This window comes from Pollicipes pollicipes, unplaced genomic scaffold (assembly GCF_011947565.3).
Source record: "Pollicipes pollicipes isolate AB1234 unplaced genomic scaffold, Ppol_2.1 Scaffold_4881;HRSCAF=5763_pilon_pilon_pilon, whole genome shotgun sequence".
In the NCBI taxonomy this organism is placed as follows: domain Eukaryota; kingdom Metazoa; phylum Arthropoda; class Thecostraca; order Pollicipedomorpha; family Pollicipedidae; genus Pollicipes; species Pollicipes pollicipes.
In genome coordinates, this window is record NW_023596576.1 from 28,071,258 (window position 1) to 28,143,346 (window position 72,089).

A 72,089-nucleotide genomic window follows, 5' to 3' on the forward strand; every position below is an offset into this window, starting at 1 on the left:
ACGCATCAGTCGCGACCGTGGACAAATTGTTATCGGCGATCATACGGCCCGTTTGCAGCAAGGGGTTCACACCTTGTCGGGAAATTATGAAGTTCGAAGTGAAAATCTAACTCACATGGTGACCTGCATACCGGCCTTAAAGCCGCTATTACCATAGGTGAAACAAAAACATCCAAGAAATCGACACACACACATGCATATATATATATATTATATATATATATATATATATATATATATATATATAACACAGATGGGCTTGGCTTTGTTTACATAAACAGGATTGGTAAACGTTGACAGGGCGTTTAGAAAATGGTCATCCTTTGTCAGTTATCCTATTAAAAATGTTAAACTTAAGATGTTAAATTCAATTGCTATTAAAAATGTTTAAAAAAAGAAATTATAAGCAAAATCACTGTGTTGCGCCATGTTTGACATCATCCAAGTGCAACGTTAAGTGGCAGTTGACGAAGAGATGGTATTAGAAACACCAGTGGCGTGGGCACAACCCCAAAACTCAGCCCATAACATGTCCCGAAGATGAATTCGGTCGTGGCAGTACCTGGAGGTCAGAGCGAATGTAAGCCATGGTGGAGCGGCTCCGCTTCGCCGGATGACGGTCGTCGCTGACCCCGATCCGGACATCGCGTGGGCCTGCTTTACCCAGGGGCGTCCTGACCTGTCCTTCCAGCGCAAGGAAGCGGTTCCCGATGGATGTCGACTTAGGGAATCGGCGTGTTCCTGGGATTGTCTGAGGAAGGCCCCGATCCGATGATATTGATCATGAAGGGCTTCACCCCATTGAACAAATCGCCTGCCGGCGCCGGTGAGCTTGTCCCAGGGCGTTGATCACGTTAATTTGTCGGCATTTAGACAGGGATGTTTATGCGGGAGACATTTGTGAGCAACAAGCGGGTTAGTCTGGTGAATGTACTTACGTTTTACCGGTGCAAATCGCACGTTTGCATTTAAATATAAATATATATATATATATATATATATATATATATATACATATATATATATATGTATGTATATATTGGTCATTATTCAGGACTTAAAGAACATGGACAGGGCTGCTCTCTTCGGAAATTGTGAGGCCAGGCATGAAAAAACATCGCTAAGTTTGAGAGCACTTCAACCATATTAGAAGAGGCCTCAGAACAAATGTAGTCAGTCATGTGTCGTATCTTGACCGGTGCTCTTTGACCTGCTGCAATATTCTTAATCAACTAGCCATCGGGAAATACGATCCTATTACCTCGAATTGCATTTTGGCGTCTCCCATTGTTGCCACAGGTAACGGAATGTTTGCCTCCTCTCTAAAATTATCAGTGACTGACGACAACGTCAACATATGAAAAATTGCTTAACTGCCTAAAAAAACGTAGCACGCATTATCTGGGTATTTCATGCAACGACGCACGCAATTATTCGTGCGTATAGATAGATAGATAGATAGATAGATAGATAGATAGATAGATAGATAGATAGATAGATAGATAGATAGATAGATAGATAGATAGATAGATAGATAGATAGATAGATAGATAGATAGATAGATAGATAGATAGATAGATAGATAGATAGATAGATAGATAGATAGATAGATAGATATGCTTAACTCCGGCGGAAGAACTCAACTCAAGTCGGAGAACTCAACAGAAAACTGATCGTGGTGTATCTGTTTTGGTCAAAAAGATGACATGCAGAAAGCTTCCCTGGACTTGGCCGGCCTGTAGGCGGCACACCAGCGCCACGGTCCGAAGTTGTACAGTTAGCTGTTTCCTAGAACACCATCTTTTGAGCTTGGTGGAGGCACAGCAAGCGACCGAAAGCTGGTTTGATTGGCAGAAGTTTTCTGCTGGACATCTCTTGGAGCATTGCAAATGCATCAAGATGCGTCTTCTGTCAAGTAGCTTGGTTCAGACTGAAGCCGTTTCGACGAGCCTTGACCATTTAGGGCTGTGGAATGACGGAGAATGGGAGTGGCCGGGCCCGACCTTACGTCTCTAGAGGTCCTCCTCTGTCCTGACCAAGCCCATACAGGGGCCCCTCGTTGGGATTCGTGCGGGAGGGAGGGTGAATCTGCCGCCCGGGGACAATTAAGTCCGCCCGAGGCTGCAGGGGCAAAACAGCGTCACTCGCCCACAAACGTGGGAGACTCATAACTATGCCAGCCCATCATGAGAGGAGAATAAAACGCTCTCATCGTTCAAAGTTTTTTAAACATTTTCTTTCAGCCAATGTCAGTTGCGATGAAATTGGGCGCATTACAACCTTGAAAGAGGAAAATATGTTTTAGTGGCCTAAACTTTTTTCAGCACTGTCGTGTCGGAAGACAGTTGTGGGGTTTTGTGGGCACACTCTGCTGTTTCCTTATTTTTTAAGGGTCATTTTAGTTCAGTTTCTAATGTGATCCTCGTTCTTACCGCGCTGTCTCTTCAGCGTTAAAAAACTGACCGTTCACTAAAGACACAAACTCATCATATGAGCTTGATATGACGTCATGTAACCGTCAAGCTGAGGTGTGCATCCTTTTTTCATCAGATGAATCAAATAAGTATTTCAAGTCATCAGTGCAACTTTAAATACCTTTCTCATTGACAAAAGACAGTGTGGTGCAGCAATGGTGATCTAGACAATAATGACGTCCTGATTATATTTGTGCATGACTTCGTTTTTGTCAAAGTGGCACGGTTGCATTAAAACGCGGTATTACAGCATTGAGCTTTGTCAATCATCTGGGTAAGTTTCCCGGTTCGTGTTTTGCCAGAGGGATTATGAGGAACTGGTAAGCGTAGGTAAATTTGGATGCATCGTTCGGCGGGAAAATAATGTAAGTTGTCATTAGAAGATAGCTACCTACATATCCTGACGGAGATACGCAGATATAGCCTACCCAATTTTCCACAGGTGCCTGTCTAACAAAATTTGTAGTATGCGTGACCGTGAATGGGGCATGTTACTAAGCACCTAAATTATGAGCATTTGTTCTTTTATTAGTGAACATGTTCAGTTTTCTGTAACTCACACCTCATAGGGGAATATCAACATCAGACCTGAGTGTGGGGACAGCATCATTGCAAACTTCATTGAATATAAAAAGGACGATGGAAACTGGCCCGGTTTGATCCTACCGTGACGGGACAGCATTTGAGCAAAATACGATGGCAGTAATGGCTTAAGCAAATTTGGGGATAAACTCAGCATATTATGTGCAGTATGTTATAAGTTTAGTGAAATTACCATTGTTAAGATTACACTTGCTGATAGATAATACCATAAATGAAGCAAGAGAGTGTTACTATTGGGGGCGAGCTTCAGGCCGGCCGATAAATCCCATTCCCACAATTCCATCTTTGCTGTGCTTTGCCAGTAAGTAAAAGCTGATACCAGAAGCCCATAGCGCTGTTTCAAATCACAGTGCCTTCTATTATATATCCAACATATTCAGGTATGTATATTTGAATATTATATATATATATATATATATATATATATATATATATATATATATGTGTGTGTGTGTGTGGTGTGTGTGTGTGTGTGTGTGTGTGTGTGTGCACGTATGTATGCATACAAATATATATATTTGCTCTGGAAAATTGCCCAGAAAAGTGAACCTTGGATACAAATTTCAGCAGCATTTCGTATTCAAGCTATGGGAAATTGTGTGAATGTGCTCCAAGTGATCTCACCTTTGTGATATGTCATATGTTGGAGCATGTTTGGTAAAGCAGAAACCCTGATTTAGCAATAGGACCAGCCCCGTTTGGTCGAAGATTCAGGATGCTTTCAGGTTGACACCTTTGCCATAGCTTGCAGGCTTGTTAATTGTTTGAAAGCAATGCTTGCGAGGTAACTTGAGTTGGTGTCCTATGAAAAAGTAAGCCATATTATGTGTGATTACATGGTCTCTTGATTCATGCAAATAATGCGCCGCATGACCTACAGCAGTCGATGCCCCCTAAAAACCCCTCATGCAAATAATGCATTCTTTGGTAACATTCTTTGTTGCGCTACCTGGATAGCAAGAACATATAATACCAGCATGCTGTGGGAGCATTGTGTATATGAGGCAAGGGAAACCATCTGTCACACTCCCTTTTTCATTGGCATAAATGATAGAAAATCCTTGAAACCATTCCAATTTTGGTATTATCATATGCTTATTGACTGACAGGAAGGAAGTGCAGCTTAATTCCTGAAATACATTATAGCAGGATGCACTGAATATAAAAAATCAGTAAACTGCGCATTTTAGATCTTGCTTTCTTTTTCTGGCTGCAAATCATCTTAAACCTCATCCTGAAAGAGTGATGACCACTCCGCCCCAACGTCATTTGAGGATACCTCTCTGGCATGTTTTGCAATTGCGTCCAAATTTTGAGTATTCTCAAGGGCATCTATTGGGCGTATATGCCCAGTAGTATATATGTATGTATGTATATCAAGTATATGCCTAGCTTTGGGGCATATACTTGCGGAGCAGAGGTGGTTTTTAAAGAGCACTGCACGGCGAGTTGCGGCCGGCGCGGGCGGCGGGCGGCAACTATCGATGCCGCGGAACGTGCGCGGCCGGTCCGCATTGTTACATCAACGGAGCCATATGTCATAAATGTATCCTTAGAACCCATAAAAGTATACACCAATGCATAAGAATGCACCAATGTCAAACAAGAAAGAGCCCTCTTTCAGTTTTGTGTTCCACCATCACATGGTCTGGTAGGTATCAAGTTAAGATGAAAGGTGTGCCATAATGGGGTCAATTAATGAGCTAACAACATGAAATATGACAGCGATCGCGAGATCTCTCTTAGACCTCGCTTAGACCAACCCGATGGCGTTTTCTGCTAAGCTGTATCTTCATTACTTGGGAACGGCCAGGTAGTGGAATTCGTATCATCCCTCCCTCCCCTGCCCCTCTATCAGTTTACGTTATGAAAAACGGTGAATCAGGACGAGGGTCAAGGAGGCAGAGGGTTACGGAGACAGACCATTAGTATGCTGTGGGAGACAGCCGTAAGCTTTTTACCTGTGCGTGGTGGTGCCAGCAGCTTGCCCACGACGGCTCAGGATGCAGTGTGTATGAGGAAAGAAGGGCGGACTTAGGCTTCAAGAAGTCATCAGCGAAGAGAGTAGGAAGTTACGTCACGAAACGATAGCAGACCCGGGCAAAATTGCCCTTAAAGAGGGTTACATTTTACAGAAGGCACCATTATATCAAAGTATTAATGATACATAAATGCTCTTCTAGAAATATTTTGCTGCATCGAAATTTCACATCAATTTGCAAGAAAATACATCGCTGCCGTGGGTAATCTCGAAGGGTCCATCATGGTGTAAAGAGCAAGCGGATGCTGGTTTAAATAACCACATAGGACGAATCTCGAGTGGGTTGAGGGTGAGCTAGATATGGTTCAAGATATTTCACATTTGACACGAAATTTTTGCGAGAAAGGGAAGCGTTGCTTTTTGTCACAACACACGGAATTCTCCAACCACTCCGACAACAACCGGAACTCCGTCAACTTCGACAACGAGTGGGCCCGACGCAGAGTTCACAGTGGCGTAAGTTGACGCCACCGAGATGCCCAGATGGGACGCCCAGTTCGGGTCGGGACCAGGACTGTGTACGTACAGGCCAATAGGCCCTTGGTACGCGTGTCATCCGTGACTTGTATGTATGGATTTCAACAGCAATGACGCATAAGGGGCAGTCTGGAGCAATGAATAAAGCGGAATAGATGGGAACTTTACACGAAGACGCTAAATGATTTGTTCACCATTGACCCCGTAGCGAAAATCTCAAGGAACTTGCAGGCAGACGGCTGGATTGTCCACCGCTGGCGACACGTGTTCTCGAACGCTACGACAAACATTAGAATTATTTTTGCAAGACGCTTTCTGGATTGTCATTCAGGAGTGCCTAATAGGTATAATCGAATGGAATCTTGAAAAAACGAACCAAAAGTCGAGACCAGATTTAGCCTCTGAGGCCAGTAGCCTAAGTTCTCCGCGGAAGTGACGTGAGTGGAATGTATTACTGTCAAGCTAGCATGGCTTTTTCGTGCCTAGCATAAGTGTTTTCTTCAGTTTAAGATTTGGACGAAAATCAAGTCAATAACTACCGTGTGGTACAGTGAACTAGAACCGCTTTTAAACTAGAATGTGGGTGAAAAATTTCATAACAAAAATGTCGTGCGGGAGTGACAAATTCAACTCACAAAAGTTGGAACTTATGAGTCAGTAGGATATGCTCCAGCAAACAAAGACATACACCTCAAGCTTCAATGGACATAATATCATAAACACGACAGACCTGTTTCTGTTTTGTAACATCTTAGGTTATTACAGTGAAACAGAATGCATTAAAGAACTGTTTCTTCATCACAGTGTGATGAGCATCAAAAACTATGTAACACCAATGTTTTGATGCTGCAGTTTGCACTTCCCTTCCACATATTTTTTTTTTTAACAAAACAAAGCAAAGGAATTCAACAACACACACAACAAACAATTCAACAAGCATAAAGCATTCGAACAAAAAAGCCTTGGACTCCTGTACATCAACACATTATCAAATCAAACACAACAGGACACCCCTGGCTTCTGTTGAGATGGAGTCAGGAAATATAAATATCATGCCACTGCTTCTTGCAAAATACCAATGTATATGTCCGTGAAAGTAACCTTACTAAGCCTAACCTAAAGAAGCCTTACCTCATTTTATCCTGTCTAACCCATTGGTACCACAGCAGCATTTGTGAACCACTAATCCTTATAAAAATGCTACTGCCACTTGTCACGCAATTAACCAACTTAGCCTAATTTACGGTAGCCCATATGTTGGATATTCTCTCATCTCAACTCACCTTACCTATTTCTTGACTGCAGCAGTTGTGATAAAAACATGAAGCTTACTTTTGGCTGGTTTCAACTTGTGTTTTGGTTCAGTTCATTCGTGTCACCTTGTTGACACCAGAGACAAAGCTGACAACACACAAGTTATAGCCCCCAAAATCACTTTGGACCACTTATTCTGGTTTTCATGGTTGGCCTGCATCAAGGGTAAAAGTGGGTATGCTCCACAAAAAACATATCTTCAAACGTAACAAAACATGGATGATGGCCACAAAACCAGTTTTGTTGCTTGCCTTTTCAGCTGCAGTGAAGACATCTATATATATTTTGTTATTCATATTTTATGACTTAAAGTTGAAGATGCTTGCTTCACGTTTTAAATGAGATGGTCTGACTATTTGCTAAAAGCTAATATCCATATCATGTTGTAATTGCTATACAGCTTAGAGTATTCCTGTGTTAAAAATGAAGTGAATAGCTACAGTACAGTTATTTGCCAGTCAGCAAACCATGGTGACTATGGACAACATCTCGTTAAAATGAATATTCCATATTTGAAGATATTGAGATAAGCATCAGACATGATGGAGAAAAGCTTGCTTGTAACTCCTGGTAAGCTTTCAAGGTTCAAAAACGACACTGAGCAGCAAAATATCAAACTTTGAAAAAATGCGCCCCACTACGCTATCTTTTGATGGCGTCATGAAATCGTTTTGTGACGACGGTAACACCTGGCAGCATTTTGGCAATCAGACCTAAAAAATACCTCAAAGCGCAAGAGTCGGCCATTCTCGTCGCGGGCGCTGTGTCGGGTGGCAGATTAGTGGGTGGCTTGTTCGCCGATTTTTTGTCTGAGTGCTGGTCGTAAGAAAAGCTTTGGTGGACTGTTTGCCATCCACGGTGTAGTGATTGCTAGCTGTTACGGCAGTTTATTAATATTAAAGCGCGATATGCTGTGCAAACCGTTCTGTAGTGTCATCAGTCTCATGCCGAAACCTACCAAGGATTGTTGGGGATGCCAATACTGTGTTCTTTTAGTCCTGAAATTGATATCATGCGATGTGCACGGAAGTTACTTCCTTTATTTTTTGTAATTGAATATGCAGTTGCGTGAAAAATTATTAAATCTGCAACATTGCTATGAACTGATTGCCAAACCATTGCTATTGTCATGGTAAAGATGGTAAAGTTGAGGTCCAAGAATGTTTTTCTTGCTTAGGATTATTTATGCAATTATTAGCTAACCCTGATATGGCCATTGTCGTGCAACGACGTTCTTGCCGGTGATAATGTTTTGGCTTTGTTAAATCAGTTGTTACCAGTCACTCATAATTTATAAGCTTGATATCATAGGGTTGACATAGAGTAGTCAATCAATGTGACATATTGTGTAATGGTAGGGGCCAGCAGCGTCATTGTAGCACTAACTCAGTGCTGTACTGTGGCCTGGCATAATGAACAAACGATATGGTTTTGTACTGCAATGCCTGCTGCTTTCATAATAAAGTCCATCACGAAAAGATTGGTCAAGCGTTCATTCTTGTAGTAAGTCCGCATCTGACATATGAGTGGCCAAAACTTATGACACCATATACAGATCACTTTCAGCAGAGCATACAACCAATAAGTGGCATCACTTGCTCAGCCTGTTTTGGAAATCCACAAAACATGATGACGAAGATGCAAACATTGCTTCCGGTTCCACAGCCATGCAAGATGCTGCAGCCATCAGGCTGCTTCACTCAAAAATAACAAGAAAATATCACATGTAGTGAAATGTCAGCGCAAGGCTGGTAACCTTGAACAACGCTGGAGACATGACAAGTGCATGTAGTTATGGTTAGATAGGCGAAATGCGAGGAAGTGATGAAGCTGCCAGTACACGCAAGGCTTATGATGAAAATATTATTAAGTGCTATCCAAGAAACCAACAGCAACACTTTTCCCCCTTTCTTAGCACCCAGCATCTCGCACAACCTGCAGTGATTATGACAATGATGTCTCACAAGCAATCCTCGCCTGCATACGCAATTTGTTAAGACAGTAGTATGTGCATCCATAAAAAATACCACACTATATTTTCAGAATTGTCAAAGGAAAGACAATTTTGCAAAGCCGTATCATGTGAGCTTATACCAAGCAAGTGCATTAATGAGCCGCGTTGACCAGCCCCTACTGCCAAAATGAACTGCTAACATAATGACATGCAATGGATTGATTACATGCTGTAATACCTCCATAGGTTCAGAATGCTGGCAAGATCATGATGAAGTGGCAAATTGCCTTTGTACACCCCTGCAACATACGTGCTAGTGTTTTTTTTTTTCAGTTTGCCGGCATTACTGCGTTGTCATGTTCAAACACAAACATAAAAATAGGGGCAGGTCTCGATATACCACACTTTACTGGGAGTCAGTAGACTTTAAGAATACCAAAACAATGTTCTCTCTCAGAAGTATAAACCCCGAACGCATACTCCCCATTACATCAAGATCAATACAAGCCACTGGCACGCACCGCCAGTGATCACAGCCATTTGAAGCCCCTGATTCACACTCTTTTGTCAAATGAGTGTGATCTCACACTTGTACAGCTCGCGGGACTATCAAATTGCAGGTTTTCTCACAGTTTCCGCACAGGCTCTCGGTTATAACACCGCATTTCACTGTGAGCCCCCTCCAAAACAAAGGCCCGAAGGGGGTTCATGGTAATGCAACTGAAGAGGTTGTGCGTATAGGACACAATTTTTGTTCAAGATTTAAATTTGTCGTGCAATATGTCGTAGATAGTTTTCAAGACATATGTCTAAAATTACTGTAATGTTTCTCTAATTGTATAATGTCTTGCTAACCCATATACCCATGTAAGGTTCTTTGCTCCGGTGCACACGGCGCCAACCAAGCTATCGGTAAGAAATACGTCAGTAGAACAAGAAAACACCAGCAGGAAAAAATGCAGGTCTGCCGTCGCGTCTTCTTTTTTATAACATTCGGGAGAGTGTCGTTTTTTCGGTGCCGTCCTTTTTTGCAGGCAGTGGTATTCTTTTTTTATAACATTGACCTATGGCCTAGAATTCAGAAAAAATGGCCCGTTGACGGGCGAGTGCCGTAAAACCCGAAAGTGCTCACGCTTTCGCGACTCGCATTCAGCAGCGAAATCTTACTAATAGCAAATCACTTTCCGCGCATTGTATCACACATGCCGCATCACCGCTTTTGTGAATGTATCAGCGGCCAAGCTGTTTTGGCCATAAGAGGAAAAACAGCCTGGAATATAAAGACGATCGTATGACGTTTCTATGACATCAATGTCAAGGTGGCTATGAAGTAGCCTCTCAGAAAACCTCTTCTCACTTTTGCGGACGTGTAACACAGGAACCAGGGGGTTTTGGGTCTTGAAAGAGATGGCCGTGAATTGCATCAAAAGTCCTTTAAGATGTCTATTTTAGTTCAAAACCCCATATGAAGGTGGAAAGTTCCCTTTAAAACAGACATGAGGGACCATTTCAACAAGTTTGAGGCAAACAATCAAGAGTATGGAACAGACTAGTTTAGTTACATGTTTTGTGGCATCACATTTTGCCTCATGAACGAAACGTGGTGGACTAAAACAGGCAATGACTTAGTCTGGCTACAAATCACGAGTTGAAAGCAGGTAAGGCTAGAAATTAGTTGATCCACAGGAGAAACAGATTGGGATTTTAAGGGCACGCTTCTTTCTGCTCTCCATAAAAAGGTAGCATTTTTTTGTATGATTTGTTGACAGGGTCACCAAACCCACCCACAAAATATACATGTCAATCATGCCCACCAACGTACAAGATTAAAATGTGAAACAAGTAAGAGGAGGTCTGCCTGATAAAACGGTGTCGAAGGGCAGAGTTTCGCCGCCAAATACTTCTGTCTTAGTTGCGCCAGGTCCGCCCCAAAATCATGTACACTAGAATAATGTAATATGATGAGGCAGTGAAACTAGAACGGTTTAGATGTATGATTATTGAGCCCCGCCATGAACCAAAGAAAGCGGCTAACTGGCTAACAGGACAAAAATGACGTTAAAAATATGTTGCGTGCTTCAGATTGTCTCCTTCATTCCTTATGAATTGTTCGCTATTGGGTGCAGGTCAAGCATGTCTGGGCAGCTGGTGAATTAGTCTAAATTATGGATGAAATATGTGCACGCTTGCGGTTGGATCATTTTGCACAAAAATTGGCTAGCATTTTAAGCCACAGATGGTGTTTTCAAAGATGATTGGAAAGGAGGAGAATGAAGCTTTATCACACTTGTATGAGACCAAAAAAATAATTAAGGAAATATAAGGACGTATAGCTTTTATCAAATTTTGCATTTAACTCGTTTTACTAAAAAATTGTGAAAATTAGTGCTCAAATAGTGATATTCAGCTCTTAGATTTATTTTCAAACGCGATGTCTTGAATTTTGCACTTCTACATTTCGGGAGCAACGCAATTAAGTAGTCAGGTTTCTTTGGGTAAAGAAGCACGTGGAGTAAAATTCTCTACCAGGGTTTGCTGGTGTTGGTATCAGACTTTGCTTTGCTAGTGTGGCGTTTGCGTGGTGCGACCCAAAACAATGGGGGATGCGTGAAAACCTTGCATTTAGCATACAGCTGCAGGTTGTGACACATTTTGTAAGCAAACCAAGCTTGATGCATGCAAGCGGCTGGTGTCGATGAGGCTCTCGGGCTTCAAGGTACCTGATGCCTTTGATCTGTGCATACATGTGCATGATTCAGATGTAAGTGAGGCAGGACGTAGTCATAGGTGTCCGGGTGTTGAGGAGCCTTGTTTGTGCTTGATGGTTTCAAGTAAGCTCGGTTTTGGATGACATCTAAACCCTCGGAAAGCAAAATATGGGTTCTGTATGCGTGGTTAGAAAATTTCAGGCAGGAGTGAAAAATTTACATAGGGTGTATAGGGTGTAAGACATATCAAATATACGGTGTTGCTTTACACCCAAAGTCGGCAATTCTAGGACACTGGCTGTAGTTAGACCTTCAGAGTCTCATGAAATCACAACGCAAAAGAGATCACCTGCTTTTGTCGCTCTGTTTTAACCTAGTATCAAATACAGCTTAAATTCCTGTACAATAATCTTCATGGTATTGTAAATTGGTACGACAAAGTATAACTCATTAGAGTGCGATGGTGATTACTGATTGTTATTCAACGAAGCTTTGCCAGCAAGAGTCTTGATGAACACTGCTTATGAAAGCATATTGAAGGTCACTGAAAGCCACATTTTGCATAGCTGTAAACAATTGAATAGCGGATCGTTTGACATAAAATATTTAGATGCATTTTGCAAGGTCGCCGACCTATGGCAGGTCAAATTCAGGCCATGGTTTCAGCGAAGGCAATTTCTAGCGAATCGTCCAATCTGATGCAATAACGGAGTGTTTGACAAAGCCATAATCTCTGAGATGCTTTCTTAGGCACCACAAGTATTGAATGAGCAAATTACGTTGACCTTAGATCAGGTATGAAGGTCAGACTAAGGTCAAAACCAACCTGATGTATTACTCAGGGGCTTGCTGAATGGGATAGCTTGTGGCGCTCATTTCAAATTTATTGACTGCATGAATCGCATTATAAACCTCTATTGACTTTTTAAAGGTCAGAACAGGTCATTGACCTAAGATGACCCGGGTCGACATTTTGTTTCAGGAACATACTACCTAGCGTAATGTTTGTCGCTTATTCAAATGCAAAACTAAAAGCAGTCTTGTATGATTTTGGTCACCATGATCTTTAAACGGTCAAAAAGGTCACCGACCTCAAATGGGCTTGTGACCTTTTGTTTAGAAACAGTTGCCTAGGTTCTGGGGCACTTAAGAGACCAACCTGGCATTTGACTTTGTTTGACCTTATTTGACCTGAAAGTCATGACCCAAGAGGCTCAAACTTTGGCCTAAGTGAGTTCACGTGCAGGCAAAGACACCCTGTAAATTTGGTGTTTTTAGCTTTCTTAGTTCCTGAGATCTCAAGGGGTGTCAAATTGCCCCTCCCCCCACACCCTCACCCCACCCGAGGGAGGGGTATCCAGTCGGCCACCCGGGCGCGTGTTTAGAAACACGCACATACCGCAAGTACCAAACTTTTGCACGCATCGAACACTGACACCATCCTGCGGCGCGCAAAAGCACCGCAAGCAGGTCACGATCTCGGCTACAGTGGTAATTCTGGCACGGCCAGTCTGGCTGCGACTTTAACGTCACATAGAGTTTCATGACTTAATCAAACGATGACGTATGGTAGTGACGTACCTCACCTCATACCTCAAACGATGCACTCACCTCATACCTCACGTATGCACCTCATACCTCAAACGATGAGGTATGAGGTGCATAGCTACTTAATGGTGAATTTGCAATTAAAAACAGCCTATTGTATTTAGGCTGCGCCCGGCCGGAGATCTGAGACAACTGCGCCGGGCCGGGTGGAAAGCTGACTTCCACCTGGGATCTCTAACTTCCAGATACCATATGAAAAACAAAGATGACGCTGTGAAGGTGTTATCAAGTTATGAAGAGCTTACAACCAGTTGTTGACCTCAAGTCAAATGAGAAGTTACCTGAGGTCACGAAAGGTCAAAAACGGTCATTCTGAATGATACAGAACCTATGTTAGCATGCCAAGACGGATACCGAGAGCACTGTAAAAGCGTCTTGAATGTGGGGAGTCCATTCCATCCATGTTTGTTCTCACACAGGGTTCAGGTCAGATCAGGTGACCATTCAAAATTGGTCTACCAGCAGCCTACAAGAGCAACACTTTTTCCAGTGTGCTTCTGACTTATTTGATTTTATTAGGTTCAGCTGTGGGACAAAAGTATTTCAGACACAAATCTTCAATTTTACGCTGGCCTAGAGGTCAGCTGAGCTTAACGTAGGTCAAATTTATAAACTATCCCTAGGATAAAATTGCAGGTGAAAACCAGGTCTATGTGACCGGTACAATGCTTTTTTATGGTCAGAAATGGTATGCACGTCTATAGGTACTCAATATCGTATAACTTGTCTGTACATTTTATATAGTCCCTTCGACTTTCGGCGATGCATTTGTAACAAACTGAAAACAGGCACGTTAGCACATGAAACTATACGTCATTAGCTTTTCAAAAACGTTTGGGAGGTGGTTGCATTCCTCGCACACGGTGATCTAGCCTCGCCTCTACTGACATCATAGATCATTTATCTTGGATGGCCTCGTATGACCTTGCGTGCCTTCACGTGGCCTATTGTAACCTCATTATGCATGCGAATGATATCACAACACGTTTTCAGTTGAGTTTTCGAATTCTGCGTCCAAAATTATCGATTGAACCACACTATTTTGTGTTCAAGATGTGTTTTTCACAAACTGCCCAGGGGGGTAAGTCGTGACCTGGGCCAAAATCCTGTGCTCTCTGCCCATATGATGTGCTCTGTGCCCATATGATGTGCTCTGTGCCCATATGATGTGCTCTGTGCCCATATCATGTGCTCTGTGCCCATATCATGTGCTCTGTGCCCATATCATGTGCTCTGTGCCCATATCATGTGCTCTGTGCCCATATCATGTGCTCTGTGCCCATATGATGGCTTTGAAGGTGAATTGATACCCTTTTACTTATATACAAACACCAAAACTACACAATATACGTAAAAATTTGCATTAGTCGCTAAAAGTAGCAAAAGTTGACCTCATTTCTGGTCGCTGACCTGACCCGTTATTTCTAAGTACTATAAACACTTTCACGTTCTGTCACTATAGCAAAACTGAATAATGGCAAATTACCCACATAAATGTATATGGTCAGCTTTTTTAGAGGCTGACCTCTTTGACATGACCTGGAGCACTGTCCTTGGTAGTTCAAGCTTCAAATTTGCAGAAAGAATGCCAACTTGGTAGATAAACCGGTGCTGAATATTTGTGTTGCTGCAAGCGTTCGTTTTTACCTGCGCTCAAGGTGTCCAAATATCCAGCAACAGCCGGGATCCAGTTTGATGCCAGGCCAGGACCACAGGAAAGAATCACACTCCAGCCGGGAACCTGCATCTGTCCAGGAAAAACCAAGATGCAGCTACGGATTAAGCTGATATCCAGCGAAAACCAATATCTAGTCTGGAGGGGGTGTCAAAATAAGCACCAAGATCAGAATTCCCCTGCAACTTTTTCAGCCTTGATTTCTCGGTTAAGCATGGTTGCCTCAGGCACAGTTTTTCAAAACAGTTTGGAAGGCTGGGCAGGAGAAAAAGCTAAGCCTATCCCCACTTTCTTATTAAAGAGAATGTTCCACACGTGAAGATAGGGAAGCAAGCATCAGATATGATGAAACAAGCTCACTTATAGTGTTGATACGCTTTTAAGTTGAAAAGGCTGCTCTAGACAGCATTTTCCTCTTCATCAGATACGCTCTTCAATACGTCATTGTTGGGTTGTGTCATGGAACGTTTGTATGACAGTACTCATTTGTAGTTATTCAATCTCCCAAAAAAGGCAGCACGGGCTGGGAGTGTTCGCTGAGCCAAATAGTGTTATGTGTTCGAGTGTTGGCTCTTTCTCATGATGTTCTTGCGCAGTTATCCGTGAGTTTAATATGTGTACTTGTACTTCGCATACTCGACCATAGCGCTGTTTTCGATTTTGTTGTTACAGTTATTATATGACAAGGGTAATCTGCGTAGTAACTTGGAAGAATGTAAGACTTCTTGTATTGCATGACACAAAACGCATTCCGTATTAGAATCCCGCATAACTGGCACAACAAATTCTTACGAACGGGACTTGCTATCAACGGGAATGCTCCACATTTAAAGAACTCAAGCCAAGCGTCAGATCTGATGAAATAAGCTCACCTGCAACTATTGGTATGCTTTCAAGTGCAAATCACGGCTCTAGATAACATGATTTCACTTTTCAGTAAATATGCCCCTTAAAACGTCCTCGTTTCGTTATGCCATAAAATGTTTCTTTTTATAAATCAAAGTTAACTGTTGTTAACTGGGGCGTGTTTGCTGAATTCGAATATCGATATGTACGCGTGTTTTGGCCTTTTCTTGTAGCGTTCTCGAGTATTTTCCGTGGTTTTGATTTTATACTTGTGTTCGCATGCTCGGTTACGACGCATTTCTAAAGCTGTTTGATTCCCAGTCTCACTTCTGTCATAATTAGTACCACTGCCAAAATTTCTGTGTTATTTAGCACAAAACGTGAGTCATTTTCAAATTCCCATCGTCATTTGTCCAGCAAGTTCTTTTCTGCCAGATCAGGGGTTATTTCTACCAGCAAATCACACCGACAAACCGAAGTCGTGTGGGCCAAAGCTTGCCGTTTGGCGTGCCGCATGATACCCTTTCCCCGTCAACAAAATCAGAGGGAGCTTTTTATAGCACCCCTAAAACCCATGACGCACTCCCAGACCCTAGACCCTTATCAGTGCTTTACTCCAAACCGGGTGCCTGCCTAAAATTGCATAGAAAGGTATCATCATGAGCTCATAGTCCCTATGCTTACAGTTATCTACCTTGAATAAACAAGGAGACATCGATTAGGCGACGTTATGAAGTACCCTTTGGTTATATAGCCATTACTCGATGTTGCAAGCCATACCTATTATCGCAAGTGAACAAGATTAAGCAAACCATTACATGTAAGTCACAATTATCCAGAAAATGCTAGGCACCTGTGCATACACTACCAGTAAAATATGTCCACATAATGCATCACACGAGCTCCCACGCCTGACATCCCATACACCGGCCCCCGTTGACGGCTACACGAAACACAGGTGGCTGAGCCGGAAGGTTACAATGACCCATACCGAGAGTTAAGATAGGAACCTACTTATCATGCACATTGCACAAACCTCACAGACGTGCCGACTATTGAGGTGGCAGCGCGAGACTGGACAGGGCACGCCCAGTTCGACGGTACGACACCAGAGGCATCTAGCAAATGAGACACGACACGATGCAATGAACGATGGATGGATTTTTTCGGTGCACTGCTCGGGCTTTGATTTAAGCAAGAAATTCCCTGGATTCTTATTTTAGCACGATTATTTTTTTGCTGACATTATACGACCTTCAATATGCCAGAGGTGCTGACTTAACGCAGACACAAGCAATGATGGGAATATACATACATGCAGCACAGCAAAGCACTGCTTATATACAAGTATGTATGTATATATATATATATATATATATATATATATATATGTGTGTGTGGGGGGGTTGTATATATACATATATATATATATATATATATATATAATATATATATATATATATACATTAATATCTATAAATGGTCACCAATTCAAGTTTCCACATCCTAACATCTGATACACGGCAATGTGCTTAAGGCCGATCAAACCATATACGGCTAAGTCGAATTACCTCGATGACCGGGTGTAAGGTTATTAATAAGATTACCAAAGACAATCAGTTATTGACCGAATCAGCTAATGTTGACTACAGCATTCTTTCTTGACATCTTTAAGCACATGGACTTTTTTATAAATTTGGTCCGAATGCTTTGAATGGACGGATTTCTGGGATCAGCGCTCACGCTAAGCAGTGCTTGTTGTGTGAGCCCTGACCCCCACCATCCGATCGCGCAGTTCCAGGCAACGGCAGAATTTGGTGGCGGAAGCTTTACGTGCCGCAATGCTCGGCGCGGTCCGTCCTGCCCTCTGACGTCAACTGACCTTTAGCGCGACCGCTGCCACCGGCCGCAGGCCATACCTGCCAAGGGCAAATAGCGCGCGCCCTAAAGCGACTCGAACCCACCCCTCCACGGATGGGTGGGTCGGAATGCAGGCGCTCTAACCAACTGAGCCACCGGGACGGACTGGTTCTTCATAAGAAATAAATCAATTCAAGAAACCGGTAGATCAAAGTAGTGAGAGGTTCAAAGGCACCAAGTTTTCAGGAAATGGCTTATCCGCACAAAATAGCTTCCAAAATGTACAGTGGTGCCACCACGCACTTTCTGCAGAATCAGCTGACAAGATGATTTTCATCTCTGGTGCCAGCACAATTATCTCACGTAGAGCACCTAAGGTTCTTTATCATCGCATCATTGAGGTGAGTCATTATATCGATGCACCATCTACTAAATCGATGAGAAGTCAATTGGTTCGTTCTAAGGTGTTGCTCGATAGTCTAAATCAGTGCTCAGTTGTATAAAGAAAAAACAGTCAAACTACCAATTACGTAACGGCATTAATGACTATTAAGACAGCCCATGTCTTTAATAGGATAGGTGTACCAGTGCTTTGATTTATTTGCACCTGAAATAAGTGCATAAGGCTGCCTTTCATCTCGGGAGGAAGACCAGCATAATCCCTTCGGCACAACATTGTGCTTCGGGTGTGAGGGTGCAGCAGATTCAATAATTGATAACTTGGGTATATTTTCATTGACAGTATCGACAGAGGTGCGGAACACGTTTTGCCTTCTGCACGCCTCAACTTTTTCTTTGTAATTTCAGTGCATTGCCTACCATTGCTCACTCGTGCCCCAGGCCACTAGCAATGATGTAAACGCGTTGTGTAATGCAATTACTGGTTGCTTGATATTTTTGTTCAACAGACACCTAATTGCACAATCAAGGTGCGTTTATTCCAGCAAAGAGTTTATAGTTCTGCCGTGTCGCCCGTCCTGTCCCATGTGCTTTCTCTACTGCCTTTCACGCCTTTCTTCATCTGCTTGCTGTGTTCTCATGTCTGCTCTTTATCATTTGTCCTTTCATGTCCTCTAGCTTGTTGCGCTCCCTGTTCTGCGCCGTTTTGTTCTCCGTCCCGCGCTGTCCATTATCCCGTCCCGCCCGCTGTCTTGGCATGTGCTGTGTCCTGCCCTGTTCTCCCTCCCAATTTACGCCGTCCCGTCTTGCCGTAGTCTCCCTGCGCCGTCCGGCCCTACCGTCCTGCCCTACCCTAGCGAACTTGCATCGTCCTGCCCTGCCCACCCGATTAGTGTCACAGACTTACCCGCTGCCCCGCCCTGCCTCGCGCTGTTCTCATCCCTCTGTGCGCCCCCCCCGCCATTTGCCTGCCTGTCTCCGTGCTGCCGCGCACTGTATAATGTGCATGACATGGCTTTCCTGCCATATGTACTGTCCGTTACTCTATCCTCTGGCAGGATTAGCCACTTTTAACTGTTCAGTGCTTCCCCTCCCCCAACGCAATGCAAAACTGCGCCCCTGAGCGTCAAGCTTAGTGATCGGACCCAACATTGAATATTCTCCTACCCCAAAAGGTGTCAGATGTATCACCTCTCTGACACAAAAAGATGCACTCATCGGCGTAGTTTCGCAAAGTGAGTTAGGGGGGGGGGGGGGTGGGATGAGCCGTGAGCCATCATGAAACCTATCCGCATAACTCGCCGACAAAGGGTTTTTCCAAAGTAGGCCCACTTTTCTCGTAAAGTTAGACGGGGCTGGAGTGCATGTTGGGGAAGGGGGAGGTACCGAAGCCCCAACTGAATAGGAAACTACATTCTCTATGTCCTACCTGACACGGTTTTGAAGTTACTCCCGAAACAACGGAGGCCACTGCCGTGCCCCCCCTCCCCCCCAAGGCGTTGTCCTGTTGAAATGGTGCCTCAAAAGCGTTTGTCGAACTGGAATTGGTCCATTTGGCTGGTGACATTAGGGTCTGCGCAACGTACCTCAAGTAGCTTAAGAATGTTTCGTCCCGGCCGTGTGCGTTTTTAGCCTTGGCTTCTGTGGACATTAAGGACCCTTGTGTGGCTGGTAGCTATTGGCAGGGACGATGCCTCTTTAACCAGAAGTATTTCAGGCCTCCGGCATTTAGATTCACCGATAGCAAGGGCGTGATTTGATACCTTCGGGGGGGGGGGGGGGGCTGAGACCTCAGTGCTGACTTGAGACCCCCAATGATCTTCTGAGCTCTCCCTCCCCCCGCACCTAACGCATGTGAGGAAAAAAGGATCACTAGGCCAATGAAACGCAACGGCTTTGGTACACTAGGTACCAAAGTCGCCGCGTGTGGTTTTTTCTGAACTATTGGTACACTGGGCACCAAAGCACATCACTATTCGAAACACGCTCGTTTTGTACCGTATATTATTCTGTAGGTGCCTAGTATTTTATCATGATAACTTCTCCGTATATTGGGCCAGTCTGCGAACGTCGGCAGGTTTTCATAAGATAATTCAGGTGGCTCAGGACAACAAAAAAGGGATTGCAATATGTGCCAGCTTTTTAGCGTGCTTGGTAATCGGTATAAAAGTTGACTAACATTGTCCTCAAAAATAGCAAGGGTATTTGTCGCACAATCGTGATTGTGGGTGGTGACATTTGACTGCCAGTTCATGGCAAAACAAGAGCAGCGACATTGGAAACGGGAGTTTAGTTTCCTGTCCAGTTGGGGGAGGGGCTTTAGCTCCCCATAACTTGGGGAAAAAGGGAGTAAAATTCGGGAGTCAGCATATGTTCGCATATTGTTTGTTGATATATTTTGGGGAAAGCTGGATCATTTTTCATTGTTAGCTCCTCCCCCCCCCCCCCAAGCTCGTTTTGCGAAACTCTGCCTTGGTTGGTAGTCAGAGATTCCACATCCGTCAAATAGTGACTACAACAGATGCTCCAGATGACTTCCTGGCGGTCTAGGTTGCGTAGCAGCTGTACCTGCTGCGGGTGGCTGGATGCCCTGAGGATTTTGTTGGTGGTGATGCGTCCCATTCTAAGTCTGAAGGCAGACTGGAGCTCTTGAAGGTTCGCTTGCTTGTCCTCGTTGTCATGTTTTTGTAAGGTTACCCTCCAGCACAAAATTCAGTGCCGAAGGCGGAGTGCGAAGCCACCCCACGGCAGTCGTACGCTGTTATGCATTCTAGGGAATGCTCCTCCAATCAACCCAGTGAAGCCCGTGCCACATGTGGTGTCACCCCCTGCTGCTGAAGCCACTCCTCGTCTAGATTAATATCGCGAAGTCGCCTGCGGGCCGCCCAGGAGGATATCAGAGCGATAATGATGTAGCATTCTTATGTGGTGTTGACAGAATCATTATTCTCACCCTCAAAGTATTTTCAGTAATCACAGTTTGACGAATGTGAGAACACTGACTACCATTCTTTTGTCATTTTTTCCCTCTGAGCGATCAGTTCAATGTCCACGCAGTGTTGGTTGTGCGAGAAATACACTTTTCATCGATGCGAAAAAAGTGGGTTAACTTTTACCTGACCACCCTGTATTACGGTAGTTTCAAACAGAGACGATCTGTTTAATTCATCTTCACATGACTTATTTGCGAACATGACGCTGCTCGTTTGATGAAACGTGATTTTATGGAAAAATCGGGAGACTTCACTCAGTGCTCACCACGTCTGTCCGCACGGAAAAGATGGGATGTCTCAGCACCATTACGTTCAAGCGGCCGGGGATCAAAACATGCAAGCAATACTCTGCGCATCAGTAATACAATGACCTCTTTCTTAGAAGCCTCCATGTTTGCCACATGGTGTTGCGTATTGGCGGGAGAGGCCTTTATTTGCAAAACTGTTTAGTTTCAAACTTTTGATTAGATGTATTTCTGGGTTGGGCGACCACACTAAGCAGTGCTTGTTGTGAGAGACCTGACTCCACCATCCGATCGTAAAATTCCGGGTCTGCTGCATAATTTTGCGGCGAAAGTTAACGTGCTCCAACGCTCGGTGCGGCTTATCGTGTCCTCTGACATCACCCGACCGTCGGCACGACCGCTGCCATCGGCCGCAGGCCGTCCCAGTCAGGGACGAATAGCAAACGCCTGAAGCGATTCGAATGTACCCCGCTACCGGTAGGTGCATCGGAAAACAGGCGCTCTAACCAACTCAGCTAGCGGGGCGGCTATAATTTATTTCGTAACGGAATGGTTCAAAGTCTAGTTCGGCGGTGTGCGGCCCACCTGGATGTGCTGCAAGTAATGGTGTCGAGAAACGGAATCATTGCAATTTGTGCGGTATGCTCTGGAGCGAAACAAAATATGGAGTGATTCTGATCTATTTTTTAAAAAGAAATCTGGTCATGAGCACAGCTTTCAAATATCGGATTTTTCTCAGTATAAGGAATGCTTGATTGGTGACTTTGCTTGACCACAGCGCTTTAGCACACTGAAAGTCGATCATTTTCAAGATCTTCCAACTTATAACAAGACACAAAAAAACTCTGGTAACCGTACAATCACCAGGCTTTACCTTCCATATACCGCCAATTGTCAACGTGTCCGTTGGGAAGGGGGAGGGCGGTTCTGTTCCTTTTGTAGAGGTACGTCCTGGCAGTGTGCACGAATTATTAGTTGCATTTCATGAAGGCATGTCAGGCCACGCCATCAATCAAGATACCAAGTGACGACACCCTGGGCCGGTGGTGCGGGTTCCTGTCTTGGGTGTTTGTGGTGCGTCTGGTGATTTCTGTACCTGTGGATTAACTACCCTCCAAGTAATCATCTTGCGGTATAATCGTTACTACAGCCAGGGTGAGAACAGCCAAAACTTCGCTCGCCAGTCCCTGACTTTAACCGGTGTTTGCCCGATGATTAACCAACCTCTGGCAGAATGACAAAATATCGCTAACTTAATGACACAAAAGTTCATTGTCGCGGCCTTACTGCAGGCGGAATGTAAACACGCTAAGGATGGACGGCAACCGGTGGTTAACTGGATGTGATTGGCATGTTACGTGAAAATCGGTAAATGAGCACAGCAAAACAACTCCATGCAAATATGCAAGCAGATGCGAACATGGAAATGAATGTCAATAAGAAAGAATCGGCTACGGCTGCTTAGAGACTGAATGCCAGCTCCACGCCGGACCAACCTGATATCTGCTATCCCTCCATTGGAGACCAAAGCGAGGTCATCACTGATTTCCACCCACCAGACGTCCGCCTCCCTCGCGTAAACATCGGTGCGGTCTCCACATCGCCCCTGTCATTACTGACCACCTTCAGTGCATTTTAGTTTGATTCCAAACAAGACATGGTTATGAACCGTGATATTGCGTTGCAATTCTGAACTTAAGCTGCATTGTCTTAGGTCGAGGTCCGCTTCCCATTACTAACATGAGAATCGTGTCGTAAACTGCACCTCTCAGCTGGTAAAGCATCATAGTGATATCGATCCGACATGGGCATTAACACTCAGGCCCATCAACCTCGTTCCAGTAAAGCGGAATTGTAGAGAAACATGCTAGCCAAGAGATCGGGCTCTCGGATTACGCCACTGCACCACCAGACCACAGCCTAGGCTCACGCCACTGCATCAGCAGATCACGCCCTCGGCTGACGCCATTGCACCAGAAGATCACGCGGAGTCTCAGCAGCTGACAGCAGCTGAGGACATCTCAAAGCCCTAATGCCCACGATCACGCAACACGTGACGCATCACTCTTCTTAGCACTGGACGGCATGGATTGATGGTGTTCCATTCGAATCGTGCTGCACTTGCAGCCACTGTCCGAATGATATTCCGAGTACTTATTGACTTACGCCGTTGTTTGATGCCGTGGATTGCACGCTATTTGTCACAATTTGTATCAACATGGCCACGCCATGTTTTTTTTGGAAATGATCAACATTCATTCAAAAGCAACTATTGGTACAAATTGTGTTACGTAGGTTTGAACATTCGCGCTCACAAATCTTGGTATCAAAACCTCCGACGTCAATCGTTGCAATGGCCGCGCAGCGTCGGCCCTGCGGCGAGCGCTTAGCCGTGACCAATGGCCGACGAAAATGATGTCGCATCTGAGAGAAGTATCTTTGAACGCTCTAGGGCATCAAATCGTGCATTTAGAAGGAAGTCCGGGCGTATACTTTACCGGTGCGATTTTAGATTGACCATAAAAATGCATTGGTCTTTACAGCACTGCGAAATATTGTTGGAATCTGGTGGGGCACTGGAAGAGCAAAGATATGACCTCTTTTTCGCGTTCCTGTAGCTGTTAATCTGCTCAGAGGACAACCTCAAGGTTGGGAAAATGATACGCCGTCTTATCTTTGAACGGTACGAATTGATTTTGAAAGACATTCGAAACCATTGTTTCGCGATGGTCGTTCTTGCAGGCACAATGCCCACCGTCTGGTATTACTTGCCGGTGGCCAACGCCGTTCGGTTTACGGAAATTGTAACCCAGACCATCGCTGTCCTCGCTACCGAGATTCGTGAAATATTTTGATGTAATGTGTTTCACTCTGTAAAAGAAAGAACGTTATCAGGCAAACATGGAATGGTTTAGGTCGTTTTTGAACTCATTTTGACCCACTCTACTCAGCTTCTCAGGTTCTCTCTACTCTACTCAGGTTAAATGAGACCCCTTAAATATTTCCGTGCAATATTTCCCTTGAGTAGAACACTAGGGGACACATATTGTTCCTGATCAAGGGCTGAAGAGGTATTCCGTTCTACCGCGGGTTGTCTTCCGGCTGTCATGCTGACGTCACGGGGCGACCCCTGGTCGATCCGGATGCCCTTAGAGGAATATACCAGACCACATTGGCTCCCTCTCCAATGCAGGAGGTCTTTCGACCTGCGCTGTTGGCTCCGGATCAGCGGAGGAACCCTTATTGATGCAAAAACATCCTTGCTCGCCGCAGGTGGTCAAATAACTGACGCATAGACTCCAGTTTGGCTTAAGGGGTTCATGCTGGAATTGGGCTGGAGGGCCTCCCGCCGTCCGGTACGGAGAGCCCTGGCTGTCACAGGACCCCATCACCTCAGTGTGAACACTGTGACCTGTCGGTGTGAACACTGTGACCTGTCAGTGTGAACACTGTGACCAAGTGACTCCCATCGCCTCAGTGTGAACACTCATCATACGTTTCCATGTTCCCTTTCATTGTCAGACGGCGCGACCAATGAAAGAGGTAGTCTGTCATTCGGGGTCCCGCCCCGCTCCTGTTGAGAAAATGCTCCCCTGATTGACTCGAGACCCCTTGTTGACACAAGCCCCCTGTTAGGCACTGGGCCCCTGACCCATACCGGAGCTCCGCATTGTTGCAGCGCTCCTGCCAATGCAGATCGCCGGCCCGGCTTTGTTCCCGCTTAGGAAAAAGGCTCCAAAAGTTCAGAACCGTTTAAGAGCCAACTGTTCGGTGCTGTTGATCTCTGGCCGAAATAGACGAACGCTCTGTGTCAGGGTTCCGAATCGGTATAACAGGCCATCTAACAAACATGTGAGATCACGACCCCACGGGTAGTGGTATTTTTACTGTCCTTCTGTCCTTCCGTCCTTTATTTAATCTTCGATTTTATTATTTAATCTTTATCAAGACCTTCGGAACATCCAGTCTTCCAATCGGGCTCCCGGTCTTTGGTCTCGAGAGAACCTTCGGCCACTCTTCAGACCTCCCCACACAAGAACCCGTGACCGATTCGGGGCCACTGCCTGACGCATGATCCCTTTTGAAGGGCACTGCGGTACAGGGCACTGCTCTGAGCGATTACAGGGGCCCTCACTATTGTTTCAGGGGCCTACCAATGCAAATCGTCCCCGCGGCCCTCGCTTCCGCTTGAGAAATGGGGGCCCCAAGGTTCAGACTTCACATGGAGCCAACTGTTCGGTGTTCGTGGCCTTTGGCCGACTGAGACACCCGCACTGTCCTCTGGGGTCCTCAAACGGTACAAGAGGACCTCGGACCAATATTTCAGGTCACGGCCCCAACGAGCCACGATTCTTTGTGTGGTCTGCAGCCAGTTCTTCTGGTCCTTACGCCTTCCAAGGAAGCCCTTGTGCGTTGGCTTCGGTGGGTCGCCCAGGCCCCTTTTCGTGCCTCATTGAACACTGCCCTTGGTCGGCTCGATCTCCTCCCCCACTCCCCCTCTGCAAACGCAGACTCGGTTAGGCACTGTCAGCGCCTGACAGATAGAGGGCCCCAACCAGAGTAAATCGCTGGCCCTGACCTTGTGGCTGTTTGGGAAGTGGACGATCAGGCACACACCGACACGGACCCGGCTGTCCGGTGCTGGTGGTGACTGGCCGACATATAGGTCTATGTCTACTGAGACGGTCCTCGATCGGTGCAAAAAGCACCCTGATTGTCATTTGGGGGCCCGTCCGCGCAGGCCGCGGCCGCTGAATAGGATTCCAACAGGCCCCTCGTTACCCTTATGCCCTCCAATCTGGTCCTTGGTTGTCGGTCCCGCTGGGGCCCTCCAAGCTCTTCGGGCCTCCTCGAACACTACGTCTGGCTGACTCGGGGCCCCTTTCCAACTTAGGGCCCCTGTTAGGAGCTGTGGGGCCCCGACAGACGCTGGGCCCCAACCAATGTAAATCGTCTGCTACTGCTCTCTCCCTGCTTGGGAAATGGGTTCTCAGACCCGTCTCAACACGGAGCCCGACTGCGCGTTGTTGATGGTGCCTGACCGATATATGCGCATTTTCCGACTCGGGGGGCTCCTGATCAGTACGCAGGGCCTCCTGGCTGGCATTGGAGTGTCCGGCTCTGCGGGCCGGGCCCGTGAATACGATCTTCGGCCGACCTTTCGGACGCTCAAACCTCGGACCCTGAAATCGGGGCGCTTAACTTAGGTTCCGAGGGGTCCGAAGGGCATCTCGGAACCTAAGGGGGCCTTTACCCCTGTGTCTCCACCCCCTGCATGTGCTTCTGGGGGAGGGGGGGGGGGGGGCGGTAGTGCAGATGGAGTACCGATAGCGTAGTGTTTAATACACATATGACAAACGAAAGGCACGGGGTTCAGTTCCCACGGTGTTTGTCTTTCTCCTGCCAGAGAGAAATGCAGACATTGCCACATAGCCTCAGCATCTGAGGGAGTCGAAGAGCCCCGTGATGACGCTATCCAGAGGAAAGTTCGATTCTCAGAGCGTGAGAATTGGCAAGATGTCTGCACCGCTGCAAAATCGTTTTTGTAGCTATCGCTTTTATTACCAAAATCGCTATACGCATTTTCAGTGTTGTGCTTGGGTCCTCTGCTTCCTAGCATCGCTAGCTATGGCCTTATCTGCTACAACCTGTCTGAAATCACAGATTTTCATATGGCAGCTACCTTCTACGCGGTTCACATGTAGATTGATCTTGCTGCATATAAAAATGGATGGGAAGAGCACACAGAACGATTCTCAGTTTGACACAGAATGATTGCAAAGTCTTAATGAGAAAAATATGTTGAAATGTAATGGCATTTGCGGTAAGGGATAAACGTTTCGTACGTAATAGCCACTGTTATCCCAGTTGTGAATCGTATGTTCTTCAGGTAGGAATACACAGACTTGATGCTACCATCAAGGCCTATTTATAATTCGACACCTGCTGTGCATTTGATACGCCAGTAACACGGCTTCCCAGTATTTCATTGACTATGGATATTGATATGGTCCGTGTATAAAACCAGAACCTTTAAGTGTGCCTCAGCTTTGCAGCCAAGTGTAGCATGTAGCTGTGTTTATATAAATGGCCCACCTAACTGCTCAATGAAATCAGGCGAAGCAACGCAACTCTGGACTTGTTAATGGCTTTTCAGCGAGATGCTCGTTTTAAGTGTTTAATTTGCATTACCTGCTTTTCTGTTGTCATTTCCGTATGGGTTTTCTGTTACTGCCATTCAAAATAAAAATATGAGAAAAGTACAAACCAGGCTTTTCATAATCGCACAATGTCGCACAGCACACGCAGATCTTGTATTGTTTTAAAACTTCTGTAGTGGCAAAAATGCATCATTTCTCTTGATAGAATTGTTGACCAGCAAAGCCCGCCAACTCGTGCCCACAACCCGGCCAAATGCTGGCGGGCTCTTGCGGGTTAGACGCATGCGGGTTGAAAAGTGGCGTCTCTAGCTCGGACTCGAACCCAAGCCGCACCGACCTTCGCCCAGCGGACTGAAAACGATCGGCGCGACTCAAGCTCTGTTCAAGCTTTTGACTTGAATAGAGCCGTGTGTAAAAGGCAGCTGGAGGCACACTGTTATTTATGATCGACATACCTCGCAGGACTGTGGGTCATTGACAGGTCCCACCTGTGGTGACAGAGGATCGATTCATGACACGAAAGGGCGTTTATAAGGTTTACCTATGCTTTGCGAGCGGTGCAGAGGATGAAATGGCATTACTTTTTTGTCAGGGAAGATTCGAACGGTGTGCCATATAAAGCAATATCATGTACATCACCGTGACTGATGCATCCCCTTGGAATGCAGTTTGTGCTTTTAAGTCAAGATATATCTGTGAACCAAGCGTAAAAATGCATCATCATTTGCTGTTACCGCAAGCGAATTCTTAATAATCAAGTCCCATAGCCAAAACTCATCTACGATCAGCGAATACTTTGCGGACGATATTCGACTAACGATTATCGCATCCAAAATTTTCAAAACATCCACGGTCATTTCATCGCTTAGATGCAAACGTTTGTTACAAAATGGTCAAATACTGTTGAATCATTGTCGTCTTGTTGCGGTCATGTATCAAGGATCTTTCAACTACTCGCATAATTGCTGGCTAGGAGCCTGCCATGCGGGAGTGTATGGGTTAGTTGTATGTGTCAGGTAGAGATGGGATGGGATCAGCTTGGTATGCTCAAGTCGATTCTTGTTCCAGTGTCAGAGGAGACTCCATCATACTATCAAGGTGCTCCACTGTTCATTTGCATGAAGGCATCACCGGCGTCTGAAACCGTTGGACGGGCTAAAGAAGACCTTGCATTCTTTGTTCATTGCGTAATTTGCCACTGACGTCGTCCAAGACTAAAAGCCGTTAGTAATGGGCCCAGATCTTGGATGCATCCGCTATCTTCTATCTTGGATATCTTCTGAACCTTCATGATCGCATAGGAGCTTTATATCACCATGGATTGATGCATCCGCCTTTGCTGTATAAGTGATGAACACTGACAGACATCGTTTTACGACAGGATATAAGGCATTTGAATGTTATATATATATATATATATATATATATATATAACGTTCCAGAAAATATTTCCAACATCACTGTGTCGAAATGGTTTCTGTTAGATTTTGCATATAAACAAGCATGCTGCGAACACGTGATGGAAACTCAGGTAGGTACAGCTCCAAATCTATATGTTGCATAGACCCCGGCATTGATTCCCTCTCCCTAGCAAGATGAGAATTAGTTCTCCAAGTTATAACTGTTGAGGATATTTGTCATGTTATGGGAAGGTAACAGGCGTCAAAGCGCATTACCTCGTGCATTGGCATCAATGTGTTCCTAATGGTTCACGAAATACGCTAAGTCTGTTACGGGCCCTAGTACCTAGCACTACTTTTGCTAAAACCCTACCGACTAAATCGATGCTGGAAAATGTCTCGGGGACAGATTTTCCCCCACAAGCAGAATGAGTTTTCGTCTCTCAGGAAGCTGGAAATTGAAGAGCGCTCACCAGAGGTACTTCGATCTCCATCGTAATGCATTAACCAGTGCATCTGCAAACCCATGGCTTTGAAGTACTCATCGCGATGAAATGTTTCCTCGGGTGCTTGGACCTGCTACATCATAACTCGGAGTCTACAGGTGTCGTGACAACTGGAACGGCGCCCCATTATAAGCCACTGCGGTGACGTCATGGCAATTTAATGCGCGTAGTATCAGCCCCATTTCCGGCAGCTTTTGTCAGCTTTTTTGCAATCAAGTGGCTCCACGTTGGGCCCGCAGCTTGAACGGTAGCTGAAATAGGAAGTAACAGGAGCCGGGCTGCTCTGCAATTCTAGTCTTTCAATCAGGCACTGCAGGATGTCAGTGCAGTGAAAAAGTCTGCCTGTCGCCACGTGCGGTGTTGCCACGTGAGGTCACCAATTTGGAAGTCCTGCTTTTATGTGATGTTATTGATGTTGATAGATATTAACACTATGGTTAGCATGCGATGCTTTTTCACACGAGTCCATCGAATTATTGTCGTTTTTTTTATTTCAATAGTGGGCTTCCGTAATGTCGATCCGGGCTTTTCGTGCCAAGGGAAAACGGTCCTGGACTGGGATCACGCTTGTAACCATTTTGCTGAATCTGGCAGCCCACGACCGACGAGTTGCTTGCCCTGGGTCAATTTTGATATCCATTCCCCTTCGCCTATTTCGCGTGGTCAATTTCGAAGCCCCTCTAGCGTCACACAAACGTTCCACGACGCATTCAAAGGACGAGGTATTGAGGAATGTATTCATTAGGTAGTGCAATTGGTTGTCTAGAGTAATTTTTACGCTTACAAGTATACTAACAGCTGCAAGGAAGTTTATTTCATCACATCTAATGTTTGTCTCAATGCCTTCAAATGTGGAACATTCTCTTTAACATTCAAGTTAATCATTCTCTTGAATTCATTCTCTTCATAGAACATTCTCTTTAATCCTGTTTCCAAGGGAGGATTAAGGAATGCATTGCAATTCTTTTAAGAAATATCCACACCCAATTATCAAATACAGCGCATATCACATATTTGATGAGCCTGGTTTTGTTAGAGCACAACAGCCAACAAGTCACAAGCTCTGCGTCGAGGCAATTCTGTTCGGTCCCACGCAGATTCCATGTCCATGCCAGAGCCGATGAGAGCAGGGCGAGCGAATAAGTACTTGCCGATGTCACCGTAAAACGTTCTGTCGAGCCGGCCGGGTAAAGGAAACCATACTTTTGTGATGATGGTTCAGACCAGCCACCCACGTACAGACACCTGCCCACTCATGCCAGAAGCTTCTGGCTTCTTCCATCCGCGGCAGTTGAAGTCAAGCAGCTCTGGCCTGCCGTTAGAGCCAACGAGGCCAGAGTAGTGGCAGTGACGCGGCTGGCGTACGGTTTTCAGTGCATGATTATATAAAAATGTTTCTGCGGAATGACTAGCGCGGGTCTCTTTGTTCTCATAAGCAATCGCTGACAGAAACCTGTTGCGTGTACGTTGCGCTATGGGGAACGTCAGATAGCTCTGACTCCGGCCATTTTTATCCGTCATAGCGCTTTTGGTCCCGCGGAGAACAATCAGGTGCAAACGTCTGCCTGTACCCCTCTGTACCTCGGACGCCGTCTGTCTGTACCTTTCCGTACTTGAGACGCCGCCTGCCTGTACCTTTTCGCACCTCGGACGCCGCGGGGCTTATTGTGCCGTATAATGATCCCACACGGTGTGCTCCTAGCAGGTCAGGCATCTTTTACTAGATGCTAGTTGGCCTTTGTCGGGCCGGCCCTCGTTCTGACACTGAGGGAATGATCTCGATCATTTTGTGAATGTTTCAGTGGGACCCGTCGTGTTTTCCGTCTGTCGCAAGCGTTCGTGTACTATTTCGTTGCTAAATACTCGGACGAAATGAGCCAAATACGGTAACCGTGTTTTTATTCCCGCGGCGGAAAATGGGCGTTCACTGTCATTGTTCTCTTCAAATCACAGCCCGGTATATGGTTCTTCCCGCCCCCCCCCCCCCCCCCCCCCCGATTCCATGTTGCAGATGATCGCGATCCACGTGACTGACGTGACAAATGATAGAACTAGTCAGTAAATCAAATATTGTCTGAGGCTGCTCCACGTGCTAATATCGTGCGCTGAACACCCTGCCAGCCGGGTGAAGAAAGCCCTTCGTGCCTCAGAATGCTAAAAGGGACCGTCTTCAAACAGCTCAGTTTTGTCGGGTTCACAGAATAATTCACAAGTAGGAGCATTTTTGAAACTTATCAGACAAGTACTGAAGTCCTGCCGCAAATAGTCCAATTAAATCCAATTATATCGATCAGATACGTAACTCGAAGGCAGATGCCATACATAAACGCATCTGCGACTGTACCTGGTCATCTGGACCGATCTGGATCGCACTGTTCGATAACCTTGCCTGACCAGCGCGTCGATCCGACGCAGGCGCCACGCCTAATCCGATCTCAGGCGGACCCGGCTCAGCCTAATTTGATCCCGCCGTAATCCACAGTCAGCCTGGAAACGGGGTCAATGCTCAGCCCATGGGAGCCGGGCATTTAATCTGATTGGGAACGGAAGGCCCGTCCGCCTGACTCGATCGGTCGTTGAGTGGGCCGGCCCTGGGAGTAGCAGGCCAACTGTGACCTGCGGCGCGCCCGGCCGATCTCTCCGCGTGCCAGGCCAACATCTGCGCTTCTGGATCAGCAGGTCGATCCGCCAGTGCTGCATTACGGTGCTGCGGCCTTATACTAGTCCTGAACATTGTTTTTATGTTTATTTTCCCCCTCTGCATGCTCCTGTACTCTCTCTCTCTCTCTCTCTCTCATCCTCTCTCCTCTTCTCTCCTCTCTCTCCTCTCCTCTCTCTCTCTCTCTCTCTCTCTCTCTCTCTTCTCCCTCTCTCTCTTCTCTCTCTCTCTCTCTCTCTCCTCTCCTCTCTCCTCTCTCTCTCTCTCGTCTCTCTCTCTCTCTCGCTCTTCTCTCTCTCTCTCTCTCTTATTCACGCTTCGAAGCTGACGTACGCGATGGGGAAGCGACATAGCACATCGTTCTTTTGATAGCGTGCACGTGTCTTATGAGTAGCATGGCGCTAACAACGCAACGTCATAGCGCGCTTTCCCCGCAGCTGCAAGGCTGACTGCGCGCGGCGGCGGTGGGCGATAATTGGTCATGGCGTCACTGCCCCGCCCGTTGCCCACGCCCCGCCGTTGCCCCGTGCGGGGCTCGAGGCCGCGCGGGTGGGGCGGCTGACGTCACAGTGCGGCGCGGGTGTCGCGAGGTCACGTCTCGCCGCGCCTCGCGCGAACTCGGTCGGTCGGTGTGAGCACCGCGCGGCGGTGGCGGCCACGCGCGGCGCGCGCCAGCAGCCGTACGAGTCCGACGGCCGGGGCGGCCGTATTGACCCGGCCCGCCGCCGCCGCCTAATCCAGGATTAAGTGTCGGATTAGGACCGTGGGATTAGGGGGATCGGGCTGAGAAATAATCCGGGGCAGGCCGGCGCGGCGGCGGCTCACTGCCGAGCCGGGCGCGGTTGCCGGACGGACGTGGTGCGCCAGCTGACGATCGTGCCGAACGCGCGCCCCCCTCGCGCCCTGTGTCCGCAGGCGTCCATGGAGGAGGAGGCTCAGGGGGAGGCCATGGCCACGGACGGCTGGAGCGCGGCCTGCCAGCGCGCAGAACTCTCGAGAACAGCAACGAGGTACGTCAGGCGCGCCCCGCCAGCCCTGGCGACGCCCCCCACCACCCCGACCACTACCAGCATCACGAGCCACTCACACCACCCACAATCGCCGGCTAGGTGATCATTGCACAATATGTGATAAAATGCACCTGTTGCAGTGCAGTTGGTGGGTACGGCTCCGTCTGGTCTGACACGGCGAGGCCGACAGTTGCTGACCTTTCCACCGGTGTCAACCTGGCGTGCAAAGGTTGAAACGTAACTGCGGTGGGCCGGCTGCGACGTCGGCGGCTCATGTCACGCTGTGGAACGGTCACCCGGTGTGCACAGTTCCTGGTACTGGCGTGATGTAGGCAAGCGTTCTCGGGCCATAACGGAGTTATTCACGGGGCGGTCTCTGGCGTTGAGCAGCTATCTGGTGTTGTTTGAGCAGGCCCCGTGTGTTGTGCTTGGTAATAGTGGATGTTCAGCATTTCACACGGCGGGTGACACGGTCGGAAATAGAGAAGCCGTTCTGGTAGCCGGTTTTGACGCGTCTTCAGCATGGTCTTCGCGGAAGCCCTGTGAGAGGTGGGTTTGGCGCGGCTCTTTAACTCCAGTTGGTCCACGTCATCGCGTTTTAGGGAGTGCTGCACTCGGGTATTGAGCAGACTTACTGGGTGAAGAAGAAGACGCGTTTCGAGGGACAGCCGCCCGAAGTGGTCGCCGCAGCTAACTTTTGTGTCCTCTGCGTGACCTGTAATATTTGTGACCTCTGCGTGCTTTCTAGCATTTGTGACCTCTGTACCTAAGGCTTGTTGATTTGGTTTAACCACTGCTTCCATCAGAAAGCATGGGCATTGTCTTTAGGCTCCTGCCTCATACTATGCCACTATATCACTATATCAGCATTTCCTACGTTGATATTTTGCTCCCTTGTGGCTGCTGGCGTAACCGATTTGGGCAAACTGTTGTCGATATTTCGTGCGTCTAAATCAATATCTTATCTGTCTCACCCTCGCACTCACAGTTGGCTGCATGGTTTGAAAAGTAGTGAATTGCGTTTCCGCTAAAGCACTCACAAGCGTGTACCCAATAGCCTAACGAGGGCGGTGACGATGATGGAGCCATTGAACAGGAATTGCGATGGTGACCCACTGCGTCCGCCACCGTCTGGCTCCCACACGATCACCCGCGTTCACACGGCGCCGTCAGGCATAGCTTCCAATGCCAAGCAGTGCAGGGCACATGGCGTGGGTCGTGTCGGCGACGGGGTGCCGGACCGAGCAGCGCGAGACAACTCTGATGGTGCCGCAATGCTCGGCAGAGGCGGAGAGCGTGTTTGAGGCTACAGTTTGTAGTGAGACGAAAATATACGGCCGAAAAAAATGCAAGAAAATGCAGGACTCATGCGGCTCTAATTTGAACTCAAGTAGCAGCTCAATAAACTGGTCCAGGCAAAATGGCGAATTTCGATTTCCCTAAAACAAGAATTCAGTGTAGATTGTCAAGAAACGTTTGTAATAAACGCTACTGTTCGGATCTATGTGCAGGGTGATCACATGCGTCATCGCTGGTGTTGATTTTGCAGTGGATGCATGTTTCACGTCGATGACCGGCTCCGATCGGCCGTCAGGTCAAAGGTCACACGCAATCACAACGGTCCACCCGCGTTATTGGTGACGTACCCTATCCGCCAGATAACCAAGTCTCACTACATCAATGAGTGTTACCAGTGGAGAGGGCAGGGGGAGACGTTTACTCTTTTTTGCAGGGTGTGATTATGTTCCCTCTAACTTTCCCCAGCATTGCGTGTTTTCATGTCTTCCGACTGAAATGCTTTTTAAGGGTCAGTTGATTCCGATATTGGGATCATTTTCCAGCATTTTTAACTTCTCATTGGCGGAATACAAAATATTTCATTTAATCTAGTCGCGATACTGGTGACGAAATTTACTGGGAAGGATTAGGTTAAAAAGTATAAACTTTTTAAGGCCAGAACTCCAGTTTGACCCCTTCAATTCTGATCTGCCCCCCAGAGTCAGAGGCGTGGTTACATCCATTTCCACACCTCCATCATCATTTTTATTGTGATAACCTTCTCATGATTCGATCCCTGTTTTGACAGTATGCCTGTATTTATGTCAGTCGAACCCGTCTTTTATAGTGGTGTTACACTGCAAGTGCAGGAAATGTATTTTGTTTTGAATATACATTTGTATGACGTACCTAGCGGCCGACTCGAAAAGTTTTGCTTCCTTTCGCATGCATACGAGCATTCTCATCAAATGCGGTGTGTGGTATGTAGTAACATGCATGCCGCATGCCCTTCACAAGATTACCAAACCTTTACTTTTTTCTGTCTATTTTGCTCACTTGTAAGTCCATGACTCTCTGCAGAAAGTGCGCATGATTGCAAGGGGCTTGTAAGTCCATGACTCTCTGCAGAAGTGCGCATGATGCAAGAGGCTTGTATGTAAGTCCATGACTCTCTGCCAGAAGTGCGCATGATGCAAGGGGCTTGTCTTATATAACAGAGGAAACTCTGCCGTTTGGTCTCTCATAACTAGAGGATCGCTGGTGGTGTTGGAGATCCAAGAAAGCTTATATGTTCTGTATCAGTTGTCACGAAGGGAAGGTTTATATAACTCTTTGAGCCAGCTCTGACCACCGTGCAGGGCGCGGTGCGAGCCAGCCTGCCCCATAGGGTAAGCAGTGGTGGTGGCTGGCTCAGTGCCATTTGGAGCTTATCGGACCAAGGAAAAAAGCAACGGCTTCCGCGTGCTAAACGATTCATATCTACCAACTGCAAGGGGCGGATAGAGTAAAACCGCAGCATGACGGCCAGTAGAATGCACTAAACAATTGACCGGTGGTTCCAAAGAGATGATCCTACGCGGTAATGTTTTTCTGTGACTAACACAGCTTACAGAGTCATGAGCGGTAAGTGACGGACAGACGGTGGCCAAGTCTCTCAAAATTGGTTTGGGGACGTGCATGAAAAAGAATGTCTCAACTCGCTTCCGAAATACGCAAAGGTATGTTTTGTTTTTGGGATTTGGAACGTTTTTATCGGAAAGCTGGGAAGCTGGAGCTGAAGCTGGGGGGGGGGGGGGCTGGAGCTAAGATTGGGTGAGAGTGTGAAGCCCCCCCCCCCCCCCCCCAAGTGAAAAGGAACTTGACCTCTGTGGACAGAGCACCAACAAGCATCTCACTGCCAACGTGTGTGCACTTAAGTGGCGACAAAGCAGCGGGGAATTTTGCCAACCAACTCTTTCAAGTTGGCTACGGCCAGGTCCAGAGACAATAGTAGCCAAGTCAAGCTTCACTCCAGAGAAAACGTAGATTTTGTCGACGGCACCTCGCCCGGGGCGTTGTGACTTGGGAATAATGGTACCAAGAGTCCACAACCAGGCCTCAGCGAGCTGGTCGTTCCATGGCGCCGAAAAGCTTCGCTGTTGATGATATGAACTCGAGGTTTCTGGACAGCCAGCGTGGAGAGAGAAGGGCTTACAAGTCGATAGACGTTGCTCTAAACCCCGGAGGAGGCTGTGAACTAACTACCCACGCGAGGATGCCCTAAGGTCTGCAATGACGACCATCATGACAGGCGATGTCAAGAGAACGGAGGTCCTCGTCCTGAAAGCCCGCTCATCCCCTTTGGCATGCCTTTCGAGTTCAAACGGTCCAGTCTCCTGTCAATCAGATCTACTCACCGCGACTGTGGACGAGAGCCGCCCGCCGGTCCCTGAATGCGATGGGCCTCGGCCTGACTGAGCCAGTGTTTTCCCGGTGTTCAGCATAATGTCATAGGTGTCCGGGTGAACCACCGACCTGTTCACCTGTTCATCCTCCCGTAGAGAGCGAGCTACCGACCTGTTTACCTGTTCATCCTCTCGCCGAGAGCAAGTCACCGACCTGTTCACTTGCTCATCCTCTTCTAAGGAGCGATGCTACGAGCCTGTTCACCCTGCTCATCCTCTCACAGTGGGCAAGACCGAGGAACAAAGCGCGCAGGAAAGTACTGAAACCTCAAACTTTCTTGGCGCCGGCATTCAGCGGCAAGCAGGGCGACAACACCCACCGGTGCCCAGCCTGCACTTTGTCATCGATGCAATTGGGGGAGGGGGGGGGGGCTGGAGCTAGGATTGGATGAGAGAGTGAAGCCCCCCCCCCCCAAGTGAATAGGAACTTGACCCCTGTGGACCCCATCGACCTCGTGACCTGTCCGCTGCCGGGAGGGTCCGAGCCGGCTAGTGGGCCGCAATGCGGTACCCCGGTCCTCTTGCTGGTCAGCTAGTCAAATAGCGATTCCACTAGACGGGCTGGCCTGCTTCGGCTCGGAGACTCTTTATGGGTAATCTAAGACTGGTGTGTAACTTCTGCAGGATGTATGGTAGTGTTTCCCCATAGTTTCTTTCCAGTTGAACGTCTGGTGGTATGGTAAATTTTTACATCGTCTTAGCTGCTTTGCTCCAATGAGTGATTTGCGGCCGGTAGTTTTGTCGGAGCGCCACCTGAATATTAGATGCAGGTACAAATGCAAGCACCTGCGACGCAAGCTGAATAGGTGGGCTGAGCAATGTAGCCCGGATATTTCTGGGCTGTGACAGATTCTGGAGCGCATCCGCAATGCATGCTTCAGAGCGCACTGCCCATTTCGAGGCCATGTTTTGAGAGGCGGCCTGAGGCATTCCACTGCACTTCCGCACTTAGTGTACCCTTATCAGGTCAACTGCGAGTGGTGAATGGTAACACGCTCGCTGTTCAGATCGTGTGGGGCTGAGGGCTTCTCGCGCTGTGGTGTGATCTTACAGCTGGCTTAAGTACCGGTAAGCACAGTGTTCTGTCTGCATCTTTAACTGTCTCAGTCCTTAGGATGCAATATTTGCTTGACTAGTGACAATGACTCCTAGCGATACAATGGTTGCTTTAAAGTATAACTGGATAGCCCAATTTTAGCATTGTGGCCGCTTCCATCGAAGGCGTGGTTTGATATCACCAACCACGGCCGCGGAACTAAAAACGCCACCTGCTTGTGTGCAGCATTCAGTTCTAAGGTTCCGCACAATTCAGTTTTTTAGTTCTGATAGCGCTCTGTATAACCCTAAATAAAGTTCACCCGAAAGTTTTTTACGTCGGTATAGCTTATTTTGAGTGCGGTGCCGGCGTTTTTGTGACCAGTGAGGAAACGAATGAAAAGCTTTAGTTCATGGAAGCCATACCAGACCAAAGGTAATAGCGTTGGTCAGAGCGGGAACTTGGAGAGCTTGCTCCATCCTGGGTTCTGGCGAAGGCTCAACTACTCGGCGCTTTTGGTACGCCGTCCGGACTCCCGCGAAGTGGCGTGATAAACCGTCTCTGAAGAGGCGTGTTTCTATGTGATATGCAGCACGCTCCGTGTAGAACGCTTTTGGTCGTGCATTTTGATTAGCCGCCTCTGACTGCAACGCCGCGTTGCGCCGTACGCTAACCCAACACCCTTCGATCCAGCGTTAGGACGAGGGTCGGCCACGCTTGCCATTACTAGGAGAAAAGACTCGCGTTAACTGATGTTAAGCCAATGCCAACACATTAAAGCCCGATACAAACATTTTCACTTAAAAGCAGACATAACTTGGAAGTTCTGGAATAAGACCATGGACTCTCACTGGTCGCCATGTAGTTTTGATTTTGCAAGCGTGTCAAACTCGAGCAAAATGTCTGTGTGTAGGAATGCTGAAATAACTCGGCATGGTAAAGTGGCCAAAAATGGGTATCGTTCCGCGGAAAGTGGGTTCCGCGGAAAGTGGGAAAGTGGAAAGTTCCACTGGACTTATTCATAAGTTGCAATGTCCTAGAGACGCTCCATCTTGACATGTGAGGAAAACTGGGGAGCGAACATCAACATCACGAAGTTGGTTCAGAGTCTTCGCTAACCATCACATGCGGTATAGACCCTGAGCTTATACAACACAACGGTCTTTTAGGCATTAGACCTTGCGAAATATTGTATGTCAGTTACAAACGTGAATAACCGTGAATCTGATACCTTTTGCAAATTTGTGCAGCAGCTCGCTCGCTTCGGGTGAATGGGCTCGCTTGCTACAGCGGAAGCTCGTTTCAGGAGTGTTGGTTCCATGCGTGGGACAACCGGAGCCAGTCACATCTTTGCATGCTTTAGAAGCACGCCCAACGCGATGCAACCCAAAACCCAAACTCAACTGCGACGACGTTGCTTAGTCTGGACTAGTCACCATCAGGCCTCATACGGTGCCACCAGGCCTCATGCGGTGCCACCAGGCCTCATACGATGCACTGCAAAGACATTTTGACCACAAAATCTACCAAACAAACATCTGGCTCGCAGCCAGCTAAGACCACAGCGAGTCACGTGCAACAGGCTGTGGCCATTCCTGACGTATCCACGTGATTAAGCCGTCGCAATGTTTGATCTTTAGAGAGAACCATTGATTTGCTCGCGCGTAAGAGCCATTGACTCGCCCCACCCGAAGCAACGATACGCGGTCGTTGTCGGGAGACGTGTTCCTGTTCACAGGCGGTCAAGAATGCACAGCAGCGTCTGCCACGGGTGGCCAGCGGGTGCCTGACCGTACCCGCCTGGTCAGCAAGGATGAGGTCACAGTCACATGATGGTGGGCACAGAGCCGTGCCTGATGAGGGAGCCCCCATCCCCCACCCCCAACCCCCAATTATCCATGTGGTAAGAGCCCGCTCCGGTGCCTTCAGACGGCTCAAAAAGATGGTAGCAATCCGACGCAGTCTTTCAATCGCATAAAGAGACGAATCTAACGCCCTGCCTCTTTTCCAAGCGTATCTTTGGTAACTATGGAGACATGCGCGTGGACAGGAAGAAAACCATTCAGGTAAAAAGAGCCAATCAACTCGACAAACCCCTTGGGTGCACGCATACTTATATGAAGCTTAGAGTCGAGAAGCTTATCTCGGAGGATCGGGCAACTAAGGTATTACCGCAGGACACTCCAGAAAGCAAGCGCCCAAGAACAACAACAAGATGCCCGCGTCTGGAAAGGAGCTGTCAGGATCAGCGCCGCTTTCAAGATATTCTCGAACCTGGATAAAACCCATGCGCGCCCTTTTACCGCAGGAGAAGGTAGAGAGAGTGCTTTAACATTTCCACCCATAGTTGCCATTGATATTGGTGGATGTTTGCTTTTAAACATATTATGGCGAATTATTGGGCGGACGACGCCATCCGAGGCGTCCTGTGTGAACAGCGAGGTCACCGAGGCCATCTGCCGCCTGCCGTCGCTTCGTCCTGCGCCTCTGTCTGAAACAGACTGTTAACTAAACAAGTTTACTTCACACCCTCGTTACAGTTCGGATTTTCACGCCGAAAATAAGTCTTCATTTGTCATGTCACCGTGTGGATTTGTATGTATGATGCATATATGCAGATGCATGTATAATATATGAAGATATATGCAGATGCATCTATCTGCATCAGTTGGTTTAGAAGTCGCTGAAGTCTGCAGTAGTGGTATTTACGATGCCTGGTGATAGTTCAGTATATTTTTAGCTGTTTATGAGCTTCGTGATTTTATAACATTGAATGACGCTCTTCACGAACTTGTTTAGTTGACACAGATGAACACAGAGCCTTTGATCGTTTGAGCACACAAATTTCCTGCAGTTAAATGTAGGGCAAAATAGGAAATCTCACAACTTTTTCTTTCCTCTCAATTGTTGCACTGCAATCCGAGTTTCCGTGTCAGTTCTTGCAACAGACAGAAGCCCATTGTTGTTCTGTGATTTGTATGTCATGCATGATTGTTCGATTGCGCTACGAGCGATTCAAACAAGAAAAATGTCTCTGCAAATTGTCTGGCTTCTTAGACCTGGTGAGTTCTTGGCTCTCTGAAATGAGTGAATGTTATCATCACAGTAAAAGATTAACACGCACTCGGGTGGGGGTCAAATGGACCCCCCCCCCCCCCCGAAGGTTTATCCAGAATGGTTTCCGAACAGCGCGGCCAAATTTTGCATAGCTGTAGACAACTGAATAGCGGATCGTTTGACATCATAAATTTAGATGTACCATGTAAGGTCGCTCACCTATGGCAGATCAAAGTTAGGCCATGGTTTCAGCGAAGGCAATTTCTAGGGAATCGTCCAATCTGATACAATAACGGAGTGTTTGACGAAGCCATACATCTCTGAGATGCTTTCTTAGGCGCCACGAATATTGAATGAGCAAATTATGTTGACCTAAGGTCAGGTATGAAGGTCAGACCAAGGTCACAATCAGCCTGATTTATCACTCTACGGCTTGCTATATGGGATGGTGTGTGGTGCTCATTTCGACTTTATTGACAGCAGGAACCGCATTATACATCTTCCATTGACTTCTAAGAGGTCAGAAAAGCTTACTGACCTAAGATGACCCGGTTCGACAATTTGTTTTAAGAACATACTGCCTAGCGTAATCTTTGTCGCTTATTTGAACGCAAAATTCAGACCAGTCTTGTATGGTTTTGTTCACCATGACCTTCAAAAGGTCAAACAAGGTCACTGACCTCAAATGGGTTGTGAAATCTTGCTTAGAAACAGTTGCCTAGATTTTGGGGGCACTTTGGAGACCAGCCTGGAGTTTGAACTTATTTGAACTTAGGAAGCTTAAAATTTGACCTAAGTGAGTTCACGTACAGATCAAGATATCTTGTACATTTGGTGTCTCTAGCCTTCTTAGTTCTTGAGGTCTCGTGGGGGGATCAAATTGGCGTGTGTTAAGTCACACGACGGAGTCAGGCACTCAGTGACATCCGGATTTGTGTATCCGAATATGTGACAGCCGGTCCGAGAATGGGTCAAACCAATGCGCTAGGAACAATCGTACAACTCAAATGAATGAAATCAATGACACCATTTCTGGAAATAATGCTTCGGGTAAGGGTATTGCACGAGCAAAATCAAGCCGGCCACGTGCATGTATGTGCCCCGAGGGTCCCACCTCAATCCATCGCGCCCTGTTTTGATTCACTCATTCATTCTCTTCGCCAGTAGTCAGGCAGGACACCTCTGGCTCTCTGTGCCCTGCTTTGTGCTCATGGGCATTCTCGTGGGTGAGTCCAGGCGGGACTTCCGAAAATGCGGCGCTGGCGCGGCCGAATGCCTGTGGCGCTGGCGGTCCGCGCTCCGCCTCGTGGGCCGCTCCTGGTTTTGACGGGTCCAGCCGGCCTCTCCAGAGAGATCTCGGTCGCCTCACATTCTGACGACGGCCATTCTCCTCCACAGCCGCTGCAGCTAACTATGGCGACGCTGAAGAGGTCTGAGGAGGGCTGCAACGGCGTGGGCGTGGCCGGCGGGCCGCCAGGTCGCGGTGGGTCACCGACCGCACCCTCCGAGGTCACGGCCGGCGCGGTGGCACCGCTCTGCAGCACGACCTCAGGTCAGTCATGCCATGGCATTTTTAGCACGATTGCGTCATCTGGAGAACTACCTGACCTGCCAATACTGACCTCAGGTCAGCCTTGATAGGTCACAATTGACATGGTGGCATCCTTTTGTTGTGTGACCTCAGGCCAAGTCGCGGGGTCACGCCGCCGGGGATGCAGTTGCGTGCCGGTCCGGTCGGTTCACAGAGTTGCATGTCCGGAGTCATTCACAGCTCGTCAGTGGTGCCCACTGCTGGTCAGGAACACGACAGCTCGTCAAGACCGGGATGAACAGCTTCATGGAACAGGAATTGCGTATTTTTTTAACCTGAACTAGATGTAGCGTGCTGAAACGTTCAGTGCAGACCCAACATAGCATGCTCTTAAGTGTGGCAGTTGGCAAGAGTCTATTTTTGTTAAGCTTCTATTGCGACTTTCTCTGCAGCGGTTAGTCTTCAGCCTATAAGGGCTGGAGCTAGGTGATTTAAGCACGTGGTCTTGTAGTGCGCTAATGCTTGCACTGCGACGGCGTGTGAAATGTTGCGTCCTAGAATTGTTTCTTACGTGCCGATCGGACTTTTGGGCAAATTTCTGTCTCCACAGCTACGCTCTGCATAAGATCGTCGTTCGGTTAGGTGTCTCCAATACCCCAAGGGCCTCTTTTGACAATCACTTGTAGGAGGGGCGCCCAGAATTCAGCCGCCTGCCCTTCCTGATCGTATTTATCCTTTCTCGGGTCGACAGTTACAAGATGACACATATAAGTTTCGGTCGCGTGCCGCTTTATTTTTGTCATGCCAGAATCAATAAGTTTAAACCGGGATGAGACAACCATTTCAGGAAAGTTGGCATTCGCCGCGACGCATCTCATCTCTGACTCCAACCGACCTCCCAAATCTGCCTTAGGAGAAACGTGATACAGCCTTATCCTCCATCGCGGCTGCATTGTGCTGCCGCGCGAGGGTCTGGTGGGAGGGCAGTCTCACCTGTCATCTCTCAGCCGACAAAGACACCGGGCCACTGAGTCAAGGCGAGGCCAACAAACAACCCAGCGGATGACCAATTTATCTAATCAGAGCATACACGGCTGCGAAACAGCCGGACGGCAAGGTGCACAGCCGAGCGCAAAAACCGCCGCTCTCCACGCACTTCAGTCTGTGTTGCGCTGTCCGTCTGTTGACGGCCAGATTACGCATTCCTGGCAATAATTCCTCTATAAATAATCCTAATCACGACTACTTTCGCAACGTGCACAAAAACACGTCAGAACTGGAGTAGTAAACACCTGAGGAGCGGCCGCCGCGCGCCAGATTATCATTAATTGACCGGTTTTTGTGCAGGAGCGCGGCGCGCCGGCGCGCTGGCCGCGATGCGGCGTGATAGCCGCGCCGCAAACGGCGCAGTGCGGCGATAGCGCCGCGGTGGCGTCCGTAAACAAAAGGATTGGGCGCGCGCGCGGCCGGCGACGTCCGATAGCCGGCCGGCTAATGAGGACCCGGCGGCGATGGTCGCCGCCGCCGGCCATCACACCGTCCCGATAAACCCGTCCCGTATAATAAAGCCGTCCAGCCAGGCCTGATCGGGCGGCGGCAGCGCGGCGGGTGACAGTGGCGCCATCTGAGTCGAGCCGCCGGCCGCGCCGTCCCCGACGGCAGCGGAGGGCGGACGGCTGACTTCCCTCCCTCCCCCTCCCCCCTTCCCCCCCCCCCCCCGCCCTCCCTACGGCGCGGGACAGCGCGGGGACCTCGGCCTTCCCTCATTGCACACCTAATACAGTTTGTAGATTTGCTTGGTTTGATGGATTGATTGATGGCTTTGACTGAAAGGTTTGGATTGGATAGGCTAGACTAAACAGATGTTGGCATCCACCCTTGACTCCAATGGTACTCGTTCACCTCTGAGGACTTCAGTCGGCAATACTTTTCTTTGCTGGCATGATCCTGTCGCCGCCCACCCGCCTACCTCTTCATCCCAGTCATGCCCGGGTCTTGTCAGTTGAATCCCCAGCAACGTAACTTACGCCACTGAACGTAACTTACGCCAAGTCCGGAATGCAAGTTCATATCGAACTACCCCGGCTGACCCGTGTGAATGACCTCAGTTGACCTGTGTGGATGACCCTGGCTGACCTGTGTGGATGACCCTGGTTGACTTGTGTGGACGACCCAGACTGATCGGTGTCCTGTAGGACGGTTGTCATCGGGGAGTAAGCTGGACAGGCCGGGCCGGGCTGAGCCAGCAGTGCTTCAGCGGGGACACCTCGCCGTCGGGGAGGACAGAGGGAGGATAGAGGGAGGACGGAGGGAGGACAGAGGTGACCGATCCGGAACGATAGGAGAGAGCAGGACGCTAACACGGCAAAGCTGTGAGACGCTGCAGCGAGAAGGGATTGTGGGGTCCTTGTGTCGGGAAATACCACCAGGGGCGCTGAGGTAACTTCCGGGGAGAAAGGAATGTCGCTGCGGTGAGCACTGGGAAATGCCATTGGCAGCTGCTGACTTAGTAGCCTTAATCTGTGTCGAGGGCTTGCAGCCAAGCTCCAGTTTGCCCCATGTGGCACCTCTGTGTTTGGTCCTCTGTTTTGCGTTCCTAGTTTTGGGAGGTTCAGGAGCTAAATAGCTATTGTCTGTCCAGACTGTATCTGTTCCTGAGCTTGGTCATACTTACGCCGATATCAAAATAAACCACATTGACTGATCAGATCAACCGCCCAGGTATGTTCCTGGAAACGCCAGCTGTGGGTCCACACGCACGCAGTTCGCACCGCCCTCTCCCTTTCGGGCCCAGCGAGCACCTACGCCATCTCTTGTAGCAATTTCACCGACGTCGCGCTCAGTTCGCCGCTTCCCCTGATCGCCTAAGCTGGTCGTGTGGCGAGGCCCCGATGGGGCCCCGCTCGGGGCCGCTGCCCGCCGCCACCGGCGCCGCTTTGGCACCGGCCGGTGCACCCGGCCCGCCGCGTGAGGCTTCGCTCCAGGGTCAGGCCGCCGGGCAAAAACTGACCGGCCCCGCGGTCGCCAGGCGCTGCGGGCGGTCATCGAGACCGGTCCCCACAGATGGACCGGTCCCCATAGATGGACCGCCGGCTCGGTACGTGGACCGCCGGCCGGCGTGCGGCGCGTGCACGGGGCTCGGGCCCAGGGGGCACGTCCGGCCGGTCCACGGGTGGGTCTAAGGAGGTACACCCGGACTCCATGCGCGCGGACCGCCCCTCTGATGCGGCTCATGAGCGATGACGGCCGGTCCGCAGTCCGAGTCAAGACTCAGGCGGCGGTGTTGAAGCGCGAACATGCGAGGAGAACCGACTCACCTTCAGTACGAGCCGTCGATAGCGCGCCCGCATTTGGTGGGCGTGGTCCACACACCCGTTGGACAGGATTCTCAGACCCGGTGGACACGCTCCCCAGGCACGGTAACCGTGGTCCACACTGCCCTACGTGCCTCAGCACAGACCCGGTGACCGCGCTCCCCAGGCACGGTAACCGTGGTCCACACTGCCCACGTGCCTCAGCACAGATCCGGTGGACACGCTCCCCAGGCACGGTAACCGTGGTCCACACTGCCCACGTGCCTCAGCACAGACCCGGTGGCCGCGCTCCCCAGGCACGGTAGCCGTGGTCCGCACTGCCCACGTGCCTCAGTGCTGCATTGAATTTGATCGACCGCGGGCATTATCTTTTCATCCCGGGGCATTTACCAAAGACGTATTTAGAAAATCCCCCATAATGAGGCGGCTGGGATCCGGCCGCAGTTCCACCAGCCGACTAAGTCGGCAAACGAAGGAACCGCATCTGGCCAGCCGTGCTGAACCCAAATTTCACCGGCCCAAAAGTTAAGCCGCACGTAATAGGTCCTCAGAAGAAGAGGAAGTCCGGGATTCATCATGGACGCGCGCGGGTCCTGAGATTTGCCGGCTTAGTGAGACCGCTCCGGTTCATTCAGCGACCGGATCGCCGTCACGGACGTCGTAACTGCTCTGTAATCCGCAGATCTATTACGTGACGTGCTGGGGCCGGCCCGGTCCGGCTGCAAAAACAGGCAAGCCGGATACGCCGCGTCCTTCGAAATGAGAGACGGATTAACATTTTTACAACGATCCGTGCCCCGCCGGTCAAACGTGCTGCGGCGGCTAAACCCAAGTTGCTGAGCGGCCTATCACTGTCAGCTGACTGCGCGTCTTAGCGTGCTGGTGACGGACGAGAACGTTCGCGCAGCCGGCGGCCGCGGGGATGCGTCGGCCGCCGCTGCCCTGACCTGCCCCACCGCCGGCCCGGCCGGCCGCCAGCGCGCCGCCGTCGCCCGACGCTCGACGCGTTTCTCTTATCAGGAGCGTGCATAGCCGGCTGCGCCGCGCTGTCTCCTATGGCTTCGGTCGTCATCCTTTTACGCAGCTGGGGCGGCGGCCTGGCGCCGCGCCGTCGCCGTCCTATTCCCAGTTTATCACAGAAAAACACTCTCTGTGATGCCCCTGCGTCGGGATTACAGCAAATCCTATGAATCCGGCCGTATTCCAAATCCCCTCTTCGCCGGGAGTTAAGTTGGCGCGGTACACAGAAACCCCATCTCTGTCACCGCTTTGAGCCGGAGGCTGCATATTTGCGACGACGAGCTTTTTCAGGAGCCTGGATTCGGCGGAGCCGCTTGGTTGGTAGGTTACGCCATATGTACCCGGCCTGCGCACGGCCTAGACCAGCCAGGCCGCGGCCGGCGCCAACATTAGAGCTCGCCAAGCTGAATGTGCGGATTAGGTCCGATCCCTTCAAAAGGATTAGAGTGGCGGCAGAGGATTATGGGTAATCTGCCGTCGTCTGCGATCATCAATCATGCCCCTAATCCGATTCAGCTGCGGGGCTTCTAATCTGCCTGTTGGTAATCCTCAATGGCAGCGACAGGAAAAACAGTGACGTGGAAAGCACGCCGCTCCAGCTGGGGTCCTGTGTGATCGCGGAGCGCCGCGGCCAGAGGCGCGCTCTCCTGTTATCGACCGGCCGCTCTTCTCCGCGTGCGGCTGTCCACCTTTGGCTGACCAGGCTCCCAATGCGCCCCCAGATATCCGTGCGCTGTGGTCCACCCTGACTCGTCGTCAGACTCGGTTGTTTTCTCCGCGTGATGGCCCACGAGCACGAGGAAGTGAACGGCCACGCCGCGTGGGATCCAACCTGGTCAAGTCGCGAATTAGACATCGTAAATGTCTCGTCAGGATCACGAGTACCGGAACCGGCTGCTCAGTCGAGGTTACGTTTTCCGTCTGCCCAATGCCTTAGGCCGTGTATGTCTTCCCATGTACCTGGCTGCTGCTCCCTTCCCATGACCTCGGCGCCAATCCCCGTCATTCGGCGGCACACATTTACACCGAGCGGCGGGGATTGAGACAGCAGTAATGCTTGTGGGTTACGAACGCCGACCAACGCCAACTCGTGCCTCCTGTCGATAGCTGATAGCCATCTCGCAGGGCCTCGTCACCGCCGTGCGACTGCTGCACTGAATGGAGACCGGGGCGTGACAGGCGGTCGTTTCCTGCTACTCGCGTTTTCTGTGCCGCCTGCTGTGAACGGTGGCCCGATGTGAGTTACGCAGTAACGCAGCTGTGATAACGTAGTTAACGAGTTACGCATATGTGAGCCGTGCAGATACGCCATTTGCGATTACGCAGTTCACGAGCAACGCAGATGTGAGTCAGGGAGTTACGCATTTTACGAGTTACGGAAATGTGAGTTACAAAGCTTGTGCCCGCTGTCGGTGCTCGATACAGTAGCAAGAAGAGTGCCTTCCATTGATTGTATATGCATGTGACGTGATGGCCAGAACATGTGACCCCTCAACTGAGCTATCGCGGCGAAGCTCAGTCAAGCAAACGACGTTTGTCAGCAAACACATTATACCAAATCAAATTATTCTTGGGTGCCACGCACCAGCCCGAATCAAGTGCACAGATAATAAAGCATCCACAATCAACAGTATCACGGGGAACCATTGATAGGTACCGAGTCACTGAGCTGCAGGCACCACGCGCTCCCATTCCGCCAAGTTCATACAAATGATGACTGAATTCATGGCGGCTGATGGAAAAAGTAATCAAGGATAAAGCTGCCTCTTATCGTTTCTCCGAAAGGTTATAGTTTGTGCCTTGCATAATACGTAAGACTGGCACGAGAGAGCAGTGCCGACGTGTCTCAGGGGCCGTATTAGTCGTGCTTGCGACTGTTTTGGCTCGTACCATCGTCTTACACGTCAATCCTGGACACCAGGTATTCCTTCAAAGACTTATCTATTGTTTTAATCGCCCAATTAGCTGCCGTTCGGCAAGAGCTCCGAACTCAGATCAGTTTGTGGCCTCATTTCCAGTCGCCTCGTCACTCCTTCCTGACCAAGCCATGCTGCAGAGTACGCTGCATCCCCGAAGCGGGTCCGGGCTTTAGACAGCCGGTGGCTGCGGTGCTGCTGATAGTCCGCGGCCGCTGAGGTCGGCGCTGCTGATAGTCAGCCGTCGTTGAGGTCGACGCTGCTTATAGTCAGCGGCCGTTGAGGTCGGCGTTGCTGATAGTCAGCGGCAGCTGAGGTCGGCGCTCCGCTGCAGCAGTGTCAGCGGCGTCCGCCGCCTCGGCGACCCCCCTCAGCCGCCCGGCGCTCGGGCGCGCTCCTCTCGTCTATCGAGCACTGCGCGCGGGCGCGTGATAATGCGTTCCGAAGGAGGCCGAATCACATGCCTCGACCGCGGTTCGACCACGCTAAACCCCATCTGAATAGGATTGGTGTGAGAAGACTTAGAGATGAATTTTTGATTGGGTAAGCTTACGAATTTGAGCCGACAAAATCGAATTTGTCCACGGCCGGGGATTGGCGAGAGTGCGGCGAAATCTCCTCATTCCTCGAGACTTGGCACACCACGGGGAGCAGTTGGCTGCAGATAGCCGGGTCCCTTATGCATCACAGTAGTGCCATTAGAAATATATTTTCGACGCAATCTGTCCTCGTATTGAACGTTAAGACCGTCTGTTGAAATATGTGCTTGATATGCATGCATTGTGTTAGGATGTTGTACGCATTGAAAGTTGCAAAGCATTGCAATTACTAGGTGTGGCTTCGTTGCAGTCAGCACTTGCACTCCTTTGAGATCATCGTCTCATCTCGTAGCTGAAACGATAACCTGGCTAATTGAGAATTGATCGGCGGTGCTATGAGGTTAGTTTGTGCGACGCGCCCCTCTTCCCCATCCCCATCAGTATTCTGTCGTGATCCCTTTTCCTGTGTCTGAAAGTTGTCCATGACAGTAACCGAGCTTTAGATAATTATCGAACGCACCACTCTCAAATTGCCTGTTTTCTTTCAGTGACGAGCTCAGCTACCCTTCCGGTCCGCTTTGTGGTGGAGTTCATCGACCTGCCGCCAGATGTCAGGAGCGGCGGGCGGCGTCGCATCGAGGATTACGCCATAATCCCGTCGTCGACGAAATTCAGCGACATAACAGCCACCGTGCTGCAAAAGTGCGGCCTGGAGCACGTCAACCTGCCGGAGAGTACGGGTGAGGGGCGCCGGCGCAGCGCCGCCTAGACGGTGTTTGTCACCGAGCGGACGGAACGGCCGCGGTGGACCGCTCAGCTCGCGGTGCGGCGAACGGCCGCTAACTCTCTGAATGACCCATGGAGCGCTTTAAATGGGTGTGCGTAACGGCAACAACGGCTGATGTACTGTGACACTCTGTGAGGAATTAACAGACTGTCAAAATCATTTGAATTGGCGCGGGGCTCGACCCGACGCCCCGGCTGCGTCACTGTGTCTCCGCCGGCTGACGGTTGGCGCGCCGGCCGGCAGCGTACCTGTCACTGCGCAACTGGAAGCCACTGACGCTGGACCAGGTGAGCGGCAGCGAGGCGCACACTGTGCACGACATCCTCAGTGACGTGGTGGCGGCGGCCACGCTGCACGTGTGCTGCCGCCTGACACCGACGGGGCGCCAGGCGGCTGACGTCAAAGACCGCCTGCTGCGCCTGCTGGTCAGCCATGGCAGCGGCATCCTCACAGCCGCCGGCTGCCCCCTGGACGAGGTGAGTCTGGCAGCCGCGCTGCCGCCGGATTCCCCTAGACGAGGTGAGTCTGGCACCCTTGTCGTCACCGTCTGTTGCCTGGACGAGATGGGCATGGTGTCCGCAGCCCCGTGGCTGTCCTCGGATATGCTGAGTCAGGTCTGTCTCCCCCGCGCGGGCCGGATTCAGGGTGCGCCCTGGCCGGTGTTAGGATTGGTGCCCTCGGGTGCTCTGGCCGCTGTCCTGCGCCAAGGTGAGTGGTGGCAGGCGCCATTGGCCGAGCTGAGTCTGATGTCATCGCACTCTCGCATTCATTTAACCTGCTGGGTGACGTCATCAGGGAGCTAATTAGACTCTGACGTCATCAGAGAGCTTGACCACGATCGTGTTATGCGTCAGCTGCAGTGTTGTATGGTGATTTGTTCTTGTGGTGCGGTTTTGTTCTGCATCATTGCGTGCCACATTTTAATAGGAAATGCGTTTTCGCGCGACCGGTAGGTTTTGGGACATCACATCCTCGTCTGTACGATAGCATGATTGTTTTGTTGTGTTTTCTTGTAAGTCAGTTTTGATATTTTAGGTTCAGATAATGGTTACGCACCTCATGTTTTCGGCTCATCGCTTCAAGCCTTGCGTAACGGGCTGTAAGCTATCTTCAATAGATACGATAGTAATCACTTAAACACGATGACGTCCAATCGCCTAGGCACACGTGGTCCTCCTCGCACGCTTCGCTTCAGTGCTTCAGTACCAGTATCCCTCCTAGCGAGGTCGCACGTTTGCCAATTAAATGTCGTCGCTTCCCCAGCCGGGACTCCATCAATGATTTACCCGAACGCCTCACACCACGCGACGTCTAGCGCCATCTTTGGGTGGAATTCGGCGATAAATCTCGCCACTATCGGTCCCCTTGGGAAGGCATCATCAGCCGGGCCATATTGAAGCCGGTGCCGCCGTCTCTCAGAGAGAGGGAGAGGGTGTCGCCGCCTTCGTCGCGCCCTCTAATCTCCGATTCCTGAATTCATCGATGAGTTTTCGAACTTGCGCCATTTCGGAGATCTCTTAAACAGGCCAGCGGCAGGTTATCCAATGGAATTAAATGGGCTGATGATGCGATAAATATGATTGGTGGGGACACGGAGGCGATGATACCTCGATAATAAAGATTGGTTGACCGCAAATGATGATTTACCGTCCCCGCGTGACGTTTTAACCAGGCCGATAAAAGTAATGCGGCCGCCGGTTTACTGCGATGGTCGATATAAAAGTAAAGCGCGCCGGTGAGAGACGACGGGCGTCGGTATCGATGAAGCTTGGTCGTTGTCGCTGACACCACTGCCGAGACGTGACCGCGGCGGCTGCGGCCGTGGTCCAGCCGCGTCGCCGCCGGCGGGACAGCAGGCAGCTGACACCGCCGCCCGGGGTCAGGTCACCAGCCCCACCCTGGCACACCCGGAATAGCGCCGACCCAGCCGCGCCGCCGCGTTGGTTCTTGGGAGCTCGAGCTCGGCGGGATGTAAGCGAACTGCCACGATAGCTCGGACTACGCTGTGTGGGGTGCAGGGGCTGAAAGAATGTTTTAAACGTCACGACGCTTTTCGTGGCGATCCGTATGGAATGTGACTTTTGATCACGATGTCATAGAGCAGGTATGTCTTTCATCTGAAGCGCAGAACGATCTGCAGATATACACATGACGAGAAGGTAGGCCCAGTTTTGTGCTTTTTGCCCAGCCCAGAACTGTGCTTTGTGCTGTGCTATATCGCGTTACATCCTTTCCTTCATTGTTGAGAGTGAACTGGCTACCTACTTTCCGCGAGAGGTGCCCAGCCGATCCGACTTTTTTCGCTCGAAATTTAAGATAACGAACCTTTTAGGCCTATTTAGAAAACTTCGTTCACAAACATTTTCGGCTTGAACGTGTGTGTTTGTGAACCTGGTTTCTGGCAGCCCTCACGCACTTGGCATGTCTGAGTTTTGTGTGTGGAAGCCTTTTCTCCCTGATTATATCGCAGTTCTTATTTTGCTATGTAGATGAGAGCGACGATTTTGTACGTAAAGAACAAGCTAACCGACAGCATGGGACGGCATATATCATGGTACACATGTGTATTTTGAGGGCCCCTAAGCCTATCATTGCTTACGCCTCGGGGCAGCGGGGTGGGCACAGTTGTTTTAAGCGGCGAGCTGGCATTTTTTACTAGACTGAACTCATATGAGTACAGAATAAGCAGGATATAGATGATATCGGCCGGTTGTATTCGGGATTGCCGAAGCGTCATTTGCCATCCACCCACAGATCCGGCTTGAGAGCTCGCTGGCCCACACAAATGCCTGTCATGCACGCCCTCACCTCATCCGAACACCAGACATTCCCGACGCTCATAATGGCGTCCTCGTCCAGTTACTCGAGTTTCCTTCAGCAGCGAGCGCACCGGTGGCAGGCCGCATCGGCAGCAGGCCGCACCGGTGACAGGCCCACCGGTGGCAGGCCCACCGGTGGCAGGCCCACCAGTGGCAGGCCTACCGGTGGCAGGCCCCACCGGTGGCAGGCCCACCGGTAGCGGGCCCACCGGTGGCAAGCCCCCCGGTGGCAGACCCACCGGTGGCAGGCCCCACCGGTGGCAGGCCCACCGGTGGCAGGCCCACCGGTGGCAGGCCCACCGGTAGCGGGCCCACCGGTGGCAAGCCCGCCGGTGGCAGGCCCACCGGTGGTAGGCCACACTGGTGGCAGGCCGCACTGGCAGCAGGCCCACCGGTGGCAGGCCCACCTGACGCCGCTGGAGTCTCGGCGGTCGTCGGCGGCGCGTCCCAGGCTCGCCAGGCGCCACCGGGCAGCGGTCGCCCATTTCCGCCGCGCGTCGGCCGGACTGCCGTTCGATTCACACCTCGCGATTTATTGAGAGTGCCAATCGGCGGACATCTTAACTGGGAGCCCCAGCGCGGCCAGAAAGTACACAATATCCGTGCCGGCCGCTGAGTTATGGCCGGCTCTCCATCACGGGGATTGTCGGAAATGGCCCCAAACGAAGCCACTGACGCCAGTTTTTGATGCCGGCTCCAGCCACGCGGACAATTGCAACTGATCTTCAATAATCTCACATAAATTCTTAGATTTGTTAGGGATTTCCTCCGGTAATGGGGATTTGTGGCGCACAGGCCAACTTTACGACTTTCCAGGGGATTGCTGGTCGGCCGGCGGCGCTGAGCGGCCGAGGTGCGTGCGCAGCCATAATTGGTGACGTGATGTACGGCGGCGGGGACCGGCGCGGCGCGCCACGACCGCCACCGGCGCCGCCTGTCGTTACCGCCGCCCGCGTCTGTTGTTCGCGTCCCTGCTGCTATCGGCCGGCAGGCGCGTAGCGTCGGCCGGACCTGAGCCGACACCTGACACGCGACGTTAATGGCGCGGCGGATACAGACGCGGCGCGGCTGACGTGATTAGTCCCGACTGCGCGTTACGGGCGCGATAAATCTAGAATCTTATGTCGCTGGCTCATGGAATGCAGATGTGACAATCCTGGTGCGGCGGAACTACTGCGGCATTCTTCGGCGAGGGAGAGATCCCGACGGCGGCGCGGACACGAAAGGAACTACTGCGGTATCTCCGGCGAGGGAGAGATCCCGGCGGCTGCGCGGACACGAAACGAAGGCGCGATACCGCGCCGTTCCAGTCTGCAGGGGGGGGGGGCGGTTGGGCTGACCCTTCTCTGCGTGTGCTGAGCGTGCAGGAGCGCCGGACCGCTGACCTGATCCGCACCCTGTGTCCGCAGGGCACGCTGGAGCGGCTGACGTCCGAGACGCTCCCGAATCTGTCACCCGAGGCGGTGCAGCGCTTCAACCAGTGGTACAACGGACAGAAGCTGGGGCGCAGCCAGCCGGCTGAGCCACGCGACAGGCCCGAAATAAACAGCTCGTGTCAGGTGAGGTCATGACCTGAGGTCAGCACCTCATGCACACTTAACGTGTCGTGCGCACTTCGAGCCTGGCTAGAGGGATGCTCAGGTATTTGTCCTCAACTTTTTAATTTTATTGACGCGTTACGTGAAACGCCACCATGGGTGCGGATCTTTGATAAACACACGCTGAATCAGCATCTGAATCTGAATTTAAATCATGCCAGGCATGATTAGGGCGCGCAGCCGACCGGTCGTGCCAAGTGAAGCAACACCTGAGGTCAGGGCATGGCAAGGTCTGTGGCCAAGGTCTGAGTTCACCACTACTCTGAGCCTGAGATGAGGTCCCCGCGCCAAATCTGAGGTCGGGTCTCCGTCAGTCGTGAGAAAGACAGAAAACCAACCGACCGTGTCTGGTAAGGTGAAAGTCGGTCAGCGTTTGAATGCTACTGAAGGAAGTGATGCAGTTAGATGCGTGGATGCATTCCCTTGTAAAAAGGCGCCGAAAAATGAGCGCAAGCCTGACTAAAGGGCACTGTCAGTGCGTTGTCGGCTGGCGGGCCATGACACTTGCGAAGACGAGAAGCATGGCATTTGTGTCCCTTCCAGGCTGCCCACGACCACTTCCATCAGTGCAGCAAGCCCCGCGTCCGAACCAGCTTCGACATGGAGTACGAGATCCCCAAGCTGCAGCGGTGGTACTCAATCAACCCGCACCCGAATAAAATGCAGGTAGGTTGCAAAGGCATCAGTTCCAGCAGGGGCCGCCATCTGTCTGCATGCGGGGAGGGGACAGAGAACTGGCCTTCCTCCTGTTCACGTAAACGTCACTGTGCGCCGTTCAAGTGCGCCGCGAGTGATGGGGTGCTGCGACTTCAAGCGACGACGTGGCCTAACCTGCAGCCTTGTCCGTATCCGCAGATGCAGTACTTCATGGAGGAGCTGAACGTGTACCGAGGCGGCCGCAACCGCAAGCCGCTGGAGATCAACAACATCGTCTACTGGTTCAAGAACTCGCGCGCGGCGCAGAAAAAGTTCGAGCAGCGCGCGCAGAGCGGGCTGGCGGGCCCTGGCCCGGAGCCCAGCGACGACTCGCTCTCGGCCTCGGAGGAGCCCGACGGCGACGATCTGCGCGTCACCTGCTCGGACGCCACGCTGGACGAGGTGAAGACGGAGGCGGATGGCTCGGATGCCGAGGCCGAACGGCGCGACTCGGGCGCCAGCTGCTCGCCGCAGGGGCACGGCTACGGCGCGCCGGCCACGCTCCCTTCGCCCTACATGGGTCACATGACGTCGGCGCACTTCGAGCGCATCGGCTACGGTGTGGACCCGTCCGTGTTCCGCCAGTCGATGTCCATGTACATGTCGAGCTGCCTGCCCGGCCTGCAGGGCGTCGGCTACCCGGCCGTGCCGCTGTCGGCCGAACATCAGCGCAAGCGCAATCGCACCTTCATCGACCCCATCAGCGAGGTGCCCATGCTGGAGAAGTGGTTTAGCCTCAACACACACCCGTGCCACACCACCATATTGCAGTACACCGAGGAGCTGAACCGGCAGCCGTACCGGCACAAGTTCCCCAAGCTCGAGCCCAAGAACGTGCAGTTCTGGTTCAAGAACCGCCGCGCCAAAAACAAGCGGCTGCGCTCGGCTATGTGAGCGTCTGCCGTGTGAGTCCGTGTCGTGTGAGTCCGCCGCGCTCGCCGCGTGTGAGCGCCGCCGCCCCAGTCATGTGAACGTCGCCAGCCGCGCTCGCTACACCCCCCCCCCCCCCCCCCCACCCCGTCCCCTTCCCCTTCGACACGGTCCGCACCTGTAGGAGACACCCACCGGCCCCTCACGAGAGGCCCGACCTTGTAGGCTGATCTCATCGGACCGAAGGCCCACCGTCACACGCGTAGCATACGACGCAGCCAGCTCCCGGCGCGGCGCTGAGACGGGCACCGCCCGTGCCAACAGCGCAGCCTCCCGCGCCAACACTGCAGCGGGCCGACAGCCGCTCGCGCCGGCACGTCACCCCCGCGCTCACGGACGTCAGTGACGTCACGGTCAGAGGGAAGTGACGTCCGTGCGTCGGGCAGTGCTCGAGGCAGGTGCAAGGCGTGTGTTGACCACGCTCTGATCTCAGTATGTCCGGTCCGGCTCGGTCTTTTTGTACTGGTGCGCCGTTGCGTGTGAATAATTGCCGTAGTAGGTATCCTTCAGTGGGCTTATGTGATCGTTGATGTGATGTAGACTATTTATTCGTTGACCGCTGCACATGATGGCATTCTTGTTCCCCGCCGACGCCGGGCGCACTGCAAGTTTTTGCGTGATCTTGGGGCATTACGTGGATGGTTTAACACCGCATGTGCGCTGCTCGTTTCGTCAATGTACCTATGAATGTCTTACCGTGCAATCATAGAATAAAGTCCCTTCAAATGTGTGCGTAAATTGTCAGGGTTTGTCACATGGCTCTTGTGACTCGTAGTTGTGAGCACAGTAAGACTGGGTTTAGTGATAAGACCTACTATAAAATCGGGTTTTAATTTAACACACGGCGGATCTACCTGATGTGATCGGTGACGAAAATTGACACTTTTGCAGTCTATTTGGTGCCAAAAGTGCGAAAATGGGAACAAATTACAACAGACCATCCCCATCACACCAAACTCACAGCTTAGTATTAGTCTTTATTAGGGACACAATTTCCCCCAAAATATCTGCCGGCAGATCAGCCCGCCCTCGGTAGGTAGTGATGCAGCTGGCAAAAGGCCGCCCTGCCACAATGTTGATTCGCAATTACCCCGCAAGTGCTAATTTATTGCAATGTGCATTTCATAATTTTACCTTGATTTTAGCCCTCTAGTGTGCTATAGTTAGACCTTTAGTTAGACCTTTAAGTGTGCATAAAATGGCATGTGTTATCTAATACATGGCATTGTTTGGCTAACACCGATGTTGTTACTCAGTGAGCAGCAATCAAAATACTTGCACAACGGAATTTGCAATACTAGAGTAGATCCTAAACACTGCGATATTAGTTTTCAGCTACAAACGAGAAAGATCGTGGAAATGAAATTTGTCTTTCACAAAATTTTCCAAAGATTTCACCCTTCGAACTGATCTCAATAAACCACAGGTCATTTGTTCTAAAATGGCATGTATCAACTGGTAGCTTTGCACTGACAGGGTTAAACAATGCAGCATATTTTTAGTCATGTGAAGTGTCAGCTCATTACAATGTGCATAAGCTTGATTAGCAATCGACTGCGTCACTATGGTCATTATGTCAAATTTCTCATCGAAGAACCAGAGCAAGCCTCCTATATGGTGTTTGCTGTCCTTAAATGGATATATCATGCGACTACACCACATCAGAGCCACATGGTAGTTTTGAGGTGGTCCACATATTACCTGCTTCTATCCACTTCTATCCAATATATCTTATCACTATCCACGTTCCAGCCACAACCATCTCCGCGCGGTTTGTGTAATGCTGCGTGAAAGCCACGTGAAAGCAAAGATGGCAAGAATATATTGTCCACGATATTCTCCTCCCAGTGACATCATTGCCATTCAGCAGCGTCGCGAAAACTGTGACATATTGTTGCACGCTGGAAAAGAACTTCTATGAAAACAATCAAAACTTGTTGAAACAATTTACTGGAACTCTTGCCAGCATACAAAACCTGCAGACGGCAACTTTCAATCTGAATCGAATGTATCAATGACGTCATATGTTGAGATGATTTTTTTTTCACTCAGAACTGCAAGCAGGCACAATATTGGAAGAAACAAAAAATCAAACAGCACTGAAGCTTTTGTGCAAAATAGTAGCAATTACAGTAAGAGAAAACTGTATTGTGCGAATGTCCGGAAGCCGTGGTCGCAAATTACATTTTCAGATATAGATAAACAAACTCTATGCCATCACGATTCTCAGTTTCGACAACTGCTTCGCATTTGATACGCCAGCAACTGCTGGCTGTACCGAGAAGCGAGTGAAGCCAGGGCACCGAAAGGCTACCAGGTGCCCACGGATTTCATTACTCATAGATATCGACTGTGATTTGTGAGGTATGGTTTTTCTGTACATCAAGACAGGTTGAGTACACCACACCCTTACAATAACAGCCAAGTACAGTGTGCAGTTGTATTTATTTTAAAGATCCACCTACTGCTGATCAATGAAATCAGGCTGCAGCTTTGAAAATTTGAGCTATTATTCATGATTTGTTTTTTCTGTGAGATGTTTGCTTAAGGCTGTGCACTCTATGTAACCCGGTTAACTGGTGTGTTACGCCTTCCATGGGTTGTCTGTCACTGGTGCCCTCGCTGTGAAAATAAAAACATGTTTGTTTCTTGATTTGGCTGCGATTCGCGGTATACCCTCGTTTTGGCGTAATTTCAAAGCCTAAGAAATAGCAAAAATACATCATTTTCCCGCTAAAATTTTTGACGCGTAAAAGCCCGCCAAGTCTGGCCCACAGCCCAGTCAAAATCCTACGAGTTATGGCAAATCAGAAATTGGTGGGTTGACCGGTTGACAAGTTGCGTCTTAAGTCTGTACCCGTTAACGCTTACAACGTGAGCTCTCGTAGGCCAAGTGTTGAAACATTGATGTTTTGCTGTATGAGCAAGTTGAGCCGCAAATGCCTCCGAACATAGTAGCTTTTCACAGACTTTTCAGTCAGGATTCCCATCACACACTTAAATACCAAATAACCAGGCTTATTGTTAGTCGCAAGAAACGTGGCTTGCCTCAGCATCTTACAACGGAAGGAACCAGTCTGCTACGCCGTGTTTTAAAGCGTCGTGTCATTTGAAACAGGTGGCTGCGAGTGCTCGCTCCCAAGATGGTCAAAGCCTTGCAAGAAATGACATCTCTCGAGTCCAGACGGAAGAAGCAATAATATCTTTCACCAACGGGAGTTTGTTTTAAAACACTCGTATCAAAGGAAGCAAAATCCGTTGAGTTACGAAAAGTCAGGACATCATCTGACCTTTCGCTCACAATCTGGCGTTGGTCCGCTAAGGCGGCGTTCTGCATTCTCCCTCGCGCGAAATACGCCAGCCCGTACACCTACCATAATGTGGTCGCAAACACTTCTTAACCCAGGGGTGAAGTTTCCCATCCAGTTGGGGATAGCACTCCAGCCTCCAACTTCGGGAAAAAGCAGGGGCATGCACATGTAGTAGCCCTCGAGTGCACGTACCCCCTAATACCAAATTTATTGCTGTATTGATAAGTACGTGACTAGATGTTGACAGCTACACTGTCCGGGGAAACACGTAAGAGCATTCTTTGAAGTTGTGACTCATAATCCATTGCATTCATGTCAAACAAATTCAGCGCTGTATAATCGCATGAACAGCACAATTCGTTTGCTTAGAGCCCTCCATTAGATGTCATGACAACAATCCGACCTCTCCTCCAGCCGGCTGGGCAACGCTCTGAGCTCTGCAGTGGCAGTGATCTGTGCCTATACCGCCTGATGTCCGCGGCAATCTAGGTGTCACTAAGAAGAGTGCAGATCACTGAGGTCGCAAAGTATATGACTCATTCACCAAAACCCTTGGCCTTTAGTGAATGGCCGATCAGTGGCCTAGGGACCGATTCTCGTCATCGCATGTTGTCAGACTATGCGGAGCCGCCTGGCGCCGAGCTGTGTTGGCAACGTATTGGTCTCGTCCACCCTCATCCTCCTGGATGGTTGGCTGGCACGCACCTCTCCTCGACCCCGCATGGCGGTCGAGGTCCGGCCGGCGACGCTGGTAGGCTGGACGCCGTTCCTAGTGCCGTCCCGCCGCCCGCAGGGTAACGCACCGGAACTGTGGAGCACCGATAGCTTGCCTACATCATGATTCGGATTGGGACTCTCAGAAATTCCTGCTGTTATGGTATGTGTTGATCCTGGATTTCTTAGTTCAGCGTTTTGACGGGGCACGTGACCTTGATGGTTCTGATCGCACGTTCAGGATTACGGAACTCCCGTGGTATTTCCGAAGGCCAAACAGCGCCGATGCTCCTTAATCGCGCTCTACATCAAGGGTAGTCGCGCTTGCGGGTCTTTGAGATATTGTGCCCATGACTTCGAAATCCGAGGAAAAGCATCAGTGGCTGCGGTGGCCAGTAGCAAGCTGGCAGTTTTTTTTCTGAAAGTGTTTCGGCGCGGTATTTCCCCAGACTGTTTTGTCGTCGTCGAAACATTCGGCCTGGCCATTTTAGGTAAGCGTCCCTCGTCATAGTGTCATAGTTAAAAAGCCCCGCCCCTCTTGGAAGCTTGTTGTTTTTGGATACCCGAAGTGAAGTTCCAGAGGTCAACGGAGGACGTTGGAGCGACACATGTCAACAGGGGCGCGGCCAAAGCCTTGGCAACCGGGGGGGGGGGGGGGGGGGCAGGGTGACAAAGGACCCCATGATTGTAAAATCTCCCTCCCCCTCCCCAACATAGGAATCACTGAATATGGCCCATTAATGAGGGTATTTTTCGTTTCTGTTTTTTTATTTTAACTTTTATAACTGGAACAATAGCCAGAAGCTACCGTGACATTTATTCTGTCTTAATTTTAATCAACAAACGGAAGAAATAATGCTTTAAATGATCGAACGAATTAAGCTGCTGGCGGAATTCATTTTACAAGCATGCAATGGGCTCTTTCTTAACCGACGGAATTCAGAACGCTTGCCAAAATTTTGAGCCTGATTCTATAGTGGCATTACGGACCGCGCCATTGTAGATTGGGGATCGAAATGGGTCACCAATTTGTATTACCATGGCCAAGCCATGTTCGTCTGAAAATATTCCTAATTCAGTCGGAATAGGTCAGTGACAGAAATCACGTAGCGTAGTTTTATAGATGCGTGTTCGCAAATCTCAGCAACGAGAACCTTAGTGACTGGCGTTGCAGTCTCCATACGCCGCGCGGCGGCAACTTGTGGTTAACACTAAGCTGTGGCCAGTGGGCCGACGGAAGTGATGAAATTGATGCTGAACGCTTCAGGACATCAAATCTTACATTTAGAAGTTAGTCCGGGAATATATTTCGCCTGTGGGACTTTTAGATTAATGATAAGAACGGACAGGCCTTGACAGTACCACGAAGTTGTGCTGGAATCTGGTGGTGGGACTGGAAAAGTAAAGGTAGTGTTGATCTATCCAGAGGACAACCTCAAAGTTGTAAAAAGATACACCCAATCTTATCTTTGAATGGTTCGAAATAGTTTGTAAGACAGACAAGAAAGAGCATTATTTGACGATGGTCATTCTCGTGCGAACGGCCCGGCCACCTGGTGTTACTTGCAGTGACCAACGCCGATCGGTTCTACGTAAACTCACACATGTTCATGTGCTTTGCTTCCCTAGTCGATTCTGCAAAGGAATGAATATTCCCAGGTCAGGTTCCGGATCTCAGGTCTCAGGCCCCATCCAGCACATGCTCGAGGCGAACGAGTACGAGACACGGCACGCGCTTCGACTTCACCATGAAGTCGTCTATCCCCGCCAAAGTTGTCATTCATCCCAGCACCAGTGGCTGCAGCAGCTGCCTGGATCTACCGATCTTGATGAGTTTCTTACCCCGCGAAAGTAAGCTCTGTATTAAAGGGGGGGGGGGGCAACATTGCTCCCCTAGGTTTCTACGAGGTATGTAGCATGACCCAGTATTGTAGCGCGCTCTGACAGGAGTTTATCACGACAGTCTGTGAGTGTGACAGCCTCCGTGATGAACTTGAAGAGGTTATCGCGACCGCGGGTCTATACGTTTATCGAGTCCTCGATTTAACCGCTGTAGAATTCAGGTTTTAAGCTCGCGTTGGTAATAGCCATCGGTTTGAGGTTTTGTCTGCCGATAATCGCTACTGGAGGTGCCACCGTGCTACCCGTGGCAATTCCAAGCTGTCGTCTGCGCAGTCTGAGTCGTAAGCTAGATACGTTGGTGGTGCAAGGTAGGCGTTACGGGCCATCGTCATGGCGAACTAGTCAAGCTCATCAGCTATTTCAGTCTCTTAACTCAACCATCAATTCACTGTGGATGGCACTCACCCCTCAGTGGAAGTAGCATTCTTCGACATAATTAGCATTATTTGATGTGATTTCAGATTGTCGACGTCACTATAGATCAAACCCAAGCATTGAGGATTAACCGACCGCCGTCCATCCGACCATCCTATGTCAACAAAGAAGAGCGTCATTCGCTCCGAGTTGAGTGAGTCGTGTCAAAATGAGCATGGGATCCAGCCAAAACACCAACTCTCCTTCAAAAGATCCAGAATATGTTCGAGGCAAGTTTAGATAAAGCCGAGCCAAGGCTACAACACAGACGTTATGGACCCTATGGAACGATAATGGCAAGATATGTTTTGTCATTTTCAAAATAACTAGCCTACCGTTAATTACGTAAGTTTGAGGAGGCGGTCATTGCACTGATTTGTTGAAAAGGGGTAGGTATGATCATATGTGACGCAGAATGACTATGAAAATATGGCACCTATGCCACTTGATCTCGAGAGATGTGGTTCTGAAAAAAGAACTTCACCGGCGATAGTTCGGTCGACGGCAGCATCGGCGAGAGCATTTGTGAAGAATATAATTTGTGAAGAATCTAAGACAGTGTTTTTAAAAGTCTTGGCGAGAAATGCACGGAGCTTGTATAAAAAACTAGGGTGCAAGAGTGTTTTACCTCGAACGTAGCGCTTCTCGGAAATATCCTCGTGTGTGGGTATGGTCTTGCTGCATATGAAAACGCCGTGCGTATTTGGACAACTGGACGACAACGGCATCCTCCAAAAATGAGTATGGGATGATAATTCGTGAGTTTATTATACATCAAACAGAAAAGACATGCTTAAATCATGTCCGAAGACATGCTTAAAGCTATGTTAGAAGAGAAGTGTAAAGACATTCCAGGGGTTTGGCTCTGGCTCTTTCCAGACCTCCCCTGTTTTTTTTTTCAGTTTTTGACAGCATTGATGTGACTTGTCTTTTTGGTGCCGTCTCAAAGATACGAGCAGAAATCGTTGTTCTGAAGGCACGCGTTGGCTTGCAGAATGCAGTGGTGGACCAAGCAAAGGACAGCGTGCAAATCTCAACCAACGTCTTTCAAAACCAGAATATGATAATGAATCTATCGTGAGGATGGATCGCAGTGTTAAAGCACGGGCTTAGGCGTAACAAACAAAGCGGAAGGACCAAAGACTTATGCCAAAATGCTTGTGCGTAAACCACCGGGACGTTCTTGCGGGAGTTGCCCTCAATGAAGCTTCTTAAAGCGCAGTCAAACCCTCCAGTCACGCGGCCAACCAGCACCGTATTGCCTGAGTCGGAAACACAGCTTCAAACTGGTGGAGATTGGAACATGATGAAGCTGGTCAGTCGGAAAACAGAAGCTGTTCCTGGTGCGCAAGTACAGGTGGTGCAGCAAAAAAGGCAGATAAATGAATTATCGCAAACGACCTCGCCTAAACCAACCTCTTCTAATCCCACTTCAAAATCCATGGTGCTTGGAACTCGAAGGATCCTGAGCTGGCAGCAGGGACAAACGTCGCTCGTCGAAGGGCAGCCAACCTGTTTGCATTCAGACTCGATTATTCTGTCGATTTTAGCTGATTTAACCTAGCTGAGCGATGATTCCGTTCGGGGCTCCTGTACCAGTACTCTCTCGGAGTTGCCTCGACGTCGGCAGCTTGTATGTGAACAGCCGACCTGTTCATCTTACAGCAGAATGGTAAAACAAAGAATGTGGTGTATAGGAAAGCCCCACAACCATAACTTTTCTTGACGCAGGAATTCAGCTGCAGCTGGATCGCAGCGCACATCGGTATCCAGGCCGCACTTGCCCACCGCCATACTGGATCGTGCATGGCCCCGGTTACTCAACGCTCGACCCGTCCGCTGCCGGCAGGGACCGAGCCGGGTGGCGGACGGCAATGCTGCGCCCTGGAGACCTTGGACCCTGACATTGATCTTGGAGAGGTCAGTGGCTTCTCTTACTGGTTATCCGACCAAACAAAGATTTAGCAGGGCGACACAACCTGCTTCGTGTTAGAGAGCCTTAGTGAGTAATCTGAGACATGTGTGTAACTTTTGCAAACGGGGTTCTTTGGAGATAAACGTCTGGCGCACCAGGTGTTCATCCCCAGCCATGGCGTATTTTCAGCGGTGGTTTTTTGTCAAGAGGCACAGTTCGGTTCGCTCTATATTCGCTTCGGACTACCTAACTGTAGGCCGTTGTCATTGACGACGTCATCAGAACAGCGTGCAATGTGCATGCATACGTACCTCAGGATGCATCTGGATGCAATGAGCACGTTGTCTCACGTACAGCGCTACGCATGCACGCGTGCTCAGTACACACGTTATTTGCTAGTAACCGTGCAGTGAAAGTATTTCTGTAGAAACCATCACGTTACTAGGCTGGCGTAAGCGAAACAACTTACGTAAGAAATGATTCGTTCAAAGTCTAGACTCATTGGCGACACTAGCAATCCTTGAGGTAGACCAGAATGAGGGCACTATAAACTCCTCGCAGTCTGATACAGTTGCAGGCAGCTCCCTCTAGATGTACAGCGGCTGTACTGCGCTAGCTGGTGGTGCCCAGTTCATGACGCAATATCGGTCACTCGAACTCGTGGCACCTGAAACCAGCGCACTTGAGCAGACCTAAATACAATGCGGTAATGGGCGACGCTTGGTGACCATTCGCACCGCTGCTCGGAGTGAGTGCTGGGCGGGGTTTGGACCGGGTGGGGAGGGGGAGCACGTGCGCGGCGCCCGACAGCGGATCGCTCCAGTCAGCCGTGAGACATTGTCTCGGCGGTGTCTCCAGCCTCGTTCTCAGGCCGGCACCCAGCTCACAGCTTAGTCAAACTATCTCATTTTCCAAAGCTTATTATGTTTTGTTAAAATCGCATTACCAAAATCGAGGGGATTGCGCGATAAGTTTAGTGTGTAAGTCGTCGGTTCGCCGGGCCCACGCCGTCGCCGAGCCGGGAGACCGAGCGCGCGTCGTGGGCCGTTGCCGGCTGAGGTCTCGGAAATCTGCCGCGGTGGGGATCAGACTGCTACCGCTGTGAACCGTTCGGAGAAGGGGCGGGACGGCACACCGGCGGCGTTCGTGGCGCGAGACGCGCGAGCAAGGGGCGGCGCGAGAGCGGCGGTGCTGCAGCGCAGCGGAGAGGACTGCTCAAGACTGACTCAGCGGAGAGGACTGCTCAAGACCGACTCAGCGGAGAGGACTGCTCAATGCCGGCTTAGCCGAGAGGACTACTCAAGACCGACTCAGCGGAGAGGACTGCTCAAGACCGACTCAGCGGAGAGGACTGCTCAATGCCGGCTTAGCCGAGAGGACTGCTCAAGACCGACTCAGCGGAGAGGACTGCTCAAGATCAACTCAGCGGAGAGGACTGCTCAAGACCGACTCAGCGGAGAGGAATGCTCAATGCCGGCTTAGCCGAGAGGACTGCACAAGGCTGGCTCAGCGGTGAAAATTTCACAAGACTGGCTCAGCAGTGAGGACTGCACAAGGTCGACTCAGCGGAGAGGACAGCTCAAGGTCGACTCAGCGGAGAGGACTGCGCGTGGCCGGCTCAGCGGTGAGAGCCTCACATGGCTGGCTCAGCAGTGAGGACCGCACATGGTCGACTCGGCGGAGAGGACTGGAGCAAGAGGCTCATTTGAGAAGACTGCACAAAGGTGGCTTAGTGAAGAGGACTGCACAAGGCCGGTTCGGTGGAAAGAATTGCACAAGGCTGCCTCAGCGGAAAGGACTGTTCAAGGCCGGCCCAGCGGAAAGGACTGCCCAAGGCCGGCTCAGCTGACTGGGACCGGGCTTCAGAGCAGGCCACCTCGCAAAATGCTGCGAACAAACTCTGTGAGCCTCAGTGAGCCAGACGAGCTGGCGCGAAGCGGCTCGGAGAGTTGTGATGTCACCGGATCCATGCAGGGGCGTAGCCAGAGCTTTGGCAAGGGGGCACAGGATTGACAACGGGCCTCCTGATAGTAAAAGCCCCCCGCAAAAAAATCGCCGGATAAGACCCATTTGTTACGTTTTTTTCTTAGATCTATGTTTTTTCTTATATATATATATATATATATATATATATATACATTACACTTCTTCGCCTTCTATATCTGGAATGTAGGTCAGACGCTACCGCAAGATCAATTCTGCTTTAAGTGCATAATAAATGTACTGGTAAAACCACGCGTTAAATGACTGCATGGAGTTAATTGTCGGCGCTCTTCATTTCACAAGGGCTCAGTGGACTCTTTTACCGATTGAACTCAGAAGCCTTGTCAGAATTTTTATTTGGGTTGCACGGAAATAGCAAGGATTCCGCGGATGTAGGATTCCGCGAAGATTGAAGATAAAAATAGGTAGAGAATTTGTATTTACATGGCCAGACCATGTTTGTCAGGATATCTTCAACTTTCGGGCGGCACTGACTAGTGGTACAACCTATGTAACGCAGTTTTGACCGTGCGCGCTCACATATCTTAGAAGCACAAAAAACTCGACGCCAGGCGTTGCAGTCACCTTGGGCCACGCAGCGTCGTCCCCGCGGCCAACATTAGCCAACAGGTGGAAGAAAATAGCGACGCATCTGGAAGAAGTAACTTTTATGTATGCATAAGTTAAGTTCTCTTAGAGGTATCTCCATCACATGGCGCCGTTAAACTAAGCATGCAAAGTTGGTGGCATTTGAGGACACGGTCAAATGTAGCTTCTCATATGTTTTTCATGCTTTCCGGTACCATACGATGAAGGCCGCTGCCACCGTGATGATATCACTGCATTGTAGGACGCACTTCGTGCAGCGCCTAACCGGATACCCAGTTAAATTGACGGAGTTAAGGGCTAACGAGCTGCGGGCCCAGCTAATTGCACGAGATTATCGTCGTGGCATCGGAAAACAATTTTCAAATAAAATAGCTGTTTGATCTTCCGACGGAAGGAAAATAAAACTGTAACTCAAAATAGCACACAATGCCCGTTTCGCACAAACGTTAGCTTTTGTTTTACGCTTACAATGTGCTCAGAGCTATTCTGAATTTGAATAATGTTTTTGTGCGAGATTGCTGCTAGTTTTACGTGAAAAAGCATGAATGCAATGGGTGAATCATTCGCATGCTCTGAAATGCTACCAACCACTCCTAAATGAAGGCGATCAGTGCCAGTGCCATGACCCGCAGTTACGTGAGCTGACCCCACTAAATCAGTATCTAATCGTGTTGTAAAACCAAACTTCGGCGACATGCTCATGCTCCTTCACTTTTTTATTGATAACACTTCTTCCGTTACCACGCTGTCTGCAGGCACTACGTCTTAGTGCAGTCAGCTGGTTGTTTTGGTGAGGTTGGGAGTCTTGATTAGTAACATGGATTCCACACATTTTGTTAATCATGAGCCGGTTGTGCGATAAGTCTCGCGATACCATCGTCACCATGAGTTGTGTTTACGAGACCACCGAACGGTAAATCAGTTTACGGGCCATTCACCTAATCCGTTCCGAGCGGCCACCCCATTACTAACCAAACGCATGAGGCGGGTTTAGAAAAATTGAATATGTAGTTGCTACACAGCACAGCACAGCTTGCGACTAACCTACAAGTTCGTCGAAGATTGTACTCTGAACACAGCTCTCTGGTCGTCGCAGCACCGCGGCAGCGCCAATTAGCCAGGGCCTCAATGAATTTGTATGACGAAATAAACGATCACTCAGCAAATGGATTACTTCGGGCAGCGGTACTCGGTTTTTATAGCCTCGAGTATTCGTATCGGTTGTTTCATCGCATTACAGCCACGTCACCTGTGGTAAACCATCCACCGCCTTTGCCTGCTGGTCAGTGCATCACTGAGGTATTGCTTCAGCTGACTGCACATGCTTTTATTTCAAAACATTCCACTTCGCTCCATTCCACTCCATTCGCTTAAAGTCACGGTTCGCTAAAATTGTGATGATTGTGATTTGGCTGTTTTCGTTCACCTAACGTCCAGGCTCGTCACTGATTAAGTCATAACTCCGCTTATCCGTTAATTAACATATTTTTGGGTTTTACACACTTATAACCTTGACATACCACAATACCTGATAATTGATTTTGTATATATTCAACACCTTTGTACTGACCATACGGTCAAAATGATGCGTATGCTTTTCTGTATTGCATAGACCTAAACTCGTTTAGAAATACTACTTGCCACAACACGGCGTGTTTATGAATGCATACCAGACGAGCGGCTCTAAGGTTTTTGCTATTAGCATAATTTATTGAATCAGTTTAGTGTGCATTACTACCAATTTGACAACCATTGATGCCATAAACCATTTTACTGCCATTGTTGCCATGAACCATTTTACTACCATCGATGTCATGAACCGTATCATTTCCAGTTTTTCGCTTACCCCTGCCCCTTCCCCACGCTGTCAAATCTACAACCATCAGCGAGTTTTAAGCAGGCGGCACCCTGATCCCGGGAAGGTTTGTTTGGGAGAAGTGGTGCGACCATTGCGAGCTGACTGACCCGGGTCTTGGACACATCATCTTCGGCTGGTATAATGGAGTGTTGGGCCCAAGCGTTAAACGGTTGGAAACTTCATGTTGGCCAAATGCATGCCTTTTCAAAGTTACCATACCCTTTAAAAGTTGCCACACCTACCATAGCATGCCTTTTAATCGTTGAGCGTGGCGGTCATTTGAGAAAACCGTTGTTTGTCATTCCATTACCGGACGGTGTCGCACACTTTTACGAAGGCTTGCTATCATTAGCTTCGGAGTTCAATGCGATTGATCAATGCCAGACAGATTGATCGGATCGGCTCGAGCGCAACATCTATGTACACCTACAGTGTACAAACGTACATCTCTGTACGTTTGTTGCGTGTATCATGAACAGACCTCCCCAGTTGTGCAAGTACACCTTCGGTCAGAGCTTTTCATACGGCCCGAAAGTCAGCCCTACACCAGAGCAGAGATTTGTTGCGTCTCTTGCATTATACTTACATCGAGAGACGCGATAGTCTGGCACTCGAGGAAAAAGTAAGTGCCGTTTATGAAATATCAGTTACTCAAACAATAATCCAAGGCGTAGCACACGCTGTAGCGCAGTGTGTTTGCGTTTCCAACCTCCCGCGATTGAAGTCACATCTACGCAGAAGCATCCCAAGAAAACCAAAACAGGTCCGGAAATGTGAATGCCAAATCCCCTCGAAGCATAATGCGCTGTCAGCCACACTGCCAAGGGGCTGTGAGACATCGCCGTCGACCGGATGCGCCATTTCCAGCCCAGCTGGACACGCCGCCCAGGGATGGCCATTGAGGTCGACAACGCACGGGCTGATAGGTGCCGCCATTGCGGCGCGGCGGCACTATTTCCTGGAGACGCCGCCACTAAATCGTAGCGAAGCGTCGGAGCCGGTCCTGCCGCTGCGTCTCTCCTATCGGCGGCGACGGAGTTTGCGCCGGAACTGTTCGGCGTCCGGTCAGGGAGTGCAGCTGGCATACAGGCGGTACCCATCCGCGGCCCTGGTGCCCGGCCGAAGAACAGGCTATCTTTTGCACCTGGCGTGTATTAATAAATGCCGATTATTAAATGTCTTCTGCGTAACCAAGTGATGTCTTTTCTCGCAGATAGCGGCATTGCAAGTAGCGGCATATCAATGGAGTCAGATTTCCTATCTTACCTACCGCGGGGGTCACATTTAAAATTGGTTTGGAAAGTTCAGCCGATGAGATTGATCCGACCTATCCCAAACCCGAATTCTCCTCGGATTTTGGCTACTTAAACCTGCGTTCCAGATTTCAATGATTTGTTTCTTAAATCGGCCGAAAACACGTTGCGTTATGAAAAACTGGGATTCCATTTCAAGCCTATGTGCAACTGTAGTTTTGTAAAAACATCAGAATGGGTATAATTCACGTAAAGCATCTTGGAAATACGGTCAGATATGATCACCGAGAAAAAGGTATCGTTTATCGTTTATGAGAGGTGGGCCGAGGCGCAAAAATACACTTCAGTGCAGAATAGCGTAGCCTGCCACGTTGAAACTAGAGAATAGTGCAAATGTTAAATCCTCCGCGGAGAGGCCACGAAAAATGTATCGCGTGTATGTAATGTGTATGTAATGTATGCGTGCACTGCCCAGAAGCACCTACATCTAAAAGTGAAACTGAACGTACAGACGTAACGAACTCGACAGACACGAAATGGCCTGGACAGGCATGTAGATAGCTGGGAGTAAAGGCTGAGCAGGTGAAGGCTGGTGACCGGACCGGCGGCATAATGGCCGACGTCATAAATAGCGCCACCAGCGCTTCCACGTGAGCTTGGAGTTTATATACGTCAGGGTGGGTGGTAGTGGTGAAGAGGAATGGCGGGGCCCGTCGGTCTTGGGTTCGGGCTCCCGCCACGCCGCTAACGCATCCCGCACGATACTTGATCATGGCATCCGTATTGAATGGCTCTGGCGATTGGCGAGACGTAAAGCCACAATCATTGTCCTTGCGTAAGCAAGAAAGGCCATGCACATGCACACACATGAAGTATCAGCATTGTGAGCTGGGAGTTCGCTAAAAATGGTCGGGCTTCACTTTGCGAGAGGATAGTGGTAAAATAGCGCTACCGAGCAGGCAGTGGTTACATCGAGAAGGTTCGACGTTTTGCAACTGTGTTCACGATCAGTTTCTTCGCAGAAAATAGCACCACGCCGATATTTCCTTCACTCTGGAACACACCTCGTAAAATGTGTCGATTATATTCATGAACACCGTTTTTGCGATGCAATTAAGTGGAAGCTGTGCCACCGAACTGAACCCCAATGGCTGCCACCAGACTGCAGTATGATTCGGCACATATTTCTAACAAAAAAGAAAGCAGCTCTTATACCACAGATGCAAAGAGGGCAGTTTCACAGGCCTTTTGAGCAGTGTCGTCTAGCTGTAACGTTAAGTGCGAGTTCTCTAGTCATTGTGATGAACACTAGCACTCGCCGGCAATATTCTTGCTATACTTTCTTGGTACGTATCGTCGAAGCGTTTCGGTTAAGTGGCAGCCGGAATCACATTGCCGCGTATTGGGTGACAGCACGTGAAACACTGGATGATTGGAATGCTCGTGATGTATGTGCAATATTGCTGAAGTGTTACGCTCGTGATAAGTGATTTTCCTGTCCTATAAAACCATTATACTTCAAAGCCAGCGACCTTGTAACTAGAAACTGTCGCATGTTGCAACTTGTAGCCCATGTTTCCCCCCCCCCCCCCCATGTAGGCGTCATCTTGTGCAAACGCTACCAATGTTGGCACACCGGCCTTTTATATAGAGGAGTTGGAATAACAAAACATGCAAGGTACTCATGGGATTCAATGTGGCACTCATAATGTGAAACGTATATTGACGTCCTCAGGTACCAAGTGTACCGGCGGTGCAGAAATTGTGTACGTATTTTCTTGGTCCAGCATCGTTTTTTTGCCCATATTCGTCGAGGGGAACTCAGAGGGACAGGAGGGGACTCAAGACAGCATTTGGAGGCTTGAGGCCCCGAAAGTATATAAGTGGCATCCCTACCATTTACAAAGTACATAGCGCGCATACCTTAAGGCCTAGTCTCGCGGGTTTCAGTGCTGCGTCTCAGTCAGCCTTTTGCAACCGAATCTGCAGTCAGCTGTTGCAGAGCGGCCGCCGAGGTGTGAGGCATACTCTTCATATACACGCCAACCGAACTGTCTGCAACAGATGGCTGGGCACTAGGCCGGGCGAGACGGCTGACTGCACTTTGCCTGTGCGATTCCCATGCTGATTTTCGGAACGGACTGGCCGTTGCAGCACCAACAAGTTCTGATGTAATGATGGAATCCCCGTCGTCCGTGTCACCTTAACTGCTAATCCGTTCACCGCATCGGC

The 72,089-nt window shown here is 49.6% G+C and overlaps 1 protein-coding gene across 1 annotated transcript; it reads left to right on the plus strand.

Annotated features, from left to right (window-relative positions):
* Positions 1 to 28,380: 28,380 nt before the first annotated feature.
* On the plus strand, positions 28,381 to 55,964 carry dve (SATB1_N and homeodomain domain-containing protein dve). Its single transcript, XM_037223316.1, has 8 exons — positions 28,381 to 28,399; positions 32,839 to 32,933; positions 42,147 to 42,300; positions 49,617 to 49,808; positions 50,099 to 50,331; positions 54,084 to 54,233; positions 54,816 to 54,938; positions 55,128 to 55,964. The coding sequence occupies exons 1-8, from the start codon at positions 28,381 to 28,383 to the stop codon at positions 55,860 to 55,862; spliced, it is 1,701 nt and encodes a 566-aa protein (XP_037079211.1). The 3' UTR covers positions 55,863 to 55,964.
* The last annotated feature ends 16,125 nt before the right edge of the window (positions 55,965 to 72,089 follow it).

What these genes read in the sequence shown, in the direction of transcription:
- dve (XM_037223316.1), top strand. An exon ending in CTCTCGAGAACAGCAACGAG is followed by an intron (nt 32,934 to 42,146) that starts GTACGTCAGGCG and finishes TCTCCTCCACAG; the next exon opens with CCGCTGCAGCTAACTATGGC. An exon ending in CCGGCTGCCCCCTGGACGAG is followed by an intron (nt 50,332 to 54,083) that starts GTGAGTCTGGCA and finishes CTGTGTCCGCAG; the next exon opens with GGCACGCTGGAGCGGCTGAC.